The sequence below is a fragment of the Cryptomeria japonica genome, chromosome 3, assembly GCF_030272615.1.
Source record: "Cryptomeria japonica chromosome 3, Sugi_1.0, whole genome shotgun sequence".
NCBI classification, from domain to species: Eukaryota; Viridiplantae; Streptophyta; class Pinopsida; order Cupressales; family Cupressaceae; genus Cryptomeria; species Cryptomeria japonica.
This window is the reverse complement of record NC_081407.1, coordinates 699914441-699986529: the sequence shown is the minus strand read 5'-3', so window position 1 is coordinate 699986529 and position 72089 is coordinate 699914441. Positions and strand designations below refer to the sequence as shown.

Below are 72089 nucleotides of genomic sequence, written 5' to 3'. Positions count from 1 at the left end.
TATGGTTTATAGATTTTATAATATCATCATAGATGCATAGGTCGTTGAATCATGTTTTTTCTCTTTCAATCATCTAATAGTTTGTGATTTGAGGTTGATGCCCTGCAAAACTGACAAGTTAGATTAAAAACCTGTGGTATTATAACACACAAAAACAACAAGAAACAGGATTAATGTTAGTGTTATTCAACCAAAGATTAACCTAAGCAAACATATCAAAAGAGATACTAAGATCATGCTAACATATTTAACAAATGAAACAAATATAAGAAGGCATCTCCAAATGCCTCTTAACATGTTCTTAGCTCCTTCTCCTTTTTTCCTCTCCTCTCCAAGTTCCAAATTAGTGTAGCTCCCAGCAACTTTTTGCACTATGGATGTTTATGGAGGTTCAAGATTGTAGATGATTACTCTAAATTCTATGAAAATGTAGATAAAAGCTAATATTAGATGCTATAATGCTAAAATGATTTATTTTAGGCCAAAATAAAAAATTATATGAGTTGATTATGCTAAATGCTCTCTAGAATTCACTATAGCTTAAATGCATACAAGTTTTCAGGATTATGACTATGAATGCTAAATGTTTGAAGATTTGAAAATGAGGAATGTGAGCTCTATTTATAGGTAAAATGGAGCAATGGATGGTTGAGATAGAGTAATCTCAACAAGGGTCAGGATTGAATGATTTGAGATCCACGTGAGGGCTTTCAACCCAATCTCTGGTTGACAAGTGTCAATGTGAGATAGGTTGAGAGGAGAGGGAATACGCATTAAATGTTTGACATGACCTGAGAGTTAACTTGGGAGTTAAGGTCAAGGTTGGGTTGAGTGAATAAATTTTTTATTCAAAGAATAAAGCCTTTATCCAATGGATAAACTCTTGTGCAAAGGCAAAAGGGATAACCATGGTCAAAGCAATAAATGCTTGAGGAGACACATGAGTGCAAGTTGAAATAACCATAAATGGTTATGTAAGAGCCATAAATGGTCATGTAAGAGCCATTAGTGGTTTTGGAAGACTTTGGAGGTTAAATTGTTGAACACACAAAGCATTAAATGTTTTTCAAAGACTTTGAAGTTTTTGAGAAGTGACTCCAAGTTGCTTAGGAATGTGACAATAATTACGGGATGGATTAGGCTAATTAGGAAGGGGTTAGAAGAATCTAGAAGGGGGTTATGATTGCAAGTGGATTTGGTGGGTGAGGGAAAATAGGATTTTTATTTAAAATAAAATAATTTATTTCAATAAATGTGTGCAAGTTGCATTTTTAGGAAAATGCAAGTGGGGGGGATAAATGATTTAAATAAATGTTTTATTTAATTTATTTAAAAGAGAAATATAGGATTAAATGAAATAAATATGATTTATTCATTTAACTGATTGTGAATTTGGTTGAATGAATTAATTAAAATAAATTGAATAATTTATTTAATTAATAGGAGAATGTTTGAAGATGAATTAATTAAATATTAATTTAATTAACTGATGGCTTAGTGTATTTTTAATCAAATAAATACGAAATATTCATTTAATTAAAATGGACAGATTTATGTGACTACATTTGCCCCTCTTTGAGATGGTGCGGTTTATCGCGTTGTTTCAAAGAAAGAAAAATAGGTGTGAAGAAATGCCCCATAAAATATTAATTTAATGGGTGGTATGCCCCCTAGAGAGATGGGCCAAAAAATTTCAAAAAATCGGGCGATCTCTCGAAAAAGAATGAAAATTGGCAGGGTGATAGAAGAGAAGAATTTAGCAAGACTGGTGAAAAATAGAAAAAATAGGGAATAAAATGGAAAAATGGGAGGCTCAGGAAGTTCACGAGGACCATGGTGGTGAGTGGGGGAAAGTTACGATTACAGCGAAGGGTTTATATGGGGAGAAAGGGGTGAAAACAGGGTCATTTGTTACTGCGACCATAATGAATTCAAAGCTCTGATAGTGACATTTTGGAGGAGCGAGCAACAGTCAAGATGTCGGTACCCATTGCAGAGCACCGTTTCGAGTGAGTCTGTCGATTGCAGCGGCTAGAGGACTACGGACCAGTGGTACGCAAATTTGAAATTTTGAATTTGATGCATTTTTACATGTTTTTTGCTGAATCCAAGTTGAGTCAGGACAATAGCATTGAAACTATGTTTTGGCACTGTTGTCTAATGAATTAGCACTTTTGTGCCGTAATGGCACTATTGTGTTGTTGTTTGAGCGCTATTGTTTTTGTAGCACTATTGAGGGGTCATTTGAACGCTTTTGATGTTAAGTAGTGTTTTTGCGTAGCTTTTGTAGCGCTTTTGCATAGCTTTTATAGCGCTTTTGTAGGGTTGATTAAGCACTTTTGTTAGGGGATTAGCGCTATTGTTTAGAAAGTAGCGCTATTGTTTGCAAGATAGCACTTTTGTTCAGGAAAATAGATGCCCCAGTTTGTGTGAACAAAAATCTCCCGATGTCAATGATGGATGGATAGGGATATGAAGTGAGAGTTGTTTTGAACCATAGCAGCCCTGATGAGACTTAGGTCATTAGGATAAATGCCTGTTGAAGTCTAGGTGTATCATGATTGCTTACCTGTTGAGACTCGAAGATACTTGATCAAAGTATATGTTGATAGTCTAGGTTTAAACTTAAGAAAGTTTGAAAACAAAACAACTGATGATGATTGATTGATGCCTGTGTGTAGGAGGATCTACGCATCTTACAGTTGCGTGAGAGACATCCGGCTACACAGGGGTTACGCGATCAGCTGACAGAGGTCGAGATTGATTGCATTGCAGCGACTGGGTTGTATGATGTGATGCATATGTCCGTGATTGGATGAATCACAATTTGATTATAGCCTTGGCAGAGCGCTGACACAGTGAGACCTACATGTTTCACTTAGCACAGGGGGAGATGATGGTGACATTGGAGGATGTGTGGCGCATCCTACATATTCCCATTCGGGGTGAGCAGGTCACTTATGATAGATCATGGGGGATTCTAGCGGTATAGAGATTCTTCGATGAGGACGTGTACATTGATGACGGCTCCATAGCTTGGGAGGATATCGTGGCATTGTACAAGCCATTACCAGCAGTTTTGTCTAGGATCGTGGGAGGGCTACTATGTCTTGATAGGCGATCGCATGGTTTGGTTGTTGGGTGGGGATAGGTGATAGAGCAGATGATGACAGAGGGGACCCGATTTACCTGGGGACCATGCGTGTTAGTGCACATGTATTAGGAGTTGCATAAGGTAGTGTACCGTGGGAGAGGCTCCTTGGCAGTGGGAGTGACGTTGCTACACATTTGGGCATGGGAGCACTTACCGGTGACTCGACCAGTGAGTCTAAGATTTTGAGCAGTTGATCAGCCCTATATGTTCATGTATAGCGGTATGATGAGTCAGCCCCACCTGGGGAAGTTAGAGTGGTGGCGGCAAGCATTAGATGACATGGATGCAGTGATTTGGAGACCCTACATTGAGTGCGAGCCCTAGGAGGATGATGTAGAGGCATTGCCATATGTATTTATGACCCAATTCCTCATTGGGAGGACATGCTATGATGTAGAGAGACAGGTGACAGGTAGGGTGATGAGACAGTTTGGGCGGCAGCAGGGATTGCCAAGGGGATTAGGAGAGTATGCCAGAGTGGTCCTAGAGAGATATGCATGGGGGCCAGTACTTCCTTATGATCAGGCATTGGCGGAGTTTTGGATGCTTCAGGTGAGGCTATGGGATATACCACCAAGGGTGATAGATGCAGGGGTATCGGAGGAGTATATGCAGTATATGGTGGCTCATCTGATTCCGCGGATATCAGATCCAGCAGAGCCGATTCCTGATTTTGAGGAGGAGAGGGGACGGAGACGGAGGAGGGGAGGAGGTCAAGGACCAATGATAGGTGGACGAGGGAGGGGGGATGGTGGTGATGGAGGAGGAGGAGGAGATGGTGGAGGAGGAGGTGGAGGAGATGATGGAGGAGGTGGAGGTGGTGGAGGATGTGGCTTAGGTGGTCGGATCCAGCGGAGAGGGAGAGGCAGATTGCCACTGCGGATATCACAGGGACCGTTGGTGCTAGGAGGAGTCAGATTAGGTGGCCGAGGTATGGAGAGGGAGATACCGATGGACAGAGGGGAGGGAGCCACTAGAGAGGCACCTATGGATACAGGGGAGGGAGCGACAGGGGGTGGTGATCTTTGGGATCATATGCTAGCACATTTGCAGACTCGACTGACAACAACCGAGACACGGGTGGAGGATTTGGAGGCAGAGGTTGCAGTGAGAGATGTGCAACTATTTGCATAAGAGTCAGAGCTATCTGTAGTGCTACGAGAGAGGGATAGTGTGGTGGAGAGATTAGCAGAGCTACATGAGAGAGTCTGGGTTAGAGTAGGAGCGCAGGGTCCTACTGGGGAGGTGATGAGATAGTTTGGACGGGCACAGGCTGAGATAGAGTATTGGCAGGGATTATACGAGTGGGTGGTGTCAGCTAGTCAGCGAGCACTGAGCTATACACAGATGCGGCAAACCAGGTCAAAGCGGTCTCAGAGGATGCAAAGTAGTGGGGTGTAGTGGGTCCACGATGGAGAGAGGTGTCAGGTGATGCAGGAGCTAGTGGGGGTTTGATGGGGCCTCCACGAAGAGATAGATCGGATGGTATAGGGACTAGTGGGGGAGCAGGTGGCGATGGTGGTGCAGCATCTGGTCAGAGTGGCATCTGAGAGAGCATTTTTGCATGCATGTATTTATATTGTTATTTTGGACTGTCTTGGATGGCTCTTGGTAGCCGATTTTGTAGACTTCATTGTACTCTGATACATGAAATGATATATATGAGGAGATTCCATATTTTGATGATATGCATTTTGATAAGTATGGATGTTATGCAGGATGGTGATTTTATGAGTTTATGCTTAGATGGATATGTGCATATGTATGCATTTATGAGATGATTCCTATATGCATGTTTTATGATGATTTATGATGTTGGATACTAACACATGAATGCAGGTTTATATATGTGTGTTTGATTTGTTTGATGTAATGCTTTATGTATGTAATGCCATGATGATGATGTATGCTTATGATGATATAGACAGGATTTTGTGCATCATGTTGATATAATGATGAGATAATGATAAGCAATGATGTTAATGCAATGTTTTGAATGATTTATTTATGGATATGCATCTATATGGTGAAAAATGAATGTATATGTGGGTAAACAAATGTAAAGTACAAATGTTTAAATGAATGCATATGTAAATGAATGTATATGTATAATGTATGTATAAAATGGGATGAACCAATGTTTGAGACAAATGGTTTTATGATTCTAAATGCCTAAATATGATTAAGTAAAATGATAATGTGATGATAATGCAACTTATGGTTTAATAACTGCACCTTAATGCAATTAAAAAGGGATAATGAATGCAATGTAAATGAATCCTAAAATGAGCATAATAAGACACTTAATAATGGATGAATGAATGCACTTTTTAACTAATGAATAGATAAATGAATGTATGCAACGATAAATGATAAAGGACAATAAAGGATGATAGAATGATAATTGACAACTGACACTAAATGAATGCATAGTAAATGCCTAATACAATCAAGGATAATTGGTTTATATGAATGAATCTAAACATCATGATTATGCAATGATGAAATGATATAAGAAGACTAATGTTTAATAAATGATAATGAACTAGATGCATTTTAACCAACTAAAATGATACGAAATGTTCTTGATGCAAAATGCAACTAAATGTAATGATGATGATATGATCATGATGAATGCAAGGTGTTTTAGACTTTGCATGATGCATTGATGATGTATCAGAGTACTCGGTCACAATTGTATCCAAGACCAGCTCAATTGTCGCATAACTGCTCATTTTAACTTTGTTCACACTTTCATGCAAAATTATGAAAAATAAATGAGTAAATGGATGGACGGTATGCAACAGAATGCAATATAAACAGATGAGATGAAATGACGATCCATAGTGCTCTATTTTCATCATCGAGCTTTAAAATGTTGTAAGAAAATACAAGCATCTTGACATAATTATTCAAGATGACTAGAGTATTTCTTACATGGATTTGATATAGCAAGTTAATACAAACAACTTGATATAATGGGTCAAGTTGACCAAACTATTGCTTGCAGAATAGACAAGGATAATCTCCATTCATGCATGACTTGGATCGTCCTCCTTGATCTTGGGCTGATCATATCCTGAGACAAGTTCACACCTTAATAAGAGACAAAAAACCTTTATCCAAATTGGATGAGGAGGAACCAAAGGAGCATTGGACCGGTAAGCAAATAGCATACATAAAGAATAAATAATATGGATCCTTGGTAATGGTTCATGCTCATATGGTCGAGGTATATGCTGTAGTCAGCAAGCCGTAGTGATCTATGACTGCATTTTGCATAAAATCACGTAGCTTAGTGAACTTCCCACGTAGACACCATTGCTACATGCCCCAATACTTCATCGAAATAATCTACAGAAGATACACAAACAATGTTGTAGGAACCTGATATATATATATATATATATATATATATATATATATATATATATATATATATATAAATGAATGAATTACTCACAAATCAACCAAGTATTTGATAGCTTTAAACAAAATTTTCTTGTCAAAGAAAATGTCATTTTGTCTTTGTTTTCTTAAGGAAGGATGCATCCTTGTTGAAGACAGTTTGAGTGTTGATGTTGATTGTTTGGTCGACTTGGAGAAGTGATCATCGTGCGAGTATTTTTCAATGTTTGCTTTGGTATCTGCTTTGAAAAATGTATGTACAATGTGTTTCCATGTTTTTGTGTGATTTTCGATGTTTTCTGATGTTTTTTTGGATTTTGTGAGATATTTTTGAATGTTTTTTGGTATTTTTGATGATTGTTTTCCAATGTTTTTGGATTTTGTGAGATAGTTTTGAATGAAGAACTTAATGAATCACAAAACAATGTAGAATCCACTTCCATCAATAGCTTAAGGGCATTGCCCCCAGTTTAGACATGACTATAAAAAAGCAGGATGCAAGACGCATGAAGTACTTTCTTGATTGGAGATTAATAACAAGCCATGGTTTGGACGGATGGATGAATGGATGTGATCGCAACAAGTTTGAAAGACAATGCAGCCATAGCCTTTACGAGTGGTTCCTGTTTTCCAAGTTTTCACCATCGCACTTACCCAAGGTGCCACCGGAGTGGTTGTTCACTATTTGGATGCATGATTTTTCTTTACTATTTTGATGTTTTTATATTTTCTTTAGGTCATCTATCTGGATGTTTTTGGTATTTTTGCCAGTATATATGGGAGCTTGATGCTCTGTGCAGCTTATGTATAAAACCATTTGAGGTGCACATTGTTGATTGGATCTGCTAGCGGTTCTCCTTCTAAAGTAGCCAACTAATATGCCCCGGACCCAAATACAACAGTGATAACATATGGACCCAGCCAATTTGATTCAAACTTTCCTTGATTTTCTCAGTTGGGTTGGTTATGAGGATTTTCTCGAAGAACAAGATCACCTACCTCGAATGTATGAGGTCTAACTCGATGATTATAACTTCTGCTCATGCGCTGCTCATAGGCCTTGAGGTGATTGTATGCAGCTTGTTGTTTCTCATCAAGTAGCTCTAAGTCTTGGAGATGGGATACTCTGTATGCTTCACTATCGATGAGTTTGTGCAAGGAAACCCATAGTGATGGTATCTCAACCTCAATAGGTAAAATAGCTTCTGCACCATAGACCAATGAGTAGGGAGTTGTGCCTGTAGGGGTTCGAATGCTAGTTTGATATGCCCATAGTGTTGGATTCAATTGAACGTGCCAATCACGACCAACATCATTGACTATCTTCTTTAGGATTCTTAATATGTTCTTGTTTGATGCTTCGGCCTGACCATTGCCTTGTGGGTAATAGGGAGTGGAAAAGCGGTGCTAGATGTGAAATTTCTCATAGAGTTCACGGACATCCTGATTTTTGAAAGGAAGATCGTTATCTATGATGATGGACATGGGTACACCATACCGGCAGATGATGTAATTGAGGATGAATGAGGTGATCTGCTTGCTGGTAACTTGGGTAAGTGGAACAACTTTGATCCACTTTGTGAAATATTCGGTGGCGGTAATAATGAATTTATGGCCATTGGATGAAGATGGATGGATTTTACCCATAAGGTCAAGGGCCCATTGACAAAAAGGCCATGATGTTGTGATTGGTTACAGTTCCTATGCTGGTGCATGTATCAGGTCTCCATGAACTTGGCATTTCTTGCACTTTCTAACAAAGTAGTAGGAGTCTTTTTCCATGGATGGCCAATAGTATCAAGTGCATGGGAGTTTCTTGGCTAGTGACGGACCGCTTGCATGAGTTCCACAAATTCCTTCATATACCTCTTCCAAGGCCTTTTTTATCTCATCACGTTCCAAACATCGAAGGAGAGTACCATCAAGACTGCGTTGGTATAGGGTTTCAACAATAATGGTATATCAAGCAGTTTGGTGAATGAAGGTTTTGTGTTGGTTATTCGATTGGTTAGGAGGAAGGGTGTGATCGCGGAGATAAGTGTAAAACTCACCATACCATGGGGATTTAGAACTGATAAGGCGACATATCATCTCGGATTCGAGGATATCATAAGCAGGGATCCAAAGCTGTTCTACCAAGAACTCATAGCATGTTGAATTTTGTGGAAGATCTAGGAGAGAGGCGATGGTAGCCATAGCATCAGCAGCTCGATTCTGATCTCTTGGTATCTGCTCAAAGGTGATAGTAGTAAATGATTCCTTTAATTGGTCCACCATTTGTTTGTATGGCATGAGTTTGTCATCTTTAGTCTGATATTCATCAGTTGCTTCTCGAATGACCAGTTGGGAGTCGCCATATACTTGTAGTTCTTGTAACTTTCATTGGATGGCTAGCCTGAGTCCTGTGATCAAGGCCTCATACTCTGCTATGTTGTTGGTGCATGGAAATGTGAGTCTGTAAGACTTCAGGATGCTGTCACCTTGAGGTGTGATAAACAGAATGCCTGCCCCCAAGCCATGCCTAGTGTACGAACCATCAAAGTATAGTTTCCATGGTTGTGCTATTGTGATCATGAATATCTCTTCATCTAGAAAATTGGAAATGAGAGGATGATCGCCTATGAGTGGTGCATCGGCCAACTAATCTGCAATAATTTGTCCTTTGATCGCCTTACGGTCTACATAATCGATGTCAAATTCACTTAGAATCATCACCCATTTGGCCAAGTGGCCTGTCAATGCTACTTTGCTGAGTAAGTACTTGAGTGGATCAATCTTTGCAATGAGTTGTACCTTGTGTGTCAACAGATAGTGCCTCAATTTAGTGGCTGCCAAGATTACTGCTAGGCAAGCTCGCTCAATAGGGGTGTAATTGAGTTCATAGCCAACCAATGTGCAAGAGATATAGTAAACAACACACTCTTTCCCTTCTACATTATGTTGTGCTAGTAGTACACCCAATGCTCTACTTGTTGCTGAGATATAGAGTAATAACGGTCTACTTGGATCTAGTGGAATAGGCAATGGTGTATTCATGAGATAGTCTTTAAGCATTTGGAATGCTTGCTGGCATCTGGCATCCCATTGAAAATGAATGTTCTTATGTAGCAGGTGTGTAAAGGGGTGACACTTATCTACCATTTGTGCAATGAATCTTCGGATGGATTGAAGTCGGCCTTGTAATGTCCTTAGTTGATTGATGTTCTTTGGTGGTGGCATGTCCATGATTGCTTTGACCTTTGCTGGATCGAATTTAATACCTTTGCTTGAGACAATGTACCCTAGAAGCTTCCCTAAGGCTACTCCAAAAACACATTTCTTTGGGTTGAGTCGAACATGATATTGTTCCAGTCTATCAAAGTTTTTATCTAATGTGTCGAGATGACCTTCTGTGGTGAGTGATTTTGCTAGTAAGTCATCAACATAATCTTCCATTATAGTATGCATCTTGTCATGGAAGATGGTGGTCATTGCTCATTGATAAGTCACTCCTGCATTCTTGAGACCGAAAGGCATTACATTCTAGCAGTATGTGCCCCATGGAAATGTGTAGGCTACCTTATATTGATCCTCTGGTGTGATCTTTATCTGATTGTATCCTGAAAATCCATCCATGAGTGAAAGCATGACATGTCCTATTGTTAGGTCCACTATGATGTCGATGTTTGGTAGGGGGAAGTCATCCTTAGGACATGCCTTATTCAGATCTCTAAAGTTAGTACAAATATGGATGCCCCCATTTGGTTTGCCGATAGGCACAATATTGGATATCCAATCTACATAATCAATTGGTCTAATGAAACCAACATCTAGGAGCTTCTTAAGTTCTGCTTTGACTAGTACAGTAATTTGAGGATGCATCTTGCAAAGTTTCTTCTTGACAGGTTTGGCTCCTTCTGCTACAGTGAGGTGATGCATGACTAGATCAAGATCAAGCCCAGGCATGTCTGCATATGACCATGCAAAGTTGATCTGACACTTCTGAAAGAACTCCACAAATTTAGTTTGTTCCTCTGGAGTTATAAGAGATGCCAGATGTATGTGGTGAGGAGTTTCAGGAGTCCTTACGTTGTATTCTTTTGTTTCCTCGATGAGAATCATTGATCATTCTCGTTGTGTACTAGCAGAGAGAATGTCAAACCTTTCATCCTCAGGCGCCTCAGAGAGGTTTTCACCATTGGATATACTCTTTCTTTTTACTTTTGTTGGATCAAACAGTGCCACGGTGTGGTTTTCACTAGAAGATCCATGTTTTATTGTTATTTTTTTGCAGCTGAAAGGTTTGGCATCTGCCCCGAAGTATGCTACGCTATTAAGTTCAATGGCAAATCCAGCTTTGTGATCCCCGCTTGGTATGTTATCCTGTAGTTCCAAAAAGTCAATGAGTGCCTCATCATTTTGGAAAAGGTCAAGACATGGGGGATTAGGTTGGTTCCATTCGATGAGTTTAGGATGGATAATGGACATTACTTCATCGATTAGGTTAAGTTTGTTAGATGTGTTAGTGAGGGTTAAGATGTTGTGGTGAAGGTCATTGATGGTACTCTCCCTGTCAGAATCAGGCGTAGGATGTAACGTAAGGTTTGTGGAAGAAGTTTCCAGCTCAAGAACCCAAGAAGTCTTTATCTATGTTTCTCCATAAACAAGGATTTCTTTGCGAGGTGGAGGTAGTGATGTGTCTTCCTCATCTAAAGTATTAAGCTGGATGGAATCAAATTCCCATTCATGTGAGTCGATCTCTAAGTCACTTTCCAGTATCCGATTACTATACCATACTGAGATGTCCTTTGTGTTAAACACTGCAGGTGTGATCGGTTGATGTACCTTTGTAGATGAAATGATCAGTGTTGCAAGAAGGATGATGGGGATCAATGAATCCAATACGGGGAGTATCGGTAGTATTGACTCTGCTGCTTCTGCTGGAACTGTTGATGTTGTAGATACTGCTGCGGGTTCTGATACAGTTGTTGCTGCTAATGGTACTATTGATGTTATTATTGTTGTTGATGGGATCACTGGTTTGATTAGTGGGATGATGGGTATTATAGGCGGTTGTGTCGGGATTTTTAGCCTCAGTGGGGCAGTTGCAATGGTGTATGATGCTACTTTTATAATAAAAGGTTTCCTCTTTTCAATAGGCTGATATAGTGGTTTACTAGGTTTTCCGTTGAATCTGAGCTTAGGAAGGATCTCCTTTTGAAAGCCTAAGCCTGTATTGTCTTTGGGTTGTGATTCTGGTAGAAGCGGTTCATGTCGTCCTTGTTTGCAAGGTCCCAAAGCACTCTGACCATCATAACCCATTCTTTACATAATGAGAAGGCCTTTGCCATACTGATCTGTGGGAAGCTTAGCTTGTGGAATATCTACGGTGATGGGATCTTTATAGATCCATTCTGCTAAGTCCTCATCCTTGGTTTCTTCTTCTTGACTCTTTCCAAGGATGAAAGGCGTCAAAGTACATGCTGGCTTGATCAGTGGTGTTTGAAGTAACTGTTGAGGTTTACCATACATTCTAGGAGAAGTAGGCATTTGTCCCACACAAAAGAGTTGGCTCAAATTGTATTCCCTAGGACCTTCCTCTGCTATTTTCATCTTGAGCTTTTCTTGCTTAGGTATAGTGGCGTTTGAACTGGCAAGAGAGGCTGGACTTATGTATGATGTGGAGGAGATGGCTTCTCTATTGTTAGGAATGGTAATCTCTGGTTGATGACTGATATTATGACAATATGCAAAGGGATTTGCATTGCCTAGGATTGTGATCTCTACACCGTTATGTGGGAACTTGATACACTGATGGTAAGTGGATGGAACAACTTGCATGGCATGTATCCAAGGTCTTCCTAACAATAGATTGTATGGCAGAGGAAGGTCCAGAACTTGACAGATGATGTGCTTCACCACAGGGCCCACTCGGATGGGTAGTACCACAACTCCTTGGATGAACGCTCTGCATTGTCATAGGCTTTGATTGTGATCTTCTTATAGGGATCCATTAATTCTATTGCATATCCCAAAGCTGTGACCAACTACAGTGTACAAATATTCAGGCCGGCTCCATTATCGATCAAGACTCGCTTGATCCTATGCTGGTTGATAAATCCTTCAATGTGTAGTGAGGCGTTATAAGGTTGCTAGAAGGAAGAGTTGTCATTTTCGGAAAAAGTGAGACAAGGTGATGACTTTAGACTTCCAACCATGGCTTGGAATTGTGGTGCAGGAGCACCTAGCTTCATTCTCAGCTTCATTTTCATCAAAGGTTTGATTTTTGTTTGTTTTAAGTTGGAAAGTTGTTTAGGATGTTTTTGAAGTTGTTCTAGGTTGTTTGGATGAGTTTTGAACTCATTGTGGTTTTGGCTTCTTGTTTTCATCTTTTTGCTCAAAGTTGCCAATTTAGTGTTGCTTGGCAAAATGATGGAAAAATGAGTTTTTTTTTGTGGTTTTTGTTTTGAAAAGGTTTTAGACATGTTTTATGATTGGGTTTTAGGTATGAGAATTTATTTTAGGTGATGGTTGGTTTTGGAGGTCAATCTTGCATTTTCTAGGCACCAAAAGTTGTCATTTAGGCATCAAAATGTCAAAATTAAGTGCCCTTGGACATGTACCTGTCTATACAGGAGGTTAACCAACTTGGAGATGTATTTAATCTCCTGTTTTAACTATTGTAAGTGTTGTTCATTCGAAGTTAAGAAGTATTTTGCAAACTTGCATTAGTTTTTACTTGGTTTTTCTCTAGTTTTTGGCTCCATGTGAACAGCAGTCCGTACACCAGTTGTACTTGGTCATACTGTTCTTGCATTTTCAGATTCTAATATGCTTTCCTAAACTTTTCCCTTTGGTGGCATCTGATTTTATCAAGTTTTGAGTTTGTAGCAAAATTAATTGGATTTGACAGTTTCACTGCCTTGTCTAGGAATTGGCAAGGATGCTTGACCAACTTGGCTTCTTGGAGTCCTAAAATGCTCATGGCTTCCCAAGAACCACTTGGTCAACTTGTAGTCTATGTAAATACATGTTTTGTTTTCAAGAATGTAGGTGTAAGGAGTTTTGTGGCCATTGAGCCCTAGGCAAGTGTGCCATTTGGCTAGGGTCTTGAAGAAATTTAATGCTTTTCTCTTCTATAGCAAGTGCATTTAAAAGTTAAATTGACTTCCCTTGATGATTAATTTTGTATGCCAAGGCAAAGAGGCTTTCTAAGCCATGAGGAGAATGTTTTCAAGTTTAGTTTGTGAAAATAATGTAAAAGACAGTGAATCACTGTTTTAGAGTCAATTTCCTTTCATTAGCCTACTCTCCATCATGCATTGGAGCTTGTAAGGTTGTTGTACCTCCTTCTAATTGCTTGTAAACAAGCACAAGGAGAGATTTTGATGTCATGTATGAGTTTGAAGTTGCCAAGATCAATCAATGATCTTTGAGGCAAGATTTAGAATGCCAATTTGCTGTCACAATCAACTAGGACTGAGTTTTACATTTTCTTTGAGGTTATATATGTATTCTTCTCCTTCAAAATGACAGATATGAAGGACAAAAATCCATTGAATACTGAGCCTTATTAAGGAGCACCAAAAATAGACTTTTGTGAAGTGTTCTAACAGTGAAAGTGCAGGTCACAGTGAACTAAAAAAAAACAGTGAAAGACAAAAGGGCAGAAACAGTTAGCTTGACAGTGAAATAATCCATTTTTGTAATTGCCTAATGCTTGTATGCAGGGCCAATAAGATTCTCTTTGTTTCTAAATGATAGGCATGTTTACATGTTGGATGTGATTGGTTCTTGTTTGCAAATGTTGTGCTTGTAAAAAGCAAGTTTTAAAAGTTGTCAACGTTGCTCACTCCCTATGAGCATTTTTGTAAATTCTTGTTCTCCAACCCTTTGAGGGTGCATAACTACTTAATTTTGGTCTAAATAGTTTGAGACATGGTATTAATGAGGTTTCATGGTTCCATTTGGAAGATTTACACTTTGCCAATTGATTCTTGCCTCCAAAACCCTTCAAAACCCACCTTTTTCACCCATTCTTGGGACAGTCATGGAGAAGGCCTGAGAGACCCTAAGATTTTGTGAATCTTTGAGTATTCCCAAAAGGGTATCCAAAAATGTGAATCTTTTGTTCTGTAAGTCCATCGTTTGAACAGGGTGAGCACAAAACCCCTAATGGAGGGCTAATTGCCTAGTAGCCCGTTTTAGGCCTAAAACCAAGTTTTTGTCAAATCGGGTATGCAAGTGAAGGTAACAAAGCATGAAATCCAATAAAACAAGTTGAAACAGGTCAACCTAACATGAATTCAACCTATTTGGTGAGTTTGGCTTCATAAGATGGTTTTTGAGCACTTGAAAGGATGTCATCAAACTAGGGAGTTGGAGCTTTTGAGTAGCCAAGAAGAGTTTGACATAGGGAGGTGGAGCAAGGTGAGTTGTTAGACTACCTTTGAACTATTTGCACTCTGACCTTGGTGTTTACACCTTGAAAACAGTAAGGAAATTTTGCCTAGCAAAAATACTAGCCACTTAACAACCACCCAAGACTATCCTCTCTATCAAATTGATCTGTATTTAAGTTTGCAGGGACTGACGCCTCTTGGAGAGCTTGATCCAAGATTGTTTTATGGGATGGAGATAGGCACAATAGCTCTAAGATAGATATCAGTGTGGGCATTTTGTCTAACTGTTCCACAAGATTATACTACTTTGGAATAGATGGGGTGCCTTGTGGAGCTGCTTTTATAGTAATCTTGTTGTGACGTGTAACAACATTGCAAGTGGAGCTAGGATTTTTGATGGTTATAGTTGCAATTTGTTCACTGGCATCGTATAGGTGATTCACAGTATAATTGTATGTGGCTTGCATATAATTGGTGGTATCTGTGTTTCTCCTTGATGTAGAAGGACCCCTTTGATCTGGTGATGGAAGTGGATTTTTAAACATAAGATAATCATTGTTTGTTGTCTTTGGGTCATGTCCTTCGATTTCGATTTCACCTCGGTCAATAAGATCCTGAATAAGATCTTTCAATCTGTGACAATTGCTTGTCTTGTGTCCTCTCCCTTGATGGAAATCACAATGTTCAGTATCCCTCCACCATGCAGGTTTGACTTGAGGTTCATAGTTTGATGTTTTGGGTAGTGTTACCAGACTTTGAGAAACCAGTTGTTGTAATACTGTTTTGATGGGTTCCCCTAAGGGAGTGTATGTTCGCTTTTGTTTTTGTTGACAAGGTCTGGGTTCATCATGAGATGTAATGTGGCCTTGATTTGGAGGAGCAACTGTGTTATTCTAAGGTGGGGGATTCTATCCTGCAAATAGAACTACAGGTTGTGCACTTTTGATAGTTCTTGCATCCACAACCCCATCGTTGACAAAATTTTTGTTTTTGTTTCAGAAGTTTGGTTTGTCACTATTGAAGCATGGGCAAGGACCATCCTTTGGCTCATTGTAGATTTTGATAAGTCCTTTCTTGATGAGAACCCGCTCACATTTTAAACCTTTCATGATCATGTCATTGAAAGAGTTTGTGTCTTTGACATCCAGGTGAAATTCCATTTCTTTGTTTAAGTTGGAAATAAATATTTCCACTAGTTCTTGTTCAGGTAACTGAAGAGAATGTCTGCTAGACATTTGATGCCATCGTTGCAGGAATACTGAGAATAGTTCACCTGGTTTTTGTTTAGTGTTACATAGATCAGCCATGGTGATATCACATTCAATGTTATGAGGGTAATGTGCCAAGAACTTCTGAACTAGCTCTTCAAAGGTCTTAATGCCACCTGGTAGTCAGGAAAACCATGATGTGGTTGTTCCTCCCAAGCTTTGGGGAAAAAGGCGCATTAGGTATGTATCTTCGTATGCCACTTCGAGGCAAGCTGAATGGAATTATTTGACATGATCGCGAGGATCTCCTTTTCCTCTATATTTTTTGAACTTGAGTGTTTCAAACCCTCGTGGAAAAGGTGGCATATAAAGATTCCTATCAAAGGAATAGGGACAAATGTCATTGAGTGAAAATCGATTAGTCTTTACGCCACTACGAAGTTGTTGGGAGAGATTTTCAACTTGTTACCACAACATCTCTATGTCATTTGGAGGAGGAGGAGGTGGGTTACCTTGGGGAATGTTATATCTGATGGGATCTCTACCTCTTTCTTCTTCATGGCGACTTTGTCGTTCTGATGCTTGTCTTAGTTGTGCAAGATCAAAGTCAGAGGGGAGTTTGGCTCCTTCTTGAGCAAGCTTTTAAAAGTGAGCATCCGCATTGCTCCTGAGTATTTCGTCAAAAAGTCTGTTAAAGAGAGGGTTGTGTTGAGCCCTTTCTATTGTTGTAGGAGTAGGAGTACTTGGGTTTTCATCATTCGCATTTCCTCCAAGTGCTTCTTGAAATTCACTGATATTTTCCTCCTCTTCTTCTTCAATTTCTATTTCTTGTTGCTTTGACTGTGATTGGGTATGAGCCATTTTGTTTATGAGTTTTTGTTGAAGTTGGCTGAAAATGATGATGAGTTGTTGATGAAATGAAAGATTGATGGTTGGTGTGTTGTTTTGCATGTGGATTTCTAGTACTTAAAGGTGGATGTTACCAAAGTTCTTTCTTTGAATTGCTTGTTGTGTTTTTTATAAGGTTTGATGTGATAAGGTGTAGAGAAATCTGTGATGTATTACAGACGTAACTACCTAGTAATGAGAGGATTCACTCATAAACTAGTTTTAACCTGCGTAGATATGTCTCTTAGGATGAGCTTATCCTAGATGTAGAAACAATCTAAAAGGTGATGTTTTGTGTTTGATTCAAACAATATCCAAAAGAGAAATTAGGACAAGAACCTCTTTAATGTTTTGAGAGTTGAAAATGAAGTGATGATGTGAGAATGAGATAATGGATGAAATGTTTTAACTTCAATAAAAGCTTTGTGTCACAAATGGAACAAATTCTACCTCTTCCCTTTTGGGCGTTGGTGGCATTTCTCAAGCTACGTTGTATGTGATACAAATGTTTGGGAAGAAGTTGGGATTGATCTTGCCTCCTTGGTTTTTGTGATAACTCAAAGCTCTATATTGCATAAAAGCTTTGTGGTTTAATGACTCTAAATCAAATTCGTTTGATTTGCCTTGAAGGTATAGACGCATGTGACATAGAAAAACTCTATGAGAGACAAAGATTTGTCTATTGAGATAGAAGAATCTCCTCCTTTTGATCAAAGCCTTTGAGCTCAATGGTCTTCATTTCAAGTTGATGTTTTGATGAAGATTCTTCTTTCTCAAGATGTGAAGAATGGTCATATAGTTTGATACTCTTCTTTTTGTTTTTGATCTTTTGGTTGGATTTGAAAAATGTTTGGTTGTATGAATACTTGTTTTGATTTTTGGATTTTTATGATGTTTCTTTGATAAAAAAACAAAGCAAGCACACAAACACAAGAATGTTGCCTCAAAGGCACAAATGAGTATGGGTCTAGATCAACCCAATCCTTGGACTTCTTATGACCCTTTTCCTTTAAGTGTATTTTAGGTGTTTTTCTTTCCAAAGCCTAAAGTCGGCTCAATTTGCACTTGGTCTTTGACTAAAATGAAAATACGTCAAACACTTTGTATCCCTAAGGTCAAATGGCCAGTTGCGATAAATTCAGCCCACATCTTGATATTTCTTCAACTTTGGTACTACATACCTTATGAATCCCGTCGTGGCAGGTAAGGATGTGATATACTAAATCTTGCACAAGCATAACAAATAGATGATCCCTATGATGGGGGAGTCACCACTTTTTATCAAGCCACAAGTGACTTTTCAAAAAGCTATGTTTCTACTCAAGGAAATATGTATGGTGAGTATCTTGGGAGCAAAACCATCTATGCTCTTGCATTGAATTATATCACAAATATCCTCAATCAATAGAACGGGTGGGCTACTACTTAAAGATGTTTAGTAATTTTTTATGTGTTTGGACATAAGTTCATTTTGCAGTGACTCACTTAAGAGCCTTGCAACTTGTGGTGGGGCCCATTTGTCCTTTCGGCAAGTTACATTGTAGGAACAACTATACCCAAGGCTACAGCTTTCGCTCTCACCTGATTTCTATAGCGGCTTGAAGGATTTACCGCGCGAGGTCATTCCCAAGAGTGATGTGTCTCTTGGCAGGCCTCTCTTAAAAATATAAAACTTTGAGTGTTACTAACACTTTTCTCTTATACCTAGGACCACGAAAGCCAAGGTAGAGGATAATGTGTGTTAGAAGTAGGACCACTCGACCAACTTTTTGCACAAGTGTGCCAATCACGAAAAGCACTTGTTCTTTTTAACTTGTCATTGCAATGATTTTCTATCTAATTGGAGATGTTGCTCCAACAACCATGATGTTCTTTTTAACTTCAAAGGCAATATGTTTAAGTAAACTAGAACTTTGAAATCCTGGTCAACTTAATGAAAAATATGTATGCATGAAGTAAAATCGTTTTGCAAAAAAAAGAATGAGACAAGTTGATTGTGAATTTTATGTGCACCAAAATGGAAGTGTAGATTGTGAGTTTTTGCTTAAGTTTGATGCAAGAAATAAATTTGTTTTGTTGATTTTAAGCACCAAATGAACAATTAAGCCTAACTTGCAAGAAACAAAGTTTGTTTTTGTTCGATTTTAAAGCACCAAAAACAATTTTTTGATTTTTAACGAAGTTAGTTTTTAGACCTGCACAAAAAGTGAATAGTTAGTAAAATCCACGCGTAGGGAGGGCTTCCACAAGCTTTAAAAAAAAAAAAATTCGGTTACAAGGTCTTCCTTACAATGTTCTGTTACAATAGCGCTAGTCTGTGTGAAAACATAAGTTTTATTTAACCAAAAACACGTTATTACAGAGACAAAAGCGCTGAAAGAAAAAACTTGATAGTAAATGCAAAAGCTTCAGAACAAGCTCAAAAGAGCTAAAAAAAGCACAAAAGTGCTAAATGAAGGTAATTAGCACCAAACTTGAGACAATAGCGCTATTATAAAAACAATAGTGCTAGAATAACAAGTTGCAATAGCGCTACACACAATCAAAAGTGCTAAAGCGCGACCTGTGTGTCAAGTTCAACATTCAAACATATTAGTTGGTTTTTAAAAAAATTGTTATTGGGTGCTTGGATTCACATCAGGTTCACCAAATGATGCTCTGAAAAACTAACAAGTTAGATTAAAAACCTGTGGTATTATATCACTAGAAAAACAACAAAAAACGAGATTAATGTTAGTATTATTCAACCAAAGATTAACCTAAGCAGGCATATCAAAAGAGATACTAAGATCATGCTAACATATTTAACAAATGAAACAAATATAAGAAGGCATCTCCAAATGCCTCTTAACATGTTCTTAGCTCCTTCTCATTTGTTCCTCTCCTCTCCAAGTTCCAAATTAGTGTAGCTCTCAACAGCTTTTTGCACTATGGATGCTTATGGAGGTTCAAAATTGTAGATGATTACTCTAAATGCTATGCAAATGTAGATAAAAGCTAATATTAGATGCTATAATGCTAAAATGATTTATTTTAGGCCAAAATAACAATTATATGAGTTGATTATGCTAAATGCTCTCTAGAATTCACTATATCTTAAATGCATACAAGTTTTCAGGATTATGACTATGAATGCTAAATGCTTGAGGATTTGAAAATGAGGAATGTGAGCTCTATTTATAGGTAAAATGGAGCAATGGATGGTTGAGATTGAGTAATCTCAACAAGGGTCAGGATTGAATGATTTGAGATCCATGTGAGGGCTTTCAACCCAATCCCTGGTTGACAAGTGTCAATGTGAGATAGGTTGAGAGGAGAGGGAATAAACATTAAATGCTTGACATGACCCGAGAGTTAACTTGGGAGTTAAGGTCAAGGTTGGGTTGAGTGAATAAATTCTTTATTAAACTCTTGTGCAAAGGCAAAAGGGATAACCATGGTCAAAGCAATAAATATTTGAGGAGACACATGAGTGCAAGTTGAAATAACCATAAATGGTTATGTAAGAGCCATAAATGGTCATGTAAGAGCCATTAGTGGTTTTGGAAGACTTTGGAGGTTAAGTTGTTGAACACACAAAGCATTAAATGTTTTTCAAAGACTTTGAAGTCTTTGAGAAGTGACTCCAAGTTGCTTAGGAATGTGACAATAATTAGGGGATGGATTAGGCTAATTAGGAAGAGGTTAGAAGAATCTAGAAGGGGGTTAGGATTGCAAGTGGATTTGGTGGGTGAGGGAAAATAAGATTTTTATTTAAAATAAATTAATTTATTTCAATAAATGTGTGCAAGTTGCATTTTTAGGAAAATGCAAGTGGGGGGGATAAATGATTTAAATAAATGTATTAAAAGAGGAATATGGGATTAAATGAAATAAATATGATTTATTCATTTAATTGATTGTGAATTTGGTTGAATGAATTAATTAAAATAAATTGAATAATTTATTTAATTAATAGGAGAATGTTTGAAGATGAATTAATTAAATATTAATTTAATTAACTGATGGCTTAGTGTATTTTTAATCAAATAAATATGAAATATTCATTTAATTAAAACAGACATATTTATGTGACTACAGAGGTTATACTATGCCATTTGGTAGGCAAAATTCGTAGGGACTAATTGTTTTAGCAAGGTAATAGGAATACCCCCTACAAGCCTTAGCAGGTGCTTCTCATGGAAAGATCTGAATATTTTGCCCTATGTTTGTGTCACTTTGTGCATTATGTTCTCTTTCCACCAATGAAGACTCTGTGGAGTTTTGTGCTCAATCTTCTGGGGTCACTTGTTCTTGTTATTTTTGAAGGGTATTTAAAGTGTTGTAAAAGCTTTGGCGCATCGTGTTAGATTAGGTTTGCTTATGTTTATTTCCTCTTTCCCTTTCCATCCCCTCTAAAATTTGAAGAGTCGGCTTCTAAAATCTTGAAGGTCGTTTGACAAGTCACACTAGGTTCCCATGTTTGTGAAACTTCCCGACTGGGCTCTTATTTAAGGCAAGAGCCTTTTTAGGGATCAACAGATTGATAGAACATAATTGCTAACATGAAAACTTCTCAACTAGAAATAATGAAGCCTTGTCAACAATCACTTTAAATTAATCATTTTTTCTTTAAATTAATTAAATTTTAGATATGACTTAGCATATAATTTTGAGTTTTTAGAATTGTATTGGGGTGAATAAGAAGACATTTTAATTTTGTTCACTTCTTTATGAAAGACTTTTTAAAGGGTTGTGTAATTGTATATCATTTAAAAAGTGTTTTTGATATTAAAGAGCAACAAAATGAGGGTGTTGTCCCTATTACAACCATAAACCAGCGACGTTAAATACAAAATAACAGTACAATCTCAACAAAACATAAAAAACATCTAGTTCAACAGTAGATCGTAAGCAGTATTAAACCCACAACTAAAAGAGATAAACCAAAGTCTAGAAGTGAAGCAATAGCTAGCAAAGTAACTAACCATAGTGGTCATCAAACTCCATAAAACAAAAACAAGATGAATCAATAAACTAACAATAAACCCTAAGAAGACAATACACATGACCAGAATGTTTGACACCATAGCCTGCTTGAAGCAACACATTGTTCTAGGCATCCATTAGGAACTTAAAGAGTTCCTTGTGAATGCCTTCTTTAGTCATCTCGCCTAGAACCTTCTCCTTCATAAAACATAGGAAAGTTGCAAAACTATGCATAAATCGTAAACTAAACTTAGAGATATATCCCATCTTCTTTTCAAGGTCAAGAACCTTAGTCTTCGACATCTGGAGATCAGCTTCCATCACATTTATCTTCTTGTCTGCGAGTTGACCATCTATGCAACTACCATCGACAATAATCTCCTTGACATCCTCCCCTTCTATTCTGATATCATCTGATGGGTTCACTTGTTCCTCCCATTTGCCATCAGAAGTGTACAACTATTATTAGCATACTTTTTAGGGTTATCATCCAAGTCACCCCCTCCACCTTCCACATTTTCCTCCTCCTCTTCATTTTCCTTCCCCTATTCCTCCTCATCTCTCTTCAAATCATAATACACCAGTGTTAACTTTTGGAATTTACTATAGGAGGCCAACCTATTATAGATTCATCTACCCTCATTCTTACTATTGATCTCCCTCATCTCATCCTCCTCCACATTCGACTCTTCCAAAATGGTGGATCTTATACGGTTGCTAGTAGTTTTGCCTTTCCTCTTGTTTGTCAAAGACTTTTTGTCTTTTGAAGCACATACCTCAATAATAACTATCGAGGAAGAGGGGGTTTTAGGAAAGGTGAAAATTGAAGCCCTAGGGTGATAGATACATTAATTTTTGCTAGGGTCAGGGGTGTCAATTATGGGAGCAAGAGGGGGGGAGATCGAACTTGGGGTTTCCAACACCAAAATATTTCTAGGTGGACACAGACCCAAATGGAAGGACTAAAGCCTGTAGATGAGATTCTGATGCAAGGGCAAGAGTTTTTTCCCCTAATTTTTGGTGGGATCAACTACTTCCTTAACAAAATGCTCTAGTGAATGTAACAAATAAAACGGGAAGGAAATGAGATCATGATTTCTAAAATGATTTAGGAGAAGCATGTGATAGAAATAATAGACCTTAAAACGACCCTCCAAAGTAAAATATTTCATAACCATCAAACATACCAGTTTTCGCGGGTTAGGCAACTCCTCTATGGTATACCCTCCCTATAACTTAACTAGAGCTTCCTTCCCTCTAGAGAACCTATCAAGACTCTCATTGTTTTCCACATGGTTGGTCCTTTTCCACTTCCTTCCTTCCATGAGAAGTCCAATGGCTGTCACAATCACCTCCTCACTAATCTCAAAGGAGATACCACCCACTATGATGATGGTATGATGAAAGAATAAGTATCTGGTAGATTACCTCATGATCTTGAAAAAGACATCTCTAATTATTTGTACACTATTCTTTTGAATAAATGGGAGGAAGTTGTAAAGAACGAAAAATAAATTATAGATGAGATATTTGTGCAATATTTTCCTAGATTATCCAAGGATGAAATAAGTGCTTTAGTTGATTAGTACAAAATTCAATTTGCTTTCAAAGCAAGAAGATTGAAGCTACTTAGTGGAAAGAGGCAAATTATTGAGACTGAAACTCATCAGATAGCCTGTAGCATCCAACAGATGGAAGAGCTTATAGGTTCTTCTCAGGATAAACAAGATGATGATGATATACCTAAAATGGATAAAGATGTGCAAGCTGATGAGAGGAAGGATGACACTACTATCCATGTTATTGATGATATTCAGGATGCAATTGATCTATCTAAGGACATCATTGTACCTGATATGCGGCTACCTATGATCACTATCTTACAGGTTACTTTAGTTGAGGAACCAACAACTCAACAAGGAGTGGATATTCCACCAGCAAAAGATCAACTTGAGAAACCCTAACCCCCACCGGTTTCACAGGATATTCAGATGGAATCTGATGCAAACATTGGTACTCAGTAATCTGAGCAAGAAACATAGAAAGAACAAGAAAAAGCAATTGTTAAGGTAACATCTTCTGAATCGGAAAAACCATTAGTCTTACAAAAAAATGATGAAGATGAAGATGACTCATTAGGCATTTCAGGGCTTATAAATGTTGATAATATGAGTGCATCTGAAATGATGAAGATTACAAATGTCATGCAATCTAGAGCACACAAGAAACAACTTAAGGAACAAAGGATAGAAGCAAAAACCATTCAGAAAGCAGTAGATATTCTGACAAATATGCTTCCGGAAACTGCTACAAGGCACCTAACAACACCCATTAGCAAACTTGGTCAATTAGTTGTTGATGCATTTGACCAAATTACATCACTTGAAGAAGCAGCCCAGACATATGTTGATAAGAGTTATAGGAAGAAGCGAGGTGAACAACTTATGAAGGAGATTGATATTGGGAAACTGGCTCTATCACTTAATAAAGATTTATTAAGGCAAGCTATTGATACAGGCAGGAAGTATCTTGCATCTACTTCTAATATTTCATTCTTTTTTACTGATATCAATAGCAGGCATACCGAAACTGAGCAAGAACTAGAGAAGATATGCAATACATATGTACCACTTCAAGACTTTGTTTTTGCTTTTAGCAAATCTGTGGATGATTTGCACAACATGTTATACACCTATGATCTTGAGAAAGCCAAAAGACCGGTCACTAAAAGAATTGAAGAGTCGACTCACAACACAAGTGGACATCCTACAGAGAGCCTACACACATGCAGAAGCTATTTTAGCTACCCCAGAAACCTGTTCACTGGATTCCATGGAGGAATTTCATACTTAGATCATGTCTACACTTGAGTTCACTGAGAATTTGCTGGAAACATGGGAACACGCTTTATCTCAGTTGAAGAGGAATTTTAGTGCAATTTTTCTGAGGATTGCTAATGCATGAATCTTGATTCAGTTTTTCAAATTGTTGTATATGCTGAACACTTTGATACTATATATATATATTTTTTTTTCTTTTTCAATTTGGCATTGTTGTCAAAGGGGGAGTAGAAATATGTATGTGTGTTTTAAAAATTTTGTATGATGTATGTAGTAAGCCAACATATGACTCTTTTGTTATTCCAAGAGGTAGCAAATTGCATGGATAACTCTTCCTCAAACTCTTTCATGTGTTCCATATACTCATCAACCCCTCCCTCATTGCAAATACACCAGACGATTTCATTATCTCTAAACACATCCAATTTATCAGGCTCATATCATACCTAATCTCCATCCATTTTGAGCACAGTCGAGAGAATAGGTAACAAGGCTTCTCCACATGACCAAAATGAAACTTCTAAAGTTTCTACTAAAAACCACCACAAAAACCCAGTTGTTAGTGAAAAACCCAAAGCCACGCGAGCCAACTAGGTAATATTTGCAACTTTGTCCACACTTGACCCACCATTCGTGTTGATTGCACTCCGCACAATGTGATGGGATGGTTATATTATTTTTTGTGGCCCTTCTTTCTTTAAGGGTTAAATAATCATTATTACCCATGCAACCACACATCATGCTAGAGCAATGTCAATGCATTCTAACATGGAAAACTATAGTGAACACGTGACAACCTCAATCCACTCCATGCCTCGTCAACAAAAGAAAATTACTGCTTTCAACATGACCATTCCAAACCTAATAAAGAGTCTGCATCAGTTGTCTTTGGGTCTACATCATCCAATGTCCACTCAACCCCTTATTTAAAATTTCCCTCCATCGACTTTTAGACATGCAACCCCATAGCCACAACAGAATTATGTGTTGCAAAACCCAACTCCAATAGAGGAAATCACCCATGAGAATCAGTGGCTAGACACTCTCCTCTCAGGAGTAATTGAACATTACTTGGGAGGGAATCCTTTTTCCTCTAGCATCTCATCCCTTCCATTTGGAGGCCTAATGTCGCCATAACATCGGCCACCATATTGCATTCTTTGTAGATATCTCCGATTTCAAAGAACTCCAACCCTAGAAGGAGATTGAGAATATCTCCAACAATCCCTTCGATGGACCAATTAATCTTGTTCAAGCCCTTGACAACATCAATTATAAGTTCAGAGTCGCCTTCAATGGCCAAAGCCCTCAAACCAATTGAAAGGGCAATTTTGAGCCCCCAAAGCAAGGTCATCCCTTTAGCTTGGTTGTTTGTATATCCCTTCAAGTTTGTAGTGTAGGCCACCACTAACTCCCTCAAATACATCCTTCTAACTCTCCTTGCAATAGCCATGCCTTGGTTCTGCCTTGCAACACCATCAAAATTCAGCTTATACCACCCAAGTCTAGGTGGACACCACCTAGTATTCTTCCTTTTCATCCTTTTTTAAGTGTCAAATTTGGCATAAGAGCTAGGTAATCCCCAATTTCTAGCAACTATATCATCAAAATGCAAAGAGGGATAGGATGGGAAAGGATAGGCAGTAACAAAGGTTTTCAATGAGCAATTTAGAAAAAGGATCTAAAGACCTCCTCCATAGGTTTTCCCAGCTCACGAAAGATCCTATTGTTCCTTTCTTTCCATATACTCCAACCAAGATGCAGAGCAATTTGCTTCTATTATGAAATTTGTTTCCATAATTGAGAAGGTTAAAAAGTGTTTGTTTGTGTGTGTGTGTGTGTGTGTGTGTGTGTGTGTGTGTGTGTGTGTGTGTGTGTGTGTGTGTGTGTGTGTGTGTGTGTGTGTGTGTACATATATGTATACATATATACATACATATATGTATACGTATATATACATACATATATATACACGCACATATATATAGGTGTGTGTGTGTACATACATATACATACACATACACATACACATACACATACATATACACATACACATACACATATACATATACATATACATACATACATACATACATACATACATACATATATTTTAGAGTCCGATTGATTTGGTTTGTTTTTAATTTAAAAGAAAGTACAAATATTATTTTCTATGTTTAAGATAAACTTATATATTAAATAAATAAAAATTGACAATTCTATATAAATTTTAGTATAGTTATAGTAAGTAAACAACACAAACAATGAAGTAAGAATAAAAGTTAGATTTCAATCAAAGATATCTCTCGACTTTATTTACATGTATTTCTCTAAAGATAGATAGACTAGTTTAAACCAATTCAAAGAATGTTTATAATTACACAACTTTAAATAATATTAGTTCATAACAATTTCAAAATAATAAAGTACCATATTAAAAATATGCATTTCAAATTAATATAGATCTCTTAAATACACCTAACTAAAAATGTCAATATAAATAAACATAAACATCTCAGAATACTTAAAAAATGATATCTTGAATATCTTTTAGATATATACATTTAAGATATATTAACTAATCAATTATTTACACATATTTGATATATACCTACTATCTTTCTCTTTAATCAACCTTCTTACTCAAAAGAGGACATCATTCAATATGCTTTCCTATAATTCTTTAAATAAAGTCAATGTATATAGATTTCCTATACACCCACCATCTTAAATTATATCTTTCCTTATAGAAGGGGAAACACATTAAAATAATAATAAAAACACGAAAACGAATAAATTAAATTTATATGTTCAAGCAATAGATTTTAACAAACTTAGAGAGTAATCCTACCTATAGCACAAAAAATTATTATGGCCCATTTAATAATAAAAAAATAATTAACTACACTTAAAAAAAACCTATTAACTCACTAATTCAATAGAAAGTGGTTTCCCCACTCTTCGAATAGATATTGAATTATAGCCGTGGAAAGGATTACCCCACTTATAAGTGGTCGATATAATATCATGCATTTAGGAAAAAAAAAAAAAACACTTGTGAAAACTAAAAAAAAAAAAATTGAAAAAAGCACTTAATAAATTTTAAAAATACTAAATATAGGACTTAAAAAATACAAATTGTGAAAATAAAATAAAAATATTGAAAAAAACACTTAATAAATTTTTTTTAAAAACTAAAAATAGGACTTAAATAATAAAAATTAAATTAAAGCTTTTAAGGCGTGGTCTGAAAATAAAGCAGCGAGTTAAGCTTCTATTTAAAATTTAAAATAATATTTTTTTTAAAAAAAAGCAATATACGGGGACAAAACAATTAGATTCCTACGCGAGTCTCGTATCTTTTTTTTTGTTCACCCGCAGAAAACCGCATAATAAACGTTCACATCACTAACGGTGCCATGCCGCCATACGGGGAGTCCCACCATCTCTAGCTTTGAAAAGGTCTTCGCTGTGGGTCTTACAAACGGCGCTCCCTTAAAGTTAACTGCGTCCGATAGGAATGTACGCACTAAATAACTGTCACACTTGTGAGTACACACATCTAATGTACGTGTACAGTTATAGCGGGGATTTGGAGGCAAGTCTAATTTGGCGAGGTTTCGTACAAAAATAGAGCATATCTCTGGTGTTGTGTAATCCTCTTTGTTCTTATTCCCACGTTTTCTATTGCTTTCCGTAGCACCCACTTCGGAATTTCCTTCAATTAGTCGTCTCCGACTTGCAGAGAGTTCTGTGAATGATCGGTTTTCAGGCGTTGTCTGGTAAGTTTTGAGAGTTGTGTATTGCTTCTTTGATTGTGGGTTTCTGTGAATGGAAATTAGTGGATGTTAACAAGGTACCCAAGTTGATTTTTCTCCAGTTTATAGGTTGAATTTGATGGAATGATTTTCTAATTGGTATGGGTTTTTTATTTTTTTGTTATTTTTTCCTGTTGATGGTTTATCCTGATGATGATTGCTGTTGTTTTTAGATAACATTGTATTCAGAAGACCATCACTGCATCGCCTGCTCTGCTATACTCTGTTTTTCTTTTCTTTGATTCTGTTTTTTCGTTTGTTCTTCATCTCACGAGGATAAATTTCTTGAGTACAGAAGTAGTTATTACACGATACCCAGGGTTTATCCCAGCAAATTGACATTGATAGCCAGGAGCTTTCTTATCAATTCTAATGTACTTTGGAAATTCCATGACTTTGAGAGCTCGTATTCCTATCCCATGTTATTAGTGGCAACATGTGCGCAGAATGAAAATTATAATCTGCGTCGGGTTTCAGTAATAAATACATCCTTACAGCTCATCATAGGGCTATGCCTGTAGCTCAATACGAGGGACTGTCGTGATATGCAACTACGCAGGAATGGCCTGGATAACATGATAAGAACCTTGGATTCTAAAGGGGCGTTCAATTGTATTTTAAAGTCGAGACAATTACTATGCTCCATCCGGGCACTATGCAGACGTCTCCTTGCCCTTCAAGAAATATAGCAATACTTCTCAGTTTGTTTGTTTCTGAAATTTTTGGGCAAATATATTTTTTGGGTTGCTTCTAGGTTCGGTCCTTTGAATAGAACTACTCTTCAAGCTGGACATTTGGATAGGTTATTGGGTTTAAGTTCATCCTGAAACTGTCTCCGCTGAGTTTGTGAAAATTCATGAACATAGTCTACTTTTCCATGCAACAAGTTAACAAAATTGGAACTAGGGTCTGGTTGTACCAAGTCCCCTCAATTTACCACTTAATCATACAGAACAGGTTGTATTTTAGGGTTAGTAGTATTTTTCTGTTTTTTGTTAGAAAGGTTTCAAACATCCCTTTGAGGGTCTATCTTCCGCCCAAGAACTCCTTTCTAGCTTAAACGCCGTTTCTAAGGGGTGCCCACTTTGCCAAAGTTTCCAAGTACTTGCACTAGGCTTCATCTCTGTTGTTCACGTGCCTTTAAAGTGCAGCAGACTGCAGATAGAGGCGAAACCTGTAGACGTTATAAAATTCTGCACAACTCATCAGTTTCTCACAGACCTTTTACTGTAGTCAATTACCTTGAACAGAACAGATTTTCTGTTATTTTTTTTGGATTATCTTGATTCTTAGTGTGTGATGTGGAGAAAAGTGGCATACTACATCCTTGTTTGTTTTCTACCGTGTTTACTTAAGTTTGGCACAATTTCAAGCTTTAGGATCGACCATCCTCTGAATGTTGGCATGCTGCAGGATTTGGTAAAGCTAGGCACAAATTCACAGCAGTTATTGCATACTTTCATTCGTTTCCACGTTTTGGGGTAAACTACCAAAAAGGAATTTTTTGTCCATTAAGGACCATGCACAACTTTTTGTTGAGTTATAAATGAGAAACCTGCTCTTCTTTTAATTATCTGATGCATATTTAGCATCACATTATAAATCTTAGTTCAATGCCTATGGAAAGCATGTGGCGATAAGATAGAGATTTTCCTCTGTATTCGGTCTATGTAAAAGGATAAGCCCTAGTTGTACTTTTGCAAAGATATCTATGTTATTGAAGTCAGATAACAAATTAATTTATTTCTTACTTTTTGAAGGGGGATGTATGTTTTCTTCCTAGAGCTAAATTTTTTCTAAAAGCTTAATTTCTTTTTCATGAATGTGGATGCTTCATGGAAGGCTTAATTTTTTTTAAACATTTAATTGGTGATATGTTTTGGATTCCTGTGATATTTAATAATTTTATTTAGAAGAGGTTAGGAGTAGGACTGTGTAAGGTTTAAGCAAATGCTCATTCCAGAAGTGTTACTTTGTTGTCTGAGAAAAGAAATTGATAGAAATTATTGATGATAAGTAGAAGTTAACAATAGAATTCTTATTTTCATGATTAATGTTTGTGCTTGCAGTTAGTCAAACACAATAAAGGAAGAAACAGAGGCAAATACAAGTTGACAATATATATTTTAGGCTCAGTTATTTTACTGCCCGGTACAGAGACATACTTGTACGCAATGGTCCCAGAGGGTTCTTTTCCCTTAGATTTGAAGATTCCATCAAAAGGATTATCCTGGGTTGACCTCATGTGTCAAAAGTTTGAAACAATTTGTGAGGGAGTGGACAAAAGTCCTCCTGCTATAATACAGGTAGGAATATCAGACTTTCTTAACTTCTCAGAGATGCTGTTTTGTGTTTATAAATATCCTTGGATAGTAGTAATTCTCATTTGTGTTTCGTAATAAAATTCATTATAATATTTTACTGTTAATGAAAATAGTGTGTTGGGAGATTTCATTGCTCCTCTTGTTTTAGCTAGAGAGATTACCTCCACAATGTGTCCTCCTTGATGACTCTGGGAAGGTTGCTGTACAGATATGTTAGGGGTGTTTAGATTTGTTTTGTTAAAGTTTACCATGTATAAGAAATCATCATTATATGCATATAGTTAACTTTTCATTTTAGAAGCGATTTCAGATTTCTCAATGAGTAATTAAGAACATTTTTTATGACAGGAAACAACAAGGCTTATTGATCAAATAAGCACAGTTGGTGCAAATATGCAGAAACTTTGTTCTGACTTTATGGATGATATACTTCCACCGATAACAGAATTTGATGATAAGTACTCGTGTTCTAAGTTTTCTGCTAAATCGGAACAAGATTTGGACTTGACTGGAAAGTCAGATCCAGGAGAGGATGTTGTCGAATTTTCTTTTTGTGAGGATTTGGATAAAAATTCCTCTGCTTTAGTACAGGTAGGAATGTTAAACTTTATGAGTTTTAAACACATGCTATTTGGAGCTTATAAATGTCCATGAATGACTGTGATTCTGATTTCTGTTTCACAATAAAATTCTTTTTAATATTTATTATGCTTTTTAATGAAAAGAGAACATTGGAGTTTTTAATCATCTTCCTTTAGCTGGAGACATTACCTCTTTAATATCATCACCTCAATTGACTCTGAGAAGGTTGCGCTCAGGAAAAATTAGGGGTTTTTAAATTTGACATTTTTATTTGAGTCTAGAATTTTCTTTCGCTGGAGATGACCCTTGTATCTCTTTTGTAATTGATGATGAGAAGGTCGGACTCCAGAAATGTTAGGCTGTCTAGATTTGATTTCTCTTTGTTTCAGTATATCATTCACATGCCTGTAGTAAACATCTCTATATCATAGAAACATTTTTTCACTATCTAATAAAAAATATTTTGGATTGCAGGAAGCAACAAAGTCTATTGCAGACCAAATGATCATGGCTGGTGAAAATGTGCAGAAATTTTCTTCTGACTTAATGGAAGATATGTTTGCATTGGTTAAAAACATTGATGATAAGTGCCCATCTTTGAAGTTGGCTTCTAATGCTGAAGAAGATTTGAAAAGGTCTGATCCAGAAAAGGCAATAGATGAAACTTTGAGTAGTGAAAATGTAGACTCTTCTGATGTTTACCAGGAAGCAGATGCAGCCATTGAAATACAAACGTTAGATGTGATAGGCCGACTTAATGCTTCATGCATTCATGAAGAAATACAAATGTTAGATGTGATAGACCGACTTAATGCCTCATGCATTCATGAAGAAATGCAAATGTTAGATGTGATAGACCGACTTAATGCTTCATGCATTCATGAAGAAAATGTTTCTGTAAAGTCAACAGAAGACCTGTCTCAAGCAAAGACTATAGAGTGTTATTCTGGAGGAGATGCTTCTGAAGGGGTCTTTGAAGATAAAGGGAGTCTGCAAGAAAGAAATTGTTTACAGGAAAATGCAGAGCATCTCATAAGCCAGATCAATATACCCCTTCAGTTGGATGCCGAACTTCTGTCCAATAGAACTGGTAATTTCTGTTCCTTTTTAATTGGATGTATGTGTAGCATTTGAAACTAGTAATGACACAAATAGTAAACTATTTGTAATTTATTTGTTTTTGGCATGTTTGAACAGACCGGGAAAAGGCAGCCAAATTTGTCTTTGCAGTACTATAAATTTCTCTGCACAAGTTGAAAAATCAAACTCTTATTATAAATTTTTATTGCAATTTTGAATTTCATGAGCAAGAGCTATTGTTGATTACCTTGCATACTTAGTTATATTTTAGCAGTTCTGTCTACCAAAATTAGTTGTTCTGATAGCTAATGTATGTTCCTTCCATTTTAATACTTTGTCTTTTTTGAAGAATTTATGTTGTTCTGCTAGAGTTCATCTAATGAGCAGCTTTTTTCTTGGATGGATTTGGTCACTTTACCATATCTGGATAATTTAAACTTAAGGATCAACCTCAAAAGTGCTGATAAAATTTAAACTTGTTGATCAAATTGCAATACCTTGCAATGCATATATCATGTTTACCCTTATTATTGAAACATTTTCATTCTCAAATTTGTACTTATAGTGCTTGATTTCTGCTTGTACTTCCTTTCCTCCTGTTCTTGTCATGTACTATGCACTCTCTGATATTTGCATTGAAGGTTCTTTTGGGTCTGTTACACTTCACCCACGGTGAGCGCTTTGTTGTGACATGTCATAAAAATTGGAATATGTTTGTAGCTAGGTTCTATGAATCAAACATTCTCTTGAAACATTTAAGTGCCCTTTGGATGCCATTGATTCATATACAGATGGAGACAGATAAGTTACGCATTGCTTATCCTTGCAATTTACTAAGGCTAAAACTCCTCAGCACCCCAGCTCTCATTCTAATGGTTGTGGCTCTATTCTCATGTCAATTTAGTGGACCCTCAAACACCCTTATTTCATGGCATAGATCTTGGGGGCAGGCTTACATTACAACTTCCTTCTTTATCACCAATAGTTCTCCGGCATTGAGTGTTAGGAGAGGTTCTATGGGGAATTAACTTGATGAGCGTTATCAGACTTTGCGTTGGTACTCCTATACTGATCGATTGATAATATTGTTGTCTCCTTCAATAAATCTCAGAATACTAATACCGAGGTTTTTGGTTTCCTGACTGGGTGGTCGTCATCTGCTTCTACTACTTTGTGGGTTCCTCATGATTTTATTCACACTTGTACTAGTTTGTGGGTTATTCTTTTTCAGGTTAACCCTCATTTGTCCATTTCTTTTTTTTTTCTTGATTTGTTGTATTTGCTTAATCTAAGGTCCCTTTTGCCCTAGTTCTTTGTTATTGTATGTGATGGAAGTTCTAGTCTCTTTGACCTATTCTTGGTCATTTCTAGACATTAATATAATTTATATCTTTCATTCTCAGTCTTTATTTACATGATAATCTAAGGCATTTGTCTAAAGCAAGATCATTCTAACAGATGCTTGCACTTCTTAATTATTTGAAATTCACATCTGATGGTTTTCTAGAGTAAGTCACATGTTTGTGAGTCTGCCAACCAATCCCTATCTCTAAGAACTAGGTATGAAAGTGCCATAAACATGCCTTGCAATATTTGGAAACATAAGCTACTGGTGGTTCGTTTGTCTTTAATTGACATGCAGTTGACTCTCAATTCTCTAGTTTTTGGCATATAACTTCATGGCCTTTGCTACTCTACATATTTGAATTGATTTGTGTCACATCTATGGTGTGGTACGATAAAATTCTATAATCATTTTCCTTCTTTCTACCTTATAGTAGTTTTAGTTTTCAGCAAAGCAGAGTATTTGAAATTTAGATGTACTTGCAAGAATTTTGGCTTCTTTATTGGGATATAAAAGGTTGTAATTGGTTGTGCCTAAGTCATCATTTTCTTCATTAACAAAATGCCAGAACAGTTGAAAGTACTCTCTTTTGAATGGGAATTTCTAGCAAATTTTTTGAGAGTGTTGATGTAACACACCACTATAGTCTGGGTGTAGGAAGAGGAATATGAACAAAATGCAGGCAGTCTCCCAAACTCTGGTCACTGGTCAGAAGAAGAAATGTTACAGCGGGCATCCTTGGGCTGTTTACCCATTTTTAAATATTACTTTACAAGAGGATGACAATCTGTAGAATATCACAACCTTTCACATTCCTCAATCCTTTCTTAAGATTTAATTTTTTCAGTGTTCCACAGGGATATGTATTCATGGCTTGGGTGATGTGAAAGATTTTGCATATGTGATAGCAGCTTCAGTTCTTGATAAGAACTGTAGATAATGTACACACATGAACCATAGTTGCAGCACAAGCCTTCTCCTTCCCAACAATGTAAAGGAGTTCTGAAATCTGGACAAAGAGATCAGAGCAATAATTCTTAGTAGTTGCCAAATGCAATTATTGCTGTGCATTGAATGAGGGCACATAACATAATTAATGTAGTTTTAGTAGCCAAAAGAACCCATAACAGTGTTGAGTTCTGTAGAAACTGTTCAAGAAGTATTGAGTTGGTCAGATATCAAAGAGAAGGTAGTCTTGAAGTTCTATTATAGGATGCCTTGCATAAATGGCAAGATAAATTACTTTTAGATGTAGATTTGAGGTAGCACTGGATATTTCAAACATTCTACCCAGGGGTGATGTATTTAAAGGAAGAATGAGATTAAAATGTTTCTAGCAGGATTTTATATCCAACTAGATTAGTAATGACACATAGTAAACCTTCAACAGGCATTATAACCACCTGATATATTCGTACATCATATTCTGGCCTTGGAAATTGAACAAAGAGCCCCCTTAAAGCTTGTGAGGTCCACTGCAGTTGAATCTTAACTTTCCTTGTCAAGAAGAGTGAATTCTCCTAATGTCTTCTAGCTTTTTGTGAAGTGGTTATTCAGTCGACTGAGACTAGGATCCTTTCCAACTTTACTATGTGGTTTCATTTCATTTTGTTGTAATGATTATATTATGCCCATACATCTCAAGCGGACATGTTAAGGTCTAACATGGAAAATGACAATTACTATGTAATTTGGGGATGCGTCCCCTGGCTAAAATCCCCCGCTAGGGGACGTTCCCCCGCCATCCCCAAAATTGCAAAATTTGTGGGAAACGTCCCGGAAACTTGGGGACGGCAGTGATTCTCAAAGGGGACGTCCCCTAACCGTCCCGGGGAGCCATCCCCCTTTTCCCAGCACATTTAAAAAAAAAAGACTCAAATGCTCAAAAAAAACATTTTTAAATTTTATTATAGGTCTGTAAAACTGAATTTTCACTAACATGATGGGTAAACATGTCTGAGTCACTTCCAAAAGCACTTAGAAATAATGAGCAGCAACCTTGTAATAAATTTCACAAACACATAGAACTCGGTAGTGCGTAAAAAAGTGGTTGCAGGTCTGCAATATTGGACTTTTCACAATTATGAAAGGTAAACAGGTCTGAATCATAGCCAAAAGCACTCAGAAATATGAATAACAGCTTGGTATAGAATTCACAAACACCCAAAACTTTGTAGTGCATAAAGGAGCCGTTGTAGGTCATAATAGAAATGGAAGACTATCAAAATATCCTCCAACTAGAAAGAAACAATGAACTACATGCAAACAAGTGTTGGCATATTGACAATGTATTTTCAATTATGAATGCATATTGAGTATTGACAATGAATTCTGAATTATGAATGCATATTGAGTATTGACAATGATTTTTTTAACACAAATATGGTATGTTAAGGTTCTATAATGTACATATACTTGCTTTATCCACGTTTTCATATGAATATATTATATAATGTATATATACACACTTTATCTATTTTTCATACAAACAATTAAAATTTTCCTATATATTTTAAAATTTTCCCTATGTTTTATATAGCCGTCCCCTTTGCTGCCCCCCAGCCGTCCCCAAAATTGGCAAAAAAATTTGCTGTCCCGGAAACTCGTCCCGCCGTCCCCTGCCGTCCCCGTCCCAGAAACTCAGGGTAACACATATTAGAACTTTCACAAGTAGTTTTCTGATCTGTAAACTCTATACTTAAAGTAGAATCTTTGTATCAAAAATTAATGCCAACATAATATTTTACTTAAAATCAAATGACAGTGTTAGAGAGATGATTGCAATGTTGATCAAAGTAAGAAGAAAACATGCTGTAATAAAGAATTTTAAATAAGAACTCAAATTTTCCTCTGGGAACTAGCCAAAGAGAGAAACCAGACTGTGATAGTAGCAAATGTCAAATACCATACTGCCATATTCAAAATAGTAAAATTTACGAAGTATAATAGATTGTCTGGATGCAAGCATCTCCATGCTCTTTAAACATTGGACCTTTGCTTATGACACACCTGCAAGCTACTAATTTGGACTATAGCATATCTTTCCTTCACTCTCCAGCTCTCATCTTCTGGAAGAGAATTCATTTTTATTCCTATCCTCCCATATTTAAATCCATAAAAGCTAATTTTGGTAACTTGGTTGTGTAATCATGCATTCTTATAAATTTGCTTTCTGCAATCTGATAATATTGCATATATGGTTTCTAATGCTTGATTGATCCATCAGGAGGGAGTTGTCGGTTGCATTGTTGGTTCCTTCAGCCTTGCATTTAGTTATTTAATTGGAAAGATTTGGTGTAGTAAAATGGAAATCCACTTGTTGGATTTTGATGAAACACATTTTTATTGATCTCATCTAGTAAGATTTTTTTCTCATGACATATTGAGTTGGCAGTGAAATCTCCAAGTGATCTTTTTCTTATCCGTTCATGGAAATGCCATTTCAAAAATATAAAAATTGTCAGAGATCAGAGTCTGGATGTCTGTAACATATTTCATGTTTAGGAACAACCCACATAGGATTATCATTGGCATAGAGGTTAAAGAGATAGTTGAATTTAGAGACGTGTTATTTCCATGGTCCATAATAATTTGAGTGTAGCTTGTTGTAACTGTGTAAGATGGTTTAAGTTTTTCTCAATAATTTTATGTACTTCCTAAGACCTTTTGTTATATTCCAGGGAAAGAGGGATATGCATCCCCTCCTGGCCTGTCTCTGGGATAGGGAAGACCTTCATTTATGGAGACCACAGAAACCTGTAGGTGCACTGACATGTCTATGCACTCTGACATCACCTAATGTTTTGATGAGTGTCACTTGAAAACAGTAGGTGTCTCTCTAGGACCTCTGCAACAAAATTGTAGAATTGGGTACCTTAGAAAAGGAAAACAATCGTCCCAGAGAACAAACTTAAAAAAGAGCACTTTGAGAGTGAAATCACAATTTTGATTTTTAACTTGTATCACGCTATGTTTAATGCTTCCTTTTTCAATAATGGTTGTGGGTTCATAATTTAGGTGACTGCTTATCCGTTACATTTAATTAGGTGATGTATTGTTTCAAATCATATTAATAATTTTAGATCAATCCGTCTGTATTATTTTTAATACTAAATGATTAATAATTCACACCCCTTGAAGTATTGCATAGATTCGTAGAATTAAGAAACTGATAGTATTTAGTCTTCTCTGCTATGCGTCGTTGTGGCTCCCAAACAAAATTAATTTCAGTTAAACACTTTGTAAGCCTTATTTATAGGATGAAGCGTAAAGATCAGATTTCTAGTGTCTTTGACAAAGAGTTCTTGGTAGCTGAAACTAACAAACGGGCTACCTTAAAATGCTAATTGGGTTATGGATTCAAATATCTGAAACTGTAAATGTGCATGCAAAGAATATTCATCAAATTTCAAATTAGGAATGGAAAATATAGAGTGATGTCAACCACTGGATGGTTAATAATTTAAAAAATTTGAACTGCTGTATAATTAAATGTATGGTTACATTTTAAATTTGAGTTTTTTGATTCCTCATCTTGTAACTTTTTTGTGTACTATGTACCCTTTTTTTCAAAAAAAATAGGCATCTCTACTTTTGCTTTCTAGTAATCATGCTGTTTTCCTTTGGTTTTGTTTGGGAGAAAAGCAAGAAGTGCGATGCTGAAATGGCAAAGCTTAATATTATTGTTTCTTTATATGCAGGAGGTGTGGGAGTTGCAGAGCAGGGGGAAAGTGGAATTATGGATCTTGCTGGAAGAATAAAGTCGGAAGATCATCCTAGACCTGGAGAAACATTGCTCTTAGAAGATGGGATAATGGAGATAGTTTTGAAGGAGTATGAGAATGTTGAACAAAATCATCTAGATGAAGATGTAGAAAGAGTTCTTCCACTTTCAGTTGCTGAGCTTGATACGGCAATTTCCCCTACTTGCTCAATGGTACATACGATTCCTTTTCATTTATTTTCTTCTTTCATAGTTTGCATGCTTGTTTAGAAAGTCTAATTCATTTTTTGAAATACTTTTGTGCTGCAGGAGGGGAATTTTAAGAAGTCTCTGTATTTAGCAGTTAAAGAAAAGGAGCAAGCTGCTTGCTGGTATGGAAGCCCCCACGTTCAGGCCTGTAAGGATATTGACATGGCATCCTCTAATTCCTTTGTAGATATTACAGATTCATGTAGATGGCCCGATGTTGAAAGCTCTGATTCTGAGTGGGAACTTCTGTAAGAGATACCTGATTGAGTTTGAAGCTTGAGCTTGTGCATACGGTAAACAATCTCAAAGTACAGAGTTTGAGATGCAACTGTCATGAAAGTTCAGTTTGGCATATGGCAGAGTGATTGTTATCAAAATTGTTTATAACAAGGATGCTCTCACCAAGGAATAAAACTAGAGCACCTCATCCCATGGCATGGTTCACTGAATCACTATTTCGTTATCTAGAAAGCTACATTTGGTTTGAATTAGTATATTTACCAAAAGTACAATTTAATTTAAGAGTACCATTCAATTGCTTCGTGCGCAGGACAATTCTTCTCTATCAAGAGTGGATCGCATGCATCGCATGCAAGCTATGCAAAATATTGTTTAGAACTGAAAGACATATCAGCATTTATTATTCCCTGCCCCTTGTTCATCTGTTACTTTTGACTGTTTATTTATAGGCATAAACATTTGATAACCCTTATTTTCAGACTTGAGATAGTGAAGAATATTCAGGCTTGTAACCGTTGAAACAGAATTGTCAATATTGAGTACTCCCTAATCTGAAGAAAAGAATTAGACTCTATGAAGTTATTTTTGTGTTGTAAGTTTGTATTGTGGATATCCTTCTAGCTTTTATATTATAAAGTTGGTTTCAGGTAACCTTTGGCCCTAATACTTGTATATTTACACCACCTCAATATGTCAGGGGTTATCTATATTGACATTAATATGTATTATAATTATATTAGTAGATTGTTGTTGTTTCTGGATTTGAGTTTGTTTACCATCATTAGAATGAAGAGTAAAAATGGTTAGTTCTAGACTTAGAAAGACTAAAAAGAGGGGAAGCGAGAGAGTGGAGAAATTGCCTGCTGAATTTGAAGTATAGAAGGGATGAAAAACATGGAAAAAATATTAGAAAAAAGAGAAAAATAAATACATAAAAAATAATAATAATATGCATACGATGTTGCGAAGGCAATAAATCAAGAAGTAGAAGAACTTGAAAATGTCCGATGAATAGATGGATTTATTTATAAGAATATATGTCTAAGGACTAGATAAATTTATTCATAAAAACATATATTATTATTTTTAGAACATATATATAATTATGTATTGAAGATGTATTTATACATAATCATAATCAGAAAAACATATATTATTATTTTTAGAACATATATATAATTATGTATTGAAGATGTATTTATACATAATCATAATCAGAGGATATATGATATATGTAAGGTCATTTCATTTTGCAAGTTCAAAATATTTATAATACAAATAAATATCTTTAAAAAGAATTATTAAATATATTTATAAATAGATAACAATAAATTACTTTGAGTATATTTAAATTAATGCTTATAATATATTTTTAAATTTATTTAAATAAAATTATAAGAAAATATTAAAGCACAAATTATGTTAATAAGTTTTTCTTAAATTAATATTTATAAATATATTTTTTAAATCTATTAAAATAAAATTATAAGAAAATATAAAAAAGTGCATATATGTTGTGTTGATTATGTTGAAGTTTTATATTTGACAAGATTGATTAATTTTTTTGTATTCGTATATGTTTATTTTGTATTTATGAAATTTTGATAGAGAAAATCTAGAAGAGTGCATTTTGTTTTAAGGGTTTACTTATGGTTCCTCCTGCTGGGTATACCCAACAGATCAATTTTGTTTCACCATTTGTGGACTGAAGAATGAAATATTCTATATCAAGGTTGTAAAGAGTTTCACCAGTGCATTTTGTTGTAAGATATTGTTCCTCCTGTTGGGTAAAGGAGATCAAATTTGTTTCACCATTTGGTTGTAAAGAGGTTCACCATTCCTTGATGAATAAGGAAATAGGTATTAGATGGAAATTATAAGGAGTTTTACAATTAAGTAATGCATAAAGAAATAATGATTAATAATATTAATTCTATGAACATTATAAATGAAAAATAAATAAATATCAAATTAAAAATTGGATGAGTAGGATTGTGAAGAACATTGTAAATAAAAAATTGGATGTGAGTAAGAATGTGAAGAAAATTTTAGTTGGATTGAGAGTTAAGATACTTATTTGGGTTTGTTTGAAAGTAGTTGAAAATATGAAAATAAGATACTCAAGTTTTAAAATGATTATAGAAAAAATTAATTTTCTGTTTTGATAAATATTACTATTTAATAATACATGATTATGTTTCTCAACATATTCTTCATTCCATAATGATAATACCAATATTAAATCTTTTCCCATTTAAACAAGAAAAACTAACTCTTGTTTAAATGGGATTGAATTTTTTAATGTAATTTTCTAATTTTCAATAACTTCATATTTTGTGTTACATATATATATAATTATCTAAATAAAAAATAATATAAATTATAATTTTTTTAAAAAGCTAACCATGACTAATTATTTAAAAAGTCTTTTTAACATTTAATGCTTTTAAGTCCTTTCCCACTCAACACCAAAATCCCCGCTCGCATCACGAAATTTTGAAAGTCCCTATTTCCAGGAAAAATAAAAATTCCCGCTCTACAGTTTTATCAGATGATGTCAACTGAGCTATATAGCAAGATAAGAAAACAAACAGTTTATATTATTATTTTATAAGGAAAACCCGAAAGGTACAGACATTACTGCACTAACGCTATTTAACAGATGACTCAATTTACATTTCACTGGAAATATGTACTATTTTCGCAAATCAGCCAGATATCTCAATGGATTTGACCTTCGGTTTGGGCTCGTGTTGCTTTGGCACCGTCACAGTCAGCACTCCATTTTCCATGGCAGCTTTCACTTCCTCCACCTTTGCATTCTCTGGCAGCCTGAATCGCCGCAGGAATTTGCCGTGCGAGCGTTCCACTCGGTGATATTTGTCATTATTTTTCTCCTCTTCTTTGTTGCGCTCCCCGCTTATCTGCAGGATTTGTCCGTCCTCCACTTCTATTTTCACTTCCTCTTTCTTCAACCCTAACAATCAATAATAAATTTAAACCCTATCAACACAAATGCAAACGTAAAAGCCTAAAATTAAGACTGAAAATAACAATCCAAGAAAGGCCCCTAAGAAACTGTTACCTGGCAGATCAGCCTTGAAAATATGAGCATCGGCAGTCTCCTTCCAATCAATTTGTGTATTGGCTACAGCTGCTGCATCCCTTGCAAATTCTGAAGAACGAACCATATCCCTGTTAAACGAGAAGTTGAAATCTCCCAAAGGATCCCACACATCAAGAGAAAATGGATCGAACACGCTGGATCTCCTGCCGAAGAAGCTGGGAATCAGAGACATTGTGATTCTTTTCTGGAATTGCTTAAAAAAAATGTAGATTAATGGTGTTCGCGAACTCTCGAAATCGTCTTCCGTGAATGCTGAAGTGCAATGATGCGCAGGGTAATTTATAGTCCGTGGTGGAAAGGTCGAGAACTTTCGAGAGAACACTCGAAGTTTCTTTTCGCACAACTGACTGCTCCAGTCCTTTCCACAACAATCTTCATTTTTCTGTTTAAAACAGTTAAATTCCGGGTTATATATAACTTAAATTTCTTTAATTATTTTGTATAGAAAATAAATTGAATTAAATATACAAGAAATTAAAAATTGGAGCACAAAAATAATTTTGCATTTAAATTTAATGATGTTTTAATATAATTCAAATTATAAATTAAATGTGGAGAGAAGTTATAGAAATCTTGTTGTTAGACAATAAAATATTATTGATTTATGTAAATAGATTCAATAGGTCCCAACCACCAACCAATTGACGAGCAATATCGATTACCCCCTTCCTGCAAATAATAACACACCCACTACCTCTCAAACCCCGGCTAACTCTGTAGTTAAAAAAATGGTTAAAAATCTTGAGAACCATAGTCGGGGTGCTGGCGATGTTAGCACCAGTGATAACCTTGCAAAATTGATGCTCAGGTCTAAAACTCCTAAAAGCTCGGACTCTTCATCACCTGTAGGACTTACCCCTGAGGTTAACACCACCAACCCCTCGACAGCATCTATGCTCAATGAGATAGAGGACAATCATGTTATTGAAGTGATCTATGCCAATAAGGGTCTAGATGAAATTAGGTCTAGCACGATGCTCCTTGGCTTTCCAGGCTCCCAGATGTCTGGGTCCGACATAGGAGGAAATGCAGATAGTAAGACAGAACCATCTGAAGTTAGTGAAGATGAGGATGACCTTATGAAAGGATCCTCCTTGGCTAAGAAGAAAGGTAGGCCTATGGGCTCCAAGAATAAGAAGAAGTCTGGAGATCCATGCGGTCTCCCTAACTACCCTTCTTAATCCTCCTCTCTGACGAAATACATCTTTTGGAACATTAGAGGCCTTGAGTCGCCTAATAGGAAGTTTGTTATCAAAAGATCTCTGAACTATCATAAGAACCTAGATTTTTTGATGCTGCAAGAACTTAAAGCCGTGGGGTTCCCTCTCGAAAATTCACTTGATTTTATCTGGAGAGACGTAATCAAAATTTGCACCAAGCACTCGAAAGGAAAGGGGGGAGTTGGCCTTCTTATTGCCCCTAAGTGGGCAAGTAACATTAGGGATAAGGGAATCTCCCCATGTAATAGAGCAGCCTGGGCTACCCTAGATATTAGGGGCTCCTGCTTTGGCGTATGCTCCATATATGCACCTAATGACTACAAGGAAAGAATGTCCCTCTGGAATTGGCTGGCATCCCTCCCAAGCATCCCCTAGGTTGTGGCTGGAGACTTCAATATGACTAAGCACCAAGATGACAAGGTCGGGGGACTTCCTTTTGAATGGAAGAATTTAGAAAAACCTCACTGGGACAAGTTTAAACAAAAACTACAGCTATTTGACCCCCTTGAGGGCGCTAAAGTTGCTGCCTCTGACCTGTGGTACACTTGGTGCAACTTTCAGCAAGGCCCCAATTAAATCTACTCCAGACTGGACAGGTTCTATGTTAATAATGACTTCTTCTCCTTCTCCCCTAATCACTTGGGGAATGCGGTGGTTGTCCTACCTATTACCCTATTTGACCATTTTCTTATCCTAACTGTCATTAACACTAGAAACGTCATCCCTAACAACAAATCCTATAATAAGAAGTTTATATTCAACACCTCCCTGCTGAAAGGCAGAGATGTCCTAGGTGCCATTAAGATGGTTAGGCTCTTCAACATGCAGCCTCAACTTCCCCAATCCCACACCCTTAGGTGGATAAGGAACGTCTCCTCCTGGCAGAAAGTTCTCCAGACTATTGTCCAGAAGAAAGCCAAGGACTTTAGAGCCCTAGAAAAGACTCTCACCCATTGCCTCCATTCCTTAGAACAAGATATCCAATCTCAACCATCTTCCCCTACCTTGGCTAAGCAAGTCTCTAAGGCCAGAGACATCCTCAGGAAACATCAGCAAGTCAAAATCAGGGGTGCCTTCATTAGAGCCCGTAACCACTAGCTCCAATTTGGAGATAAAGGCTCCAAAATCTTCTTTAATCTCCTTAAACAGAAGCAGAACAAATAAAAAATCGATAGAATAACAGTAGACAACAAGGAACTCCTGGATTTCAATGATATCAAAGAGGCCTTTGAAATGTTCTATAGGACTCTTTTTACCTCTGAGGATAATGAAGCCTCGAAAGATGCTCGACATAAATGTAGTACCATTATCCCTAAAAGGATCTCTGAGGATGATGCTCTCCTCCTCAAAACCAGGATCTCTATACAAGAAATTGCTGATGACATTAAGGCTCTCAAGGATAATAAGGCCCCAGGCCCCGATGGACTCCCTGCAGAATTCTACAAAGCCAATATTGAATGGGTCACTAATGACCTCTATGACATATACAATGAAGCTCTTGACACTAGCACCCTGGGGGAATTCATAAATAAGGGTATTGTTAAACTCATCCCTAAAGAAGGGGACAAAGCACTCATAAAAAATTGGAGACCAATCACCCTCCTTAATGTCTCATATAAAATTCTAGCCAAAGCCTTAGCTTCCTGCCTTGAAAAGATTCTTCCCAAATTCATCTGCTCTACCCAAACTGGATTCATTAAAGGCAGGTATATATTGGAAAACCTTTTCACTAGCTAGGAATCTATGGAATGGTCCAGAACCTCTAACCAAGACTCAACCATGTTCCTTGTTGACTTTGAAAAAGCCTATGACAGGGTGGAGTGGGACTTCATCCTCATGATGCTCCAAGCTTTTGGCTTCCCTAACGAATTCTACGAGTATGTCTAAATCCTCCTCAAAGATGCTTCCACCTTGATTGAAGTTAATGGATCTTTGTCCCAACCTATTCCTCTCTCTAGATCCATTAGGCAAGGTTGTCCTCTTGCCCCTGCTCTGTTTGTTATTGCCTCAGATGCCCTATTCTATCTCCTTAGAGATGACACCCTATCTCCTAGAGTTCATGGAATTAAGATGTCGGATGATTCTGAATTGCTCAATATCCAGTTTGTCGATGATACCTCTCTCTTCCTGGAGCTCTCTAAGCATAATATCGACTCCCTCAATCTAAAACTTGACACCTTTGGTAAAGCCTCTGGAGCCCGAATCTCCAGCTCCAAATCTATCCTAATTGGATGGAAAGATGAACCACTGGACTGGCTTCAGTAGTTCGGATACTCATGGGGAGGACCTAATACGATAGTCAGGTATCTCGGTATCCCCTTCTCTAAATCTCCCTCTCTTCGAGACATGTGGATTTGGGTCAAAGGAAAAATAGATAGAAAGCTTAACAAGTGGAACAATAGGATCCTCTCCCTAGTCGGTAGGATTCAAGTATGCCAAAAAATCCTCTCCTCGTACAGTATCTACTACTCCTCGGCTTGGATGTTCAGCAACTACCAAGTTTTTGAAATCCAAAAGGCTATCAGATGCTTCCTATGGTCTGATGGTAAGGGAAAAAGAAAGACCCATGCGGTAAAATGGGCCTGGTGCCACTTAGACAAAAAACTTGGTGGGCTGGGCCTAAAGGATCTTAGAATGCAAGGAATCTCCCTCGTTGCCAAGTGGATATTCCATGCACCGGAAGGGCAAGAACCTTGGAAGATTCTCATTAGAAACAACATACAAAATGGTGTCCCCAAGGCTACCAAATCATGGAAAGCCCTCTCGTTCAGTGATTTAGTTGCTGGTAGTTTCTCTGTGTCTGTCCAAGGCACCTGGGTGTTTAAGTCCATCTAGAAAGCCTGGGAGCATGTGCGTAGACTTATTGTCAACTCTAGCATTGAATGTGATAACACTCTCCATGGTGAAAGATCGATATGGTGGAACCTTTACCATAACTCTAAGCCTTTAGCCTTAACCCAAGGCTACTCTGCTAGATACTGTCATAACAAGGGAGTCAAGTATCTTATGGATATTCTAGAACATGATAACCTCATCAGTTGCAAGGACCTTAGTAATAAGTATGATCTCCCTGCTTCGCATAAGATAACCTACAATATGATTAGAAGTGCATGTAATACCCTCAACCTTCCCAGAAACATTCATGTAGACGCTCACATATACCTCTCATTCCTATGGAAGGATGGTTCCCCCCTCCCCAAAATTAAAGCTAAGGTTATTTATAACTTCCTTAACCAAGACACCTCGATGATCGATCATGTTAATACCTTGTGGAATGTTGACCACAACCCCACTGCTTGGCAGAAAACCTTTGAGAAGCTTTGGAAATCTCCCATCCCCCCTAAGATTAAATGCTTTAGATGGCAACTCTTACTGGATAGACTTCCTATTAGGAATAATTTGGCTACATATGACCTTTGTTCTGTCTGCAAAAAGCCTGAGACTGCTAGACAAATCTTCCTTGACTGCCCTTTTGCTAGGGAGATTTGGTTAATGTTTGGAATCTCTATCACTGAGCATGTCTTTACTTATGATATAGTTACTGGTTTCATCCATAGACTTAAAAAGGATGCTAACTTAATCTGGCAAATTTTGTCTTCTTTCATACTTTGGTTTATTTGGAAACTCATAAATGAGGAGAAGTTTCAAGGTAATGTTAGGGAACTTACTGGTTTTTTTTAAAAACTCACACATTACAAAATTGTTGTACAGGTTTGCTTTCTAATGTACGTTGAGAGAAACAAACTGTTGCGGTTCCTCAAATATGGCTGAGCCACCATGTTTATCTACAAAATGCAAGATGGGTATGAATGGGCCAGGATCGCAGAGAACCAAACCGCCTTTGAGGATGCAGTAAAGAAACAGATTAAGGAACTTCAAGATACCAAAGTTCCCCCCTTCAATAGGATAGAGATGTGTACACAAATCATGGAGAGGAAAAAGGTGGTTTGGATGTATGGACCATAGGACTGGACCACATGGTTGGAGGACCAGGATGAAACCCTGCACTAGTGCCTTATGACAGCAACATAACTATATTTACTCCTCAGTCTTTCCTCTTTCTGAGTTTTTTGTAGGTCACTGTATATGCTACTCGATTAACTCTTTTTGGTTTCATTGCTTGATGGTTGAGGCCCTGCCTCCCCTGAACTCTTTTGTATAAACTCTTTTATCGGTCTTTCAATCTCTAATATAAAACAATAGATTCAATATACAATTAAATTGTGGCATATAAAAATATATTATGTTATTTTAAATATTTTTTTATCTAATTCATTTTTATTTTTATTTTTAGATATATTATAAATTATGTGTGGTCTTTTAATAATTTAGACTTATAAATTTCATGATCTTTATGTCATCAGTTTATTTTCATTCTATTGTCATCTTATTTTTCATCTCATTGACGAATTCTATCATTATTCTATTATCATATTATTGACTAATCTTGTCCACTTATTTATTGTAAATGCTTAACAAATAACTAATGAACAATAATAATGTGTCACTTGTTTGATCATGTAGTACTCCACTATATGACACTTGTTATTAAATCATTTATTCACCAATTAGAATTGATTTCTTTTTATTTTTATTTTTTCTATGAATTACGATGTATGATATTTAAGTTTCTAAATTATAAAAATTACTTTTCTAGAATGTAATTCATTAAAAAATTAAGTAGAAATTTTAATTATGACCTACGTTTATACAATATTATAATTCTAATGCAACAATAAGTTTATAAGCACACAGGCCAAAAATAAATTTCCAAGGCACACCTCATGAATAATATAATATAAAAAATTGAAGGTGTAGGTTCCAAGGTACACCTCACGAATAATATAATATAAAATTTTTAAGGTGTAGGTAGTTCTACAAAAAAAATTATTAGGATTATATAATGTATGATTTAAAGAATAATAAAAGGAATAAAATAAGTAGTGAAGTGTTTGTTTGAATCTTAGAGTAAAATTTAGTTCAATTAAGAATATTCTTAATTTTTATTATAAAAAATAATAATCATATTATCAATGTTCCTTTTTTTATGGTAATAAAAGTTTTTTAATTTTATTTATGATATAGAAAATCAGTAGTACATTTTCAGATAAAGTCTAACTTTTAACCCAAAAACCACCCAACAAAAATCCAGTCCAAACCACCCCACATAAACTTAAAAAAAACACTACCATCCAAACCACCCTCCAAAACCATCACCCCCAAACCATATCATAATTTATTTGAGCTCAAAAAATCGCTCATTACAACAATATCATTTAAATTCAAACAAAATAACAACCTATCCACAAACTACCTCCTTGGAATTCAACAGTTGATCAGAGAAAACATCCCAAGACACAACCAAAGCACAAAAGTCATTAAACTGAAACAAACTTAATTGGAACTACCCAGGATCAAAGCAAGGGCGTGTTCGTCGCCCATCTTTTGCTTCCTTGGCCACAACACTCTACCCTCCACCAGTCTCGCCTCCTCTTGAGCTTGTTGTAGAGCCACCTCAATCTCCATTAACTGCACAAAAACCTTCAAGGCTTCTCACCCTCTTCGTGCCACCTCCTTGCAACGTGCCTTTACACCATCTTCTTGCCACCTTATAAAAGGTAGACATTTTACAGGGACCTCTTGATGAAATTTTTCTATTCTTGCACACTCATCAAACCCAACACCCGGTACCACCCACACAAATATCGAGTCCATTCCCAAGAGGAATTCCTTGGGGGCGACCGCTTCCATCACCTTTTTGACAGGTTCCACCGAGATTTCCAAATCCAAACCCCATGCCATGATGAGGGAATAAACTTCCATGTTTGTCCTGTATCTATGGTTCACAACTCTGAACTCCTCACCCATAATCATCTTCACACTCTTCATCAGTCTCTTGTCCTTGAACAAAAACATCCCCCTTAGTCGCCTATCTGAGACATGCCCAAGGAAAGGACATATTTGCTTCTTCGTTTTCAGAGTGAAGTTGGCTTCCATAGCTCTCTGTACCTATAGTGCCACCACCTTTCACCAACCAAAACCTACAAAAAACTCCACTTCGATGCTATGGAAAAATCGAGAGAGACAATAAGGAAAACAACTCAAAAGCAAGCACCAAGATCGAAGAAAGCATACATCAACATCAATGCTCTGTACAAACATCCCTCCGCTGCCCTTCTCTTCTTATTTATTGGGCAATCATCTGCATTTCAAAAACATGTTCATTAATGAATGATCATTAATTCTTCGTATCTATCAATAAATCTTTAAAGCATTCGTTGCCATTACATTGTGTTAGTCGTGACACCACCTCACTCCTAGTAACTCAACCTCTTTCCTTCTGCAACTAACTCCACAAAACATCAAGAAGAGAAAGAAAGGACTTAACCAACCTCGTGCACAAAACCAATTGCAGTCAATTGCCAGCTAAGGTGGCCAAAGCACATCCTCATCAACGCTACCCCACCACTGGGTTGCAAAAGGGACCAATTCACATGTCATATTGGACAAAAAGTCTGCCACCCCATTCCTTGCCCCCTTAATATGAAAATCTTGAAAATCTTGAAAGGAATTTAACTTTGAAATTGAAATAAATTTACTTATCCACCAACATGGGGAGAAACCCTTCAAAATAGCATCAACTATAATCTTAGAATCACCTTCTAAATGCAGCTTTGGAATTTTTAAGCTACAAGCCAACTCAACCGCAAGCAACACTGCTTGTGTCTCTGCCTCATTGGTACTACCATCTTGCAATCTTTGAGCTCCTTTCATTAAAACTTTACCTTCCGCATCACAAGCCACACATCTAACACCTAAAATTCCTGGGTTGCCTCTTGAGGCCCCATCAAGATTAACTTTAACCCAACCTTGCTCCGGCTTGACCCAAGCACAAACCAAGGCCCCTCCACCACTAGAATTAACCCTAGAAAGCCCATGAACAGTCGTATTACCAACGTCCCTTAATAAAAACTAGAAGCATGCATTTAATTTGACGTGACACTCAAATGTATGAAAAATAAAAAATATATTTTATTATCAATTTTAAATTAATTTTATTTCACTCAATTAACTAATTTTTAATCATTTAATGTTAGACCTCTCAAGTGTCACTCACTCTAAATTTAATTGATCAATTAATTGGTCTATCTCCATCATGCAACTTCATAATTATTTCAATCTAATATTATTAATTACGGGGATTGAAAACAAAAATATAATAATATTAATTTGGTATTATAAGTTTTTTACTTTTGTATAGAGATTAATAGAAATATAAAAAATATTAAAATTAATAATATATTAAAATAATAATATAATCACATCTTAATATATACAAATATGATATATATTTTTCTAGAGACGGATATGTTAGTTAATATAGATGGAATTAGTTTTCCACAATCTATGAATTAGAGTGCATATTTTTTTAGATTAAAATATTAAGATTAAAGATAATATAATAGTACCCATACAAATAATATAATATTATAATAATTAAAAAAATAATAATATAATAATTTAAATATTAGTAATATAATATAAACTAAAAATAAGGACAAATACTAAAATATACTAATATTTATATTTAAATTTAAATTTAAGTAGTGACCAAATTTTAAAACATATAAATATAATTAAATTTAAAAAATAGTATAAAGACAACAATTATATATTATATTTTAATATTAGTATTTTATCATTTTATATATATTATTATATTGTAATATTATTAAATTTTATTATTATTATTAAATTATTTTATTATATTATGATTGTAATAAGGATCTTATTCATAAATAAATAAAAATTTAAAAATGATTTAATAAATTGTATATCATATTTTTAAATATATCATATAAAAACAAAAAAAAAATTAAAAATTAAAAATTGACATTAAAGATAAAAACACTAATTAATGTAAAAATAATTTTAAAAGTAAAATAAAATAACTTCTAAACATATAAAAACATTTATTTATTTTATTTATTTTATTTATTTATTAAAATTATAAATTTTAAAAAAAATTATATAATTAATATTTTTTTAAAAAAATTTAATAAAATAGAACATCAAATTTGATTTGTAATCTTTTTCTAAATTCTTAGACTATCCGCTAGATATTAGATCAACTCATCCCCTCATCAGATACTTTATAAGGAGGAAATGAAGTTGATTGTATCCCTTCTTGCCACATCCCCATGTCTTTTCTTATGGAATCTAAAATTGCATACCCTACTCTTTTACTTTGCAATTTGTTTTGGTTAGTGTATAAATTCAACTTTATTAGTTTGATCTCAATAGTCTACATTTGTATATGTAGTCTTGTTTTTTAAATTACTATTTTTATCAATTTATTTATTTTTATAAATTTGTACATTAGAATTATTTAAACTAAGTATTTAGATTTTTGTATTTACAAATAATTTTATAATTCTAATGTATAAATTTATAAAAATAAATAAAACATTAATATCAAAAGGTATTATTACGTCAAAGGCGTTTCTTTATATGAGATGGACGACCTCATTTTCGAAATCAACGGTCTACATTTCTTAATAAGCATGCAAGACCATTGGAATGAGTTAAACCGTTAGATTGGTTTTGTTTCCGACAGTTGTTTTCTCCTTCTATTTTGGTTGTTGGTTTCTCCACTATTTTTCCATTGGTCATTCCACGTCTGCCATAATGCTTTTTGCAATGAATGTAAATAGTACGCATGGTGTTTCTGGCCCTTCATACTTTATTCTACAGTCACTACAGAAATCGCATGCTCATGTCATTTTTATTGGAAGAAACAAACTAAGTAAGTTGAATGCAGGTTTAATGCAGGTTTAACTCTATCCATAAATATCAGCCACCTTGGTGAACAATAATTACATACAATGAAATTATCACACATTTTGATCTTTTGGTTGTTCATATTTTTAAATAAAATTGTTAAGAAAAAGTTCTGCATGCTTATATATTTTTAAATACCCTGACAAAATGTAATAAAAATTGTGTTTGGAGCTATTGAAAGCATTTAATTTTGTTTGGAGCTATTAAAATTGAGTTAAATAATTTTATATGGAACATTGTATATGGAAAAAATTATTGGAGAGTTAAAAAAATTAATAAAAATTTGGTGGAGAATAATTATGTGGAGAGGTATCTACAATAACATCAAAATGTCCCTAAACAAAAATCAATTTTTGAAAGATTTTGACATGCAAATAGAACCCTTGCCACTTGTCTCCAATTCACGACTTTTTGCATGCAACACTTTAATGGACTTGTATTCTGATGCTTAGTATTTTAGAAGAATATTTATTTTACAGGTGGTTCTCTTCTATAACATATCTCTCGGCATATTTTACATATATTTTTAGTATAAGTAAACTAATAGTTATATAAAATTAATTTTTTAAAAATTTATATATATTCAAAATGCCCTTGAGATAGCCCATTGGATTATCAGAGAATTCTTATGTGGAGAATAATAGTTTATAAATTTGAAATTTAAAATTTATATATTTATGTGTATATCATTTAAACCTTGTTTAAAGTTATAATAGTAAGTACCTTTTTATACACATATTTATGAACAAATTGTTGGAGTTGAGAAAATACAACACCACAGGAGCCCAAATGATCTCTGCAAGCTAAAAAACCTATTACAAGGAGAAGCAAGGAAGCAAATCACAGAAGAAAGAAATACATAGAAAATATGCTCAAAAAGAGAGAGCTCAATATTCACAAAATGTGTAATGTAATAATCCTTCTTCTTACAATGAAAAGAAAGAACTCAACCTTTAATAGGTCAAGAAACCCTAAAAGGAAAAACCTAGGTTTGCACATAATAATTAATAAAAGAATTAATTATTATGCACCTAAAGTTAGCTTAAGTGTAAAAGAGATAAAGGGAACTTAAATAATTAAACAAAGTATTTAATTAATCGAGTAAATACCCGAATACTCTAACACCCCCCTTAAGCTAGACTTAGGGAGAAGCTAAAACCAAGAACAACTACTGAAAGTAGGAAAGATGGGTCCCGGCAACAAGGCCTGATCAGGTACCCAAATACAATGAAATCTCTATGAACTGGAGAAATGGAGAAAACCACATGGGAAAAAACTCTACTCCAAAAAGAGATGGAAAAGAACACCACTGAAGCATGAAGAACCTGCAAACTCTGTTGAAGAATAATTGTTGATCTGAAGAACCTCCACTGAAATAGAACATGACCAGGTAGAGAAGACTATAATCTATATGAGTGCCCTCAAATGACACTACTCGAATCAAAAGGCAAACAAGGCAAACAACTGAAATCGAAGATACAGATGGCATGAAAAACACCAAAGCCTAAAGAGCTGATCAATCGAACCACGGAAGCATTAGAACCAACAAGACAAACCTCCCCATAATGTTGAAGAGGGGCAGGAACACTGAAAAGAACAACCAAGAAGAACTACATGGTGAAGAACCAGGAACATCAAAGGTGCTGAGAAAAGGACATGGTGTCATGGAAGGAACACTCACTTGACACACATCATGAGGTTAATGTCATGGAAGTAACACTCACTGGACAAATGAATATGGCAAACAACAGGCAAACATCAACCCCCTCATGGCACTTTATAAGTAGTGCATGTACAATAAGGCACAAGATGTGCAAGATCCCAAGTAAACAATGGATGATGGAACTTTATCTCAGTGTGTTTGCATAGAAAAAGCTACAATGATAATAAGATTGGAAATAGAAAGGAGAACCAAAATATAGACATCCTACCCAAAGAAGAGATCCCAGGACCTAAAACAACCAAGATATCCACCAGAGCGCTGAAAATAAAAAAATTGAATAAAATATGCATGGAGCAGAATCTAGAAATAAAACTCAAATGGATGGAAATTACAAAGCACGCGCTTTCCAAAAATATAAATTTTTCGAAAAACGGAGTTCAGATGCTCATTTTACGTCTCGTAGAGTGAAAAAAAGAGACCTCACTTTGACAGGAAAAAAACATAGTCAAACAAAAAATTGAAAACAAATACCAACATCATGAGGTCCGGCTCGGAACCAGCTTTCCGACGCCTATTCGTTTTCAAAAAAATGACTCTGTATGCTCAAGATATGACCAAAAAACAGCCCCCCCTTCAAAACAAGAGGAAGGGGTAGTCTGGTGGTTGTTCGAGCGGAGGAAGTCAGTGAGCGGCACTCCGGTGGCGGAATGGTGGCACCCCGGCGGTGCTCCGGTGGTGGAGAGGCCATCGAGCGGCGAAGCCAGGGCGATCGGCGGTAGTTCTCGGCAGCAGCAAGGGTCGGGCGAGGCAGGTCGCAATTCCCGATGATGGCGATGGCAGCAAGGGCCAAGCGGGGAACAATGGTTCCCGGTGGCGATAGCAAGGGTTGGGCGGGGAGCAGTGGTTCCCGGCGGCGGCAGAAACAAGGGCCAGGCAGGGCAGGGTCCAGCAGGGAGCAGTGGTTCCCAACAGCCGCAGTCGAGGTAGCGCAGTGGTCGGCGGTGTAGCGGCGGTGGTGGGGGCCAGTAGGGGGCCGGACGCTAGTGCCGGCAGGAGCCGGAAGGGCACCGACGGTGCAAGAGTACGACAAGGGGCCGGAGGCCGGGGCCGGCAGGGTGGCGGACTGACAGGTCTGGTCGTCGTTTGACAACTGTCAGCGCTGGTACCCTGCGAAACAAACCCCAAAAAAGCTTTTGAAAAACCCCTTTTTTATGCCTTTTTTTATTTTAAAAAAAAAAAATCAAAATCTGGCCTACTTGTTGTAAAAAGGCAAAAATATTTATTTTTTTGAAAAAAAAATTCTCGAAGTGCATGTCAGGGTCGTACGACCTGGATCTGGAGAAAAAATACTCCTAGAGGCTCAAGAACCAAAACAAGTCAAATTTTATATGACCATTGGGGTTTTCAGGCCTTCTGAGTACAATGGTGAGGTCTGTTTAGGCCCAAAGTGCTCAGAAAAAGGCCTATCCCTAGGTGCATAAAAAAACTTTCTAAAACCCCAGATCTGCTTCCAATGCAAAAATTCTCAAAAGAAGAACAGATAGCTACAGATCTGAAGCTCTGATACCATGTTGGAGTTGAGAAAATACAACACCACAGGAGCCCAAATGATCTCTGCAAGCTGAAAAACCTGTTACAAGGAGAAGCAAGGAAGCAAATCACAGAAGAAAGAAATACACAGAAAATATGCTAAAAAAGAGAGAGCTTAATATTCACAAAATGTGTAATGTAATAATCCTTCTTCTTATAATGAAAAAAAAGAAATCAACCTTTAATAGGTCAAGAAACCCTAAAAGATAAAACCTAGGTTTGCACATAATAATTAATAAAAGAACTAATTATTATGCACCTAAAGTTAGCTTAAGTGTAAAAGAGATAAAGGGAACTTAAATAATTAAACAAATATTGTTTAATTAATCAAGTAAATACCCAAATACTCTAACACAAATTCACTCATCCTTTAACATTCTATATATTTAACATTTGATAGTGTAAAACATAAAAAAAAATGTGTTTTAAATATTTTTGTGGTTGATAATAATATATAATTTTAATAGGAAAAATAAAAATGTGAAAGTGTTGGTTTTGATTAAAAATTGGAGCGAGATGGTGGCACTGGACGACAACGGGAGCGATGCTGGCAAACAGAATAGGGTTACCAATCTGAGGTATTCTGGCTCCCAGTCCACGAAGGTTGGTTCTTGGAGCGATGAAGCGGACATTGCTTTTCCCATTAAGATTGGTAGAAAGCAAGCAGTCCAAGAACCAAATAAAGCGGGGGTTATAGATAGGTTTCAGAGCTCCAAATATTCCAGTCCGCGGTTAAACCTTGGAAATCCCTACTCGAGTGGTAATTTGTGCCCTATTGACCCGCACAAGTAGAAGGTGAATGGTTTCAGTTGGAACAATAAAGGTTGGTTCTGCAAGGCTAACCATCCTATATCAGAAGGCCCCGGAAACTGGTATCCACTGCCTAAACCTAACACTTTTGATGCGCCGCTCAAGAGAGACATCCCTTATACCGACTCTTTTTTGGCTCCCCTGACTGATCATGGTAATTTCCAAAAATGGAATGGGCGCTTCAGGCAAGGAAATTATAAGGCGGATCAAGAAAGGTTTTGGAGATCTAACTTTCGTCCGATTAATCGGAACTGGAAAGATGCCCAGATTTTTGGAGAGCAAGCTCTCTCTCTCAACGGCCCCATTTTCATAAACCGGTAAGTAAAACCTCAAGACCCACTATCTTTTTGGATGAGAAAAAAATTAATTATGCTCAGTCAAATTTGCTTGAGTCTTGCCTTTTTATCAAGTGGGGTGGTGGAAAGCAGGTTAAGGACAGCTTTGAATCCTAGTGTAGAGCGCAGTGGGGAAAGGATATTAATATTAATATTCTCCCAAATGATTTCTATATGATTGAATTTATGAGCAATAAGGAGAAATGGCAAGCTAAAAACAGAGGTCCATATATCCTAGATGGCATTGAAGTTCACATCATCGATTGGTAGCCCAATTGCAATCCCCAGACATATGTCTTGCCAGATAGCAAGGTATGGATAAGACTGTATAATTGTCCCTCGGATTATTGGCACATTGATGTCATTAAGGACATATGCAAAAACCTTGGTACCTTTGTATCGGCTGATGATATCTTGGAAGATAAACTATGGCGAAGCTTTCTCAGAATTTGTATTAGCACAAATCAAATCAACAAGATCCTTGACGAAGTCAGAATTATTGGGGCTAGAAAGACCTGGATTCAAAAGATTGAGAGGGAAGATCAGCTGCATATTTGTCCTAAATGCTTCTCTTTGGATCATTCCAGTATTAGTTGTGATGTCTCGGCTATGATACAGCGAAATTATTCCTGTATGCAATCTCCTATTGAGGATAAACTGCAACCAGAACCTCTCATTACCGATGACTCTGGGGATGCCCTTTGCAATGATGCTCTTGAGAAGGAGAATGTTACGGGTAAGTGCAAGAAGTTGTGTCCACTTTTTGGCCAAAAAGTGGAAGTTTTTTCCCTTTTTTTTCAATTTTGTCTCGTTTGACCTAAATATTTGAGGCACTTAAAGAATGAATCTTGAAAAAATTCAGTAATAGAAAATATAGTTCTCTAAGTCTACTTTCCAAATATGTAATTTATTTTAATACCCAGATCTTAAAAATGAAGTTTGAATAGGCATTACTAAAACCTATAGTTTAAAAGTCACTTTTCAGGACCATACCATGCCCGTGTACGACAAGCATAATTTGACATAAATGAAATTATTTTTATAAATCCTTTTGGGAAAATATCTATAACTCACTCACCTTTGATGAAAATATTTTTTTGTAATTTTTTTCTGCATATTTTTTTTTTGGTTAATTTTTTATTGGGCATAATCATTGTTTTGAAAAATTCTTGTGTACGACAAGCATAATTTGACCTAAACTTAACATTTTTTTTTTATTTTTTTTTTAAACTGTATAGAATTGTCTCTAGTTTGATGCCATATAATTTTTTTTTCAAAAAACTTAGAAACAAAAAAGTTATTAAAAAACTAAAAAACCATGTTATTTCAAATTTATAGACCTCTTTCATTAGTAATTATTTTAAAAATAAAAATATTGATCAATTTTTTAAAAAAATTACATATTTAGAATCTAGACAATCTCTACTATAATGGGTTTTCATTGTTTAAAAAAATTCTGAAAATTTGGTGTTCAGATATATTTTTGAAGTCATTATTTTATATGAAGATTGATTTGGCCTTCAAGTTGCAGGTCAAACCAGGTCCAAGCCTAAGGGTCGGCTCTCCAAACCATTTCCCAAGCCAAAACCGAAGCTACAACCGAACCAAAGTTGAAATTTTTAGAAACGGGATCATGTTTCATTTTTTAAAATAATTAAAAAAATGTTTAGCATTTTGAAACGGGATCCCGTTTAAAAATAAAAAATGGGATCCCGTTTCCCTTTTATAATTTTTTTTTTTTAAATTAATTAATTTTTTTTTAAAACAAACTATATATACATGAAATATAAAATTTAAGTTTAAGTCACATTTCCCTTTGTCTTTTTCCTTTCTTATACTTTAAGTTATATTTTATGTATATATTAGCAGGATGTTTGAGAATGGTTTCAGATCTCTAGGAGTTATAATACAGATTTTAGATTTTAGAAGATCTTATAAATTGTGACGTAATATAACCTATAATGTCATAATACAACCTATTATGTCATAATAAGTCACATTGGTACATAATAGGTCATAATGTGTCATAATAGATCATATTGTGTCATAATAGGTCCTATTGTGACATAATACGACATATTACCTCATAATAAGTCCTATTATGTCATAAGACCCCTCAAAAGGACCTATTATGACACTATACCTCTTAATAGGAACTATTATGACTTAAGACCCCTTAGTAAGACCTATTATGTCATAATAGGTCCTATAATATAATAGTTTGTTTTTCTAGATTCGATTGTGTGTGTTATTTTTCCATCACAATCAAATCCAGAAAAACAAACTATTATACAATATGGATTGTGGAAATCTCATAGCTTTAAAGGTCCTATAATGTCATAAGACCCCTTGAGAGGACATGTCATGTCATAATAGGTCCGATTATGTCATAAGACCCCTTAAGAGGATGTATTATTACATTATACCCCTTAGTAGGACCTATTGAAGGGTATTATGTCATAATAGGAGTGATTATGACATAATAGGACCTATGATGACATCATAGGTCCTATTATGACATCATAGGTCATATTATGTCATAAAATCCTTTAAGAGAAACTATTATGACTTTATACCCCTTAGTAGGACTTGTTAAGGGGTATTATGTCATAACAAGACCTATTGTGGCATAATAGGACCTATAATGTCATAATACGACCTATTATGTCATAATAGGTCCTTTTGTCATAATACCCCTTAAGAGGACCTATTATGACATTATACCTCTTACCGGGACCTATTATGACATAATAGGATCAATTATCATATAATAGGACCTATTATGTCATATAGGTCCTATAATGTCATAAGACCTCTTAAGAGAACCTGTTATGTCATAATAGGACCTATTATGTCATATAGGTCCTATAATGTCATAAGACCTCTTAAGAGAACCTGTTATGTCATAATTGGTCCTATTATGTTACAAGACCCCTTAAGAGGACCTATTATAACATTATTCCCCTCATTAGGACCTGTTAAAAGGTATTATGTCATAAAAGGACCAATTCTGACATAATATGATCTATGATGATGTAATAGGTCCTATTATGTCATCGTAGGTCCTATTATGACATCATAGGTCATATTATGTCATAAAACCCCTTAAGAGGACCTATTGTGACTTTATACCCCTTACTAGGACATGCTAAGGGGTATTATGTCATAATAGGACCTATTGTGATATAATAGGACCTATAATGTCATAATACGACCTATTATGTCATAATAGGTCCCATTGTGACATAATAGGTCCTATTATGACATAATACGATTTATTATGTCATAATACGACCTATTATATCATAAGACCCCTTAAGAGGACCTATTATGACATAAGACCCTTTAGTAGGACCTATTATGACATATGTAGAGAAAGATAAGTTGGTTGGAAGAGAGAGATGATATGTTTAGATAGAGTTGAGGGGCATTATGTCATAACAGGACCTATTGTGACATAATAGGACCTATAATGTCATAATATGACGTATTGTGACATAATAGGTCCTATTGTGACATAATACGACCTATTATGTCATAATAGGTCTTATTATGTCATAAGACCCCTTAAGAAGACCTATTATGACATTATACCTCTTACTAGGACCTATTATGACATAAGACCCCTTAGTAGAACCTATTATGACGTAATATGATAGATTATCATATAATAGGACCTATTATGTCATAAGACCCCTTAAGAGGACTTATTATGATATTATACCTCTTACTAGGACCTATTATGACATAAGACAGACCTTAGTAGGACCTATTATGACATAATAGGGTTGACTATCACATAATAGAACCTATTATGTCATAATAGGTCCTATAATATCATAAGACCCCTTAAGAGGACCTGTCATGTCATAATAGGTCCTATTGTGTCATAAGACCCCTTAAGGGGACCTATTATGGCATTATACCCCTTACTAGGACCTGTTAAAGGGTATTATGTCATAATATGACTAATAATGACATAATATGATCTATGATGATGTAATAGGTCCTATTATGACATCATAGGTCATATTATGTCATAAAACCTCTTAAGAGGACCTATTATGACTTTATACCCCTTACTAGGACTTGTTAATGGGTATTATGTCATAATAGGACTTATTGTGACATAATAGGACCTATAATGTCATAAAATGACCTAGTATGTCATAATAGGTCCCATTGTGACATAATAGATCCTATTATGACATAATACGACATATTATGTCATAATACGACATATTATGTCATAATACGACATATTATGTCACAAGACCCCTTAAGAGGACCTATTATGACATTATACCTCTTACTAGGACCTATTATGACATAAGACCCCTTGGTAGAACCTATTATGACATATGTAGAGAAAGATAAGTTGGTTGAGAGAGAGAGAGATGGTACTTTTAGAGAGAGTTAAGGGGTATTATGTCATAACATGACCTATTGTGACATAATATGACCTATAATGTCATAATACGACATGTTATGTCATAATAGGTCACATTGTGACGTATTAGGACCTATAATGTCATAATACGACTTATTATGTCACAATAGGACCTATTGTGACATAATAGGTCCTATTGTGACATAATAGGTCCTATTGTGACATAATAGTGTCCTATTATGTCATAAGACCCCTTAACAGGACCTATTATGACATAAGACCCCTTAGTAGGATTTATTATGACATAATAAGATCGATTATCACATATTAGGACCTATTATGTCATAATAGGACTAATAATGACATAATAAGATCTATGATGATGTAATAGGTCCTATTATGTCATCATACGTCCTATTATGACATCATAGGTCATATTATATCATAAAACCCCTTAAGAAGACCTATTATGACTTTATACCCCTTACTAGGACTTGTTAAGGGGTATTATGTCATAATAGGACCTACTGTGACATAATAGGACCTATAATGTCATAATGCAACCTATTATGTCATAATAGGTCCCATTGTGACATAATAGGTCCTATTATGACAAAATACGACCTATTATGACATAATAGGTCCTATTATGACAAAATACAACCTATTATGACATAATAGGTCCTATTATGTCATAAGACCCCTTAAGAGGATCTATTAAGACATTATACCTCTTACTAGGACCTATTATGACATAAGACCCCTTAGTAGGACCTATTATGACATATGTAGAGAAAGATAAGTTGGTTGGGAGAGAGAGATGGTACATTAAGAGAGAGGTAGAGATGTATATATAGAGAAATATATAGGTAGGTAGGGGGTAAGGGGAGGTGTATAGAGATAGCGAAGATAAAGAGTTAAGGACATGAGAGAGAGGTAGAGACATAGTTTTAGATTTTGGGAGAGAGGGGACAAAGTGAGATAGAAAGAAAAAAAAAAAGACAAAGAGAAATGTGACTTATATATAAATTTTATATTTCATGTATATATAGCTTGTATTTTTTATTTTAAAAAAAAATTTAAAAAAAGAGAAAATTGATTTTTATTTTTATTTTTTTTAAAGGAAACGAGATCCCGTTTCGTTTTTGAAACCGGATCCCGTTTTAGAACGGGATCCCGTTTTGTTTTTGAAACAGGATCCTGTTTCTTAGATCTAGGCTTGGGATCTCGTTTCAAATTTAGGCTCGAGATCCCGACGTGAAACGGGATCCCGTTTCATTTCTCATGCGTTCCATGAGATTTGCCTTTTTTTCTAAGTGTAAAACTTCCACACTAAGTGGACACAACTTTGTGCACTTACCATTACGCTAATAGAGGCAACCCCTTTGATCATAGTCCCCCCCTCCTCTGGTCAAAGTGAGAGCCAACAAGATCTTCTCACACTAGTGGAGAAGACCAAATCCCTACAGGCAGACATTGAATCCAAGATTGTGGACTCTCTTCCACCCTCCCCCTTTGTGCCTAGGAATCAATTAGTAATTGAAGATGGAAATCCACCCTCTCAAGATATGAAGAATGACACTATAGGGGTGCTGGGAGGGCAGACTCACTCTCCGATAGGTATTGAACTAGAATATGGCAAAATTGAAACCTCCTCCTCGGAGGGGGAGGAGGACTTTGAACCTGACTCAGAGCTTATAATGGAGGGTTCCTTAAAATGTTTTGGAAAATCAGATTCAACTATTGATAAACCAAATTTTAAACCAAAAGGTGTGCAGGGGCGCAAGTCCAAAAAAGTCATGCTAGCAGTAGCTGGTGCTGCCTGTGGTCAAACAAAACTTAATTTAGGGAAGGGAAATGCCCTTCCCCAGGAGTCATGAGACTCTTATCTTGGAACGTCAAGGGCATCAATGCCCCTAACAAATGGTGCTTGATTAAGCATCAGATTGATGACACCAAAGGAGATATTTGGCTACTACAGGAAACTAAATGAAGAAAGGCTGAGATTGAGGCCAAAATGAGAGTTTGGAAACAGTGGAATGGGTTTTTAAGGCAATCGGATGGAGCTTCCAATGGCTTGGGAATTATTTGGAACCCCATGAATGTTAAGATCTCACTTGTGGGAGAAGATAAGTATTGGCAATATATCTTGGTTACTACTCTTGGATGAAATGAGAACTTCAATCTCTTCAATATGTACGGACCTTATTCTATTGGTGATAAGTGGGCTCTTTGGGATCTCCTATCCTTTAAGCTAAACAATATTACCTATGGTAGTTGTGTGGTAGCTGGGGATTTTAATGCGATTCTTTTTGGCACTGAGAAAAGTGGGGGTATTTAGAGGACTGGTATGTCCCAAAAAGACATTGGAATTTGTTGAGAAGAATCACCTCTTAGACATTGTTCCGAAAAATGGAATTTTCACATGGTCGAACTGAAGATTGGGCTTCACTAATATTGTTGAATGGCTTGACCGATTCCTTGTTTCTGGTGATTGGCTAGGCCAAAATCTAGCCTTAGAATCATCGATTCTATCACTCACCAGATCAGATCACTACCCGATCTATCTGGAGGTAGCCTTGGCTCAAGCAGAGGGAAGTACTCCATTCTGGTTTGAGAAAATGTGTCTAAAAGTGGTTGAACTACATGATCTTATAGCGGCTTGGTGGAATGAGCCGGTATTTAGGAATCATTTGAGACTTCTCATTCTCAATAAAAAACTCAAGTATATTAAGGTTAAGATCAAGGAATGGAATAATAACCACTTCAAGAATATTCATATGGAGAAATTAAGAATTAAGGCTGAACTGGCATATTTAACCAACTCTATTACGTCTTCAGGAATGACTGAGGAGCTATTCATCAAAGAAAATTCTCTCAAATCTGACCTAAATGAAATCCTTAGATGTGAGGAAATCCACTGGCGGCAAAAATCAAGGGAGTTATGGTTAAAGGAAGGAGATAAAAACACCAAATTCTTCCATTAGTGAGCCATTACCAATCGAAATAGGAACAAAATATCAAAGATTATGAGATCGGATGGAGTCACTGTCAGGAATTACGAGGACATTGTGCAGGAAGTTGTAAGTTTCTTTGACTCTCTGTTGAATGGTGATTGTCGGATCAATCATGAAGCAAGAGTCGGGATTCTGAACTCAATCCCATCCATCATTTCTACTAATCAAAATACAGCTCTTTGTACACCCATTTCTATTGATGAAGTAAGGAAAACCACCCTCCAATTGAAACCGGATAAGACTCCTGGCCCGGATGGCTTCCCTGTCGCGTTCTTCCATCATTACTAGGTTACCATTGCACGAGATTTACACCTTGCTGTAGAAGAATCAAGAAAGAAGATGACTATGTTAGGGGCCATCAATCACACCTTTTTTACTCTAATTCTGAAGAAGCGGATCCCACAATAGATGAGTGACTTCAGGCCTATTGCAATATTGTATATAAGATTGTAACAAAGATCATAGCTAATAGATTGAAGCCCCTCCTTAAGCACATTATATAAGAGAAACAAAGCGGGTTTGCCCCTGGAAGACCCATTGTAGAAGGTATCATTGTTGCTCATGAAACACTCCACACAGCCAGGAAAACCAAGGACTCATATATGATGTTAAAACTGGACATCCTGAAAGCTTATGACATGGTGGACATGGATTTCTTATTTGATGTTCTCAATAAATTTGGCTTCTACAAGGAATGGCTCACTTGGGTCACGAGTTGCCTCTCTTCCCCCAAATTCTCTATTTTGGTCAATGGCTCATCCCACGGTTTCTTCTCTTCGACAAGAGGTATTAGACAAGGTGATCCATTATCACCCTTTATGTTTATCATAATGGTTGAAGCTTTAGGTCGATCCATAAGAGCTCTCTAGCAAGATGGTCGTTGGGTTGGAGTTAATGTGGCAACAAGGGTTGAAAAAATGACTCATCTTCAGTTTACTAATGACACCATTCTATTTGGATCGGCCTGTAGGCAAGAAGCCAGATCAATCAAAACTTGCCTTGATGATTACTGTTTGGCTTCTGGACAGAAAATCAATTGGCACAAAACTGAAGTGTTTTTTGTCAACACTCCGCTCAACTTGCAAACGGTATTATCAAGGATTCTCAATCTCAGAGTTGCTAATTTCCCAAGGAAATTTCTTGGTACCCCGCTCTTCATTGGTAGTAACAGAGATCACTACTGGAAGCACCTCATTGATAAGTGCAAATCCAAGCTTGCAACTTGGAAAGGCAATTGGTTATCTTCCGTTGGGAAACTCACTATGATAAAGTCGGTCCTTTCAACGCTACTGGTTTTTTCCATGGCTTGCCTACGATTACCGGTGGTAGTTGAAGATGAATTGATTTCTCTAATGAGAAATTTCCTTTGGAATGGGTCGAATGATAAAGGTAAATTTCCCCTGATAGCTTGGAAAAATATTTGTCAACCAAAAATGGCAGGTGGTGCCGGTATTCGCCAAATATCAATTATGAATTTAGCAATGGGTGCTAAATTGGTTTGGTAAATCAGTAGTAGCGGGAAGAAAAAAATGGGCAAGGCTCCTGAAACATAAATATCTGAACTCCCTAGAACCTAAGAGGATTCTGACTATCAACAACCCCCCCAGGGGTTCTACTATCTGGAACTTCATTTTGGACAGTAGGGAAATCATAAGCGATCGGGTTACTTGGGAGGTCAGGAATGGCAGGGATGCCTCCTTTTGGTTTGATTCTTGGTTGGGTGAAGTTGCCCTATGTCACAACCCCTCTCTACATCTTGTTATGGAGGAAACCTGTCGCCTCTGGGGGCATAATATTTGTGATTATGGTTATCCGATCCTAGAAAATGGTATTTCTAAATGGAAATGGAACTCCTTGGACGAGCTGGACTTGGATCAGTTTCAGAAGGACTTATTTACTGACATTCTCAACAAAAGGATTATTTTCCCTTCCCCTGATAAGGATATTATTAGGTGGTGTGGCTCCTCTGATGGAAAATACAAGGTATGCTTTGGCTAGAAGCTGAAAGAAGCGTCTATTGACAAAAAAGACTAGCTTGTTAATCTATTTTGGCATCAACACCTCCTTCCCAAAGCAGGTTTCTTTGCCTGGTTGGCCTACCAGAGGAAAATCTTAACTCAAGAAAGGCTCCATTCAATGGGTATCAATGGACCCAGTAGATGTCCTTTATGCCTAAATCAGGAAGAGACTGTAGATCATCTTCTTCTCCATTGCAAATTCTCCACTCATTGTTGGTGGTATTTCATGGGAAAACTGAGATTATTCGGCCCCTTCCCAGCAGGGCTGGACAAATGGTTTTTGTAATGGCCTAAACTGGTAGGAAAGGCAATTTTTTCTGATTTGCTCTTCATCCTCCCATCACTTCTAATTTGGGAAATTTGGAAAGAAAGGAACCATAGAATCTTCCAGGATAAAGATATAGGCCCTCGGTCTCTTTGTGCGAAAATTAAGAACCACCTAACTGAGCTCCTGAATGTGGCGGCCCAATCCAAAATACTTAAGAAAAATTTATTCACAGACTGGGATTGTAAGATTAAGATAGCTCTTCCAAACCTACTCATCCCTCTGATTTTTAGTCTCTGCTCTCTAGTGGATCGGACCAATCCAAGAGCGAGGGTGATTTGGGACGCACTAGCAGTTGGGTGGAGCAAGGTAAACTTTGATGGTGCTTCTGTAGGCAATCCAGGCCAAAGTGGTATTGGTTGCATTCTGAGGGACTCTAATGGTCTCTATATAAAATAAATCTCCGAAAATATTGGAGTGGCTACTAATAATGAAGCGGAATTCAGAGTGGCATTAAGAGGTCTTCAACTAGGGAAGGAGCTTGGGGTGCAAAAAATTCATTTGGAGGGTGACTCATTAAATGTCATTAACGCGATCCGCTACAATAGCACCCCTTGTTGGTGCCTTAACCAGTGGCTTCAACCGATCCTGGTGTTGCTTGCTACCTTTGATGAATTTTGGATTAGCCATATCTATAGAGAAGGCAATGGTGAAGCTGATAGACTTTCTAAATTGGCTATAACCATTAGTGACCCCCCCTGAAGATCCACCAATGATTTTTGTTGTTGGGACGATTGACATGCTCTCCTCACTCAAGTTGGGTCCTTTGAAATATGGTGTGTACCGGTGGGTCTCCTGATAGGTGCACGATCCCCATTTCTATCTGCCCCCTCAGGCTGTGGAGAAAATCAGTGCTCTACTCTTTGATAGCCGTGATTCCCCCTCTCCACTTGTTGGTCTTGTTTTTGGTGGAAAGATCGATAGACTGCCTTGTTAACCGGTTAAGGTCTCCTCTTATCATCGTGATGTGACGCATTGCCGACACTATTGATTAGTGCCAACTTTTGGCTGGTGGCTATTAAATACAAGTGCACTTGAGTATCCATTTACGACTGTATCCTTTCAAGATTTTATGATCACTTGATGCTTAAAGTCGATCGACATCAAGTTGAGGAGTTTTGGAGCAGAGGGTTAGTCGGATACCAACATCTCACGCATGTGGGCATTTATTGGAGCTGCAGGTGCAGGGTGTCATATTCTTTGGTTTGATTTCTTTCTATTTAATAAAGGAATACCCCTTCTTTCCACCATATTTTGCTTTCCTCTCTTGGCAACTCGATATGGAGACCCCAATCCTCCTCGAAGCTACTTGTCGATAGATGGCTTTCCTAGGCGAAATCACGGACATGCGTCTACAAGAGGTCATTTTCTCTCGAAATTCAAATTTCTCTTTGAAACTACAATTATTTAGATACAAGATGACTAATGATATTACTATGTCTAACCACATAAGCAATTTGAGATCTCTTAATTAAACAACTAGCAGAAGTTGGCATTGTGGTTCATAAAGAAGATAAAGCTAGTTTGTTGAATAGTTTACCTTCCAAATATAAAAATGTTATATTTATTCTTAGTCAGATCTTGTGATAGACTTTAGAAGATGTGATTTCAATGCTCTTAGTTGAAGAAAAGAGTGCAATTTAATAGATTTAAGAGAAGATGCTTAGCTCGAGCTTGCATTATACTAAAAAAAATGATGGGAAAGAAAATGTTAGGTACAAATGAAATTGAATGTTACTATTGCAAGAAATTATGTCATACTATAATTAATTGTAAAATTCATGCAAATGACCTTCTCAAAGGTAAAGTTGAAGAATTGGTAAATATAGTTATTGTTGGGGAACCACTAGATGTTGTTAGTGATGATGACATCATTGAAGATAAATAACTTGTTCTATTTTGAAGAGGCCAATTTTGTGAAGATGGAAAGAATACAAAAGATTAGATAGGTTTTCAGTAGTCTGAGGTGCTAATGGATCAGAGAAACTATACCTCGTGGAGGTTATGGGATATACATGTGAGGATCGGTGTCCAATAGTTCAGGGGAGATCCAAAAATCTAGAAGTTTAGCATCCTAACTTTACGAGGGTGATGAGTCACTTCATGTGCAAATGGTATCCAATAGTGTTGGGAACTTGGATGATAGTTGCATGACTATACTAGCAGTGGGAGCAACTTGAAGAAGTCTTACTAGACTATTAATTATTTTCAAAGAATAACTTTTGTATACACCTAAAAATGGTCTGAAGATAATTAATTAAATAAGCAATTATTTAATCAATCCCCCTTCCCAATTTAATTGAATTCATTAGCAATTTGATTAAATTCTCCCATTCATATACTTATTAATAAATCTAAGGATTTATATAATAGGTTCATTGCAATAGTCCCCTTTGATTCATTCCTTCTAATCCCCTAATTAATTAAAACAAATCAATTTATGAGTTGTTAAAAGTTAATTAGCCTTTTCCTATTATTTGAATTTCTAAATTTAAATTACCCACATGCCTCCTGACTTCTAACCACCTAACCTAACCATCCCCTAGCCTAACCATCCCCCTATCCTAACTTGGACATTCTAACCTCCTTATCCTAACCTCCCATGGTGTGGATATTCTTCCCTTGAGACACATGGCACTTTTACCCCATGTCTCCCCCCTTGGACACTTGCCCTCTTATGAGCAAGGCTCCTTGACACTTGTCACCACAGAGATGACAAATGTCCCTTCCTCCAACATCTTCTTCAACTTCCTCAATCTTGGCCATTGATATCTTCAGATCAGATCTGGACCGTTGATTCCTGCCACCTCAGCTTTGGCCTTGGAAATCCTATAAATATCACCCATTTTGGAGCAATATGGATTCCTTGCATTCATATTCTTAGCAACATTACTATAGGCAATTTGCATTTCAATTATCTAGTAATTAGCTTTTGGATTAATCATAACATGTTAATCTAGTTTCTTAGATCATGCATTTCATATCATTTTCATAATCAAACATGATCAAATAGCTACTCAACTCTTGATTTGTCACTTTGGAGGCCATCGCTCTGTCGAGAGCTAATCAATCCAACACCTTCAAGGTCCTCAAGAATAGAGGAAAATGAGACATTTCAAGGAAGGCTTATGGTTTGCATCTTAAATTTAGTTTTCAATTAAGCTTTCCATTATGTTTTTATTGTCTCGTTATATGTGTATGCCTTTCTTATGTACCACATTTTTAGCATCACATTAATTGGCACCCACCATGGGGCCTAGCCCCTTTGATCTTTAACAAGTTTGCTTGCAGGAAATTTCTTTGACAGGTTGATTAGCTCTTTCGGTGTGCAGATTAGCCCTCTCAGGCTCTCAAATCGTGTTCTTCCTCTCTATTGTAGCGTTCTAGAACCTAAAATGGCACTTATGGGAGATTCCTCAACTTTGTTTTTATGTTTTTCTCTATTTTAGCATTTTCAGTCTCTACCTTAGCATTTTTGGTATGTTCTATAGCGTTTCTGGTACATTTGACAACGTTTCCAGTCTGTCTGAGGACATTTTTGGTGTGCAAAATAGCATTTATGGTGTGCAGAGTAGCATTTCTGGTATGCAGAGTAGCGTTTTGGGTCCATTTGGCAGCATTCTTAGCACATATGATGGTGTCCTTGGTCAATTTGATGGTGTTTTCAATTTTTTATTGATTTGGCAAATATTGTATGTTGCATTCCTTATTTCTGCTTCTGGACTGTCATTTTTCTGAACCTAATTTATAGATTATTGGTTTTGCAAGTACTTATTTCGTTGTGAAAGGTCGGAGTCATAAACTATTTCTCCATCAAAGAACGAAATATAAAATACTAACCTTTGTTTGCAACCGTAGGATTTTGCACTTATTTTTGTTAAATTAGGCACATAGACTAATTACAATGGAAATGAACAAACATGTCTTATGTGTTTTGATGATAGGCAAAATTAGGCACATAGACTAATTACAATGGAAATGAATTTGATGATAGGCGAGTATGCTCTCACCTTTCTTAGGTGATCAGAAAGCCAGATTCATCTTTTTCTTTCAATAGTGCATATCTTTAGCGGGCCTGCCCTCCCAAGGAGCCTATAAGGCCAAAGCCATTAAGGTCAGTGAGAGGGGAATGACCCAAGTGGAAATGGCTAATGCCAAGTACTCCAACCCACTATAAAATAAATGTGATTTGATGCAAATCAAGTCAACGACAGTGCTCGGGAATAGCTCTCCTCCATACCTTCGGGTATATCAAACCTTGGTTTTCAAGGCTGGGAGACCTCTTAATTGAGTTTATACCTCGACGCACCGAACGAGTACTAGTTCCAATTAAAATTAGAAGCTACCTTGTTTACCTCTTAACATTATTAAATTCTTAGTGCATGGAGGGGGAAGAATCTCTCCTTAAGATACTCACCATATGTCCCTCTTGAGCGTATGTGCGAACTCCCCTTTTGAGACCTTATTTTTAGGCTCATAATGGGACTCTACCAGCTCTTGCAAAGGCAAAAACACAGGCGCCCTTTAGGGGGTGACAAGGTTGTGTGAGATTATAGGGTACCAAGTTGTGGGCTAAGAACTAATAATGAAGCCAATCTCCTTAGGATAGATTGATTGATGTGTTTTCAATTGTTCAAAACCCGTGAAAACTTGGGCTTTCTTTAAAGATTATTGAACATACACTTTATGTGTCCTTTGGGACAGAAATACAATTTGAATTTTGTGTTTGTAAGTCAAGTCAAGATATCATCCATTAAAATATAACAAAAATTGCAAACTCAAACTTCAAATTGTCAAATTCACAAGTTTCACAGCAGATTAGCTCTTTCAGTCCAAACAATAGCTCTGTTGGTCCAAATAGTCGCATTCACAATCCAAACATTAACTTTGTTGGTCCAAACAGTCGCATTCATAGTCCAAACAATAGCTCTGTTGGTCCAAACAGTCACATTCACAGTCCAAACAATAGCTCTGTTGGTCCAAACAATCGCATTCATAGTCTAAACATTAGCTTTGTTGGTCCAAACAGTCGCATTCACAGTCCAAACAATAGCTCTGTTGGTCCAAACAATCACATTCTCAGTCTAAACAGTATCTCTTTCAGTCCAAACAGTCGCACTTTAAGTCCAAACGTCAACTCTCTTGGTATGAATGTTAACTTTCTCATATTTCAACATTAACTCTCCAAGGTTGAGCACGTCAAAGTTTCTGGTCTAAATAGTAGAGTTTCTAGTCTAAACAACAGAGTTCCTCATCTAAACAATAGAGTTCTTAGTCTAAACAGTAGCTCTCTTGGTCTAAAGGTCAACTCCCTTGGTCTAATCAACAACTCTTGTGAGTTGAATGTCAAATTGCTCATGTTGCAACATTAGATCTCCTAGTTTTTACTTGTTAGGTCTAAATATCAGTTCTCTGAGTCTGAAAATCACAAAGTTGGGTCAAAATTGCAATCTCCTAAGTTCAAACACTTAATTTGTTGAGTCTACACATCATTATTTTGAACTTTAGAGTCAATGCATTGCAGAATAGCGTTTCTGGTTTGTTT

General features: G+C 36.4%; 2 protein-coding genes across 2 annotated transcripts; one reads left to right on the top strand and one right to left on the bottom strand.

Moving 5' to 3' along the window:
- The first annotated feature begins 28338 nt into the window (after positions 1 to 28338).
- On the top strand, positions 28339 to 39786 carry LOC131066996 (uncharacterized). Its single transcript, XM_058001906.2, has 6 exons — positions 28339 to 28629; positions 30735 to 30971; positions 31338 to 31580; positions 32046 to 32661; positions 38697 to 38932; positions 39029 to 39786. The coding sequence occupies exons 2-6, from the start codon at positions 30840 to 30842 to the stop codon at positions 39218 to 39220; spliced, it is 1419 nt and encodes a 472-aa protein (XP_057857889.2). The 5' UTR covers positions 28339 to 28629; positions 30735 to 30839; the 3' UTR covers positions 39221 to 39786.
- Positions 39787 to 41787: 2001 nt separating this feature from the next.
- LOC131066997 (17.8 kDa class I heat shock protein) lies at positions 41788 to 42668 on the bottom strand. The gene is made up of 2 exons (XM_058001908.2): positions 42294 to 42668; positions 41788 to 42185 (listed from the first exon to the last, which is right to left on the bottom strand). The coding sequence occupies exons 1-2, from the start codon at positions 42505 to 42507 to the stop codon at positions 41917 to 41919; spliced, it is 483 nt and encodes a 160-aa protein (XP_057857891.1). The 5' UTR covers positions 42508 to 42668; the 3' UTR covers positions 41788 to 41916.
- Positions 42669 to 72089: the final 29421 nt, after the last annotated feature.

Bases quoted from the DNA above. Each gene is read 5' to 3' on its own strand.
- LOC131066996 (XM_058001906.2), top strand. From the start codon at position 30,840: ATGGTCCCAGAGGGTTCTTTTCCCTTAGATTTGAAGATTCCATCAAAA. The intron at 30,972-31,337 runs GTAGGAATATCA...TTTTTATGACAG, and splicing joins GTCCTCCTGCTATAATACAG to GAAACAACAAGGCTTATTGA. The intron at 38,933-39,028 runs GTACATACGATT...TTTGTGCTGCAG, and splicing joins TTTCCCCTACTTGCTCAATG to GAGGGGAATTTTAAGAAGTC.
- LOC131066997 (XM_058001908.2), bottom strand. From the start codon at position 42,507: ATGTCTCTGATTCCCAGCTTCTTCGGCAGGAGATCCAGCGTGTTCGAT. The intron at 42,186-42,293 runs GTAACAGTTTCT...ATTGATTGTTAG, and splicing joins TTTCAAGGCTGATCTGCCAG to GGTTGAAGAAAGAGGAAGTG.